Genomic DNA, 72,089 nt, shown 5'->3' with positions numbered 1-72,089 from the left:
TTGCAAAGGCTTTTTGGGGATTGACCCCCACTGGGATTTGTGGACCCATCTCTTCTCCGCGGAGCTTTTTGCCTTGACGATGGGGGAAAAGAAGGTCCGCATGGCAGTGCGGGCCGGTGGCTGCACCCTCCAATTGAGGCAGGCGCGCGCGCAGCAGTACATCCCTGCCATCCTTGTGTCTTCGAACAAGGGGTGGCAGCGCCGGTGGTTTTACCTCCGGAATGACGATGGAAGGCTCCCGTCGTTTTCTCAACGAGTGGTGACTGCCGCCGGCAGCAACTGGCGCTATGGGGCCACACGCGAGAAACAAGAGAAACTCCAGCCCCTTCTGGAGGCCTTGCAGGGGTTATGAGATGGGGGGCTCACCGCCGTGGGGGTGGTTGCCGCCATCCATCGCCGGAGGGTGCTTCCCTTGGCAGAGCGGCGGTTGCCACTTTCGGAGATGATGCCGGGGGTCGACTTGGAGGGTTCGCAGATGTCCTCGGTCTCCCTCTCTGCCGATGACCTCCGCAGGCGGGTAGCGGGCACGGTAGGGAGGCTGGACACCAGCACCCTTACCCAGCCCTTGATGCGTCCCGAGCGTGGGTGCGTGTCCCTGGTGAGTGTCCGCTCCTTCTCCTTTCTTGTGTCAGGTTGCCCTTGATTCTCACAGCCGAGATTTCCGTTCGTCTCCAGGAGTTGGGGTGTTACAAGCCTTCCCTGCCACCGGTCCTGGAGGACGCGGTGGACCAAGCCACGTGGAGGGTCACTGCGGAGAAGAAGGAGAAGAAGGACGCGGAAAAGGCTCGGGCTCGTGAGCGGATGCGGGCTCGGGACGCCTTGGAGAGGCACCGTCGGAGGCAGGAGAGAGACGGGCTCCCGAGGGAGCCGTCGCCGGAGACGCCTGACGACGACGATGACGACGATGATGATGAGGACGACGACATGGCGGCCCGCCTTGGCCTTAGCCCGGATCTGAGGCTGGGCCAGGGGTCGTCGAGCCAGCCCCCGAGTGGGCTGGCGCCGTCGGTACCTGGGGCCGGGACATCAGGGTCCCGATCCGAAGAGCAGGGGCAGGCTGAGGGGGTACTTGACCCCTTGGCCGAGGTAGTTGAGGTGACTCCGGGGAGTCGGGCCGACCTGCCTGTCTCCCAAGAGCGGTCGTTCGTGCCGGCTGTACAGGAGGTTGATCCTCGGGCCGTCGTGACGACGCATGGGCAGGCCGTCCCTTCGACGCCCCGAGCGCCCGAAGTGGGAACGGTGCCGAAGCCGGCAGCGGGGCGAACCTCGGCAGCGCCTGCGGGGACCGAGGCCCGAGGGGCCTCCCCGCAGGCACGATTGGCCTTGGTTCGGAGTGGGTAAGTATCTGAGGATACCTCTATTTTGGCTCCTTCGTGTGTCCTGATCCGGCTTTACCTTTTCCTCTCAGCAAACGGAGGCACGATTCGGCCGGTCTGGCTCCCAGGAAGGCCGTTAAGACGGTGCCGGCTTTTGCAGCCAGTGCCGCACCACGCCACGCCAGTTGGCTGGCCTCCGCACAAGACGCCCTAAAGCGGGGGGCCCAGGCGGCACGAATTGCCATGGGGCAAGCCCCCAGGCCGACCCTTTTGTCGGGGCGGCCATCGTGCCGGGGGAGGCTGCTGGCGTGGTCGTGGCCCTGAGCCCACCTGACACGTTGCCGGCACCGGCCCCAGCTTCTGCCGAGGCCGTTGCTGTTTTGCCCGTGGAGCCACCCGTCGCCGCTGATGCTGGGATGGCTGAGGTGCCGCTGCTCGAGGCCGTCTCCGACCTTCCTAGTCTCGGCCATAAGGAGGGGGCGGCCGCCGTTGCCGAGGTTGGTGATTGGAAGCCTACGTCCTTAGCCGAGGTGGTACCCGATGCGTCGACTGCAGGGGGTCTCAACGCCTTGGAGGAGGGGTGCGCAGAACCACGACCTGTCTTAGGGAGCGGCGACCTCATCCCCGCGCGGCGCGATCCCAATGAGCAGCGTGGGCAGGCGCTCCGGTTTTGGACCCGTGGCGCCTCGAAACCCCTCTTCGTCCTTGACGACGAGCGGGAGGAGCAGTCTCGGGATGAGCTCCGTGAGTATGCCGAGGCAGCGATGGGGTCGCTTCAGTCGACCATGGAGATCCTTTCCAGGGACATTCCCAGGGTCCTCCAGGTGAGGGTTTCAGGCATACCTTTCTCGTGACCAGGGCATTCTTTGTGACACCCTGCTTCTCTTCTTCAGGATCTGACGGATCTGAGCACGGCCAAGTCGCTGTTCATCCGCCACGAGACCGGTGTCTGGGGTTCGCTGCGGTTCCTGAGGGCCGCTCTTACCGAGGCTACCGAACACCTTGCCCAACGGAGCACCGAGGCGGCGGACCTCCGGTTGCTCTGTGATGAGCTGGAGGTGGAGGCAGCAGCGGCGCAGGCAGAGGCGGCGTCGGCACGGGCGGAGGTGCAGCAGCAGCAGCTGGAGCTTGGCCAGGTCATTGGCGAGCGGGACCAATCTCGTAACCAGGCTGCCGAGGCTGTAGGCCGAGCCGAGGCCCTTGGGGGCCAGCTAGCCGAGGTGTCTGCTTGGGTTGGAGCCCTTGCGGAGGACCTGGCCGTGGCGGTCGGGTCTGCCCAGTCTGCCCAAGCCGCAGCCTCGGAGCAGCGTGCCTGGGCTGAAGGTATGTTTCAGCCGCTTTGTGACTTCGATTCATCTTCATTCTTCAACTCATGTCTGAAGAATTCTGTTTGGCTGTTCGCAGAGTTCAAGACAGCTCTCAGCGAGTCCGTCAAGGCTCTCGCCCAGGCGGCTGAGCAGAAGGAGGCCGACCGCGTGGCCATGTCCGAAGCTATCTTGGCCTTTTGCCAGGTCTTTGGCCTCGATGACGTCCCCTCGGGTAGCTCCCCCCAGAGCCGCCTGCGGGCCATGGGCGGCCATGTGCGCGGCAGACTCCGTGAGGCGCTTCATCACGACGTTAGGCGGGCCTTCGCTGTGCTCGCTTCCCACTACGATGTGGATCTGGAGCAGGTCAGGGAGGGGTACTGTCTACCCGACGAAGATGAGGCTGCCTTAGCCGAGGTCCAGAGGCTTGACGCGGCCGTCGTGGGCCCAAGCGCGGTGCTGGCGTCCTCCTTCGAGGTGGAGATCCTTCCGCCCGTGTCGCCGTCTGAGGTCGGGCCACATCTCGCTGAGGGTGGAGGCAGCGCCGAGGGTGGAGATGAAGCCGAGGGTGCCGCTCCTCCCCCGGGTGATGCCTGATTCTGCCAGAGCAGTCTGTTTGGAGTATGCATGTGTCTTTCGTGGCTGCCGAGGCCTAAACACTTTGTTGTCGTGCTATAAAGCTGCGTTTCTTTTCCTCTCGTTTCGAGTATCCGGACTTGTTCGTCAGTAGCAAAATCGTTTATCCGAGTAAGAGTTACTTTTCACGGAAGGTGACGAGTGAGGTATCCGTATCCCGGAGGCGTAGGAGTCCCTCGGCTCGGTTGGCCTTGCCGCTTACGTGCGCTCTTACTCGTTCTGCTATTGATATAGTCGGAAAGCACGAAAGTCGTTTTGGTAGAAAACTTTTCCGAGGAAAATTTTTATGCAGAGGGGGTTCCCCCCTTCTAGCCCCTGAGGGAGGGTCGGGCTTTGTCGAGGCAAGGCTGACCCTTCCTTGACGGTTAGACTTTATTTGTGTATGTATAGAAAACGAGGTATATGAATGACTTGAAAACATCTTAAGGGTAAAAGCGACGTAGCTGTCAGATGTTCCAAGCATTGCTGTAGACCTCGCCTTGATTGTTGGCCAGCTTGTATGTTCCAGGCTTCAAAATCCTGGCGATGATGAATGGCCCCTCCCAGGGAAGAGTAAGCTTGTGGCGCCCTCGGGCGTCTTGTCACAGCCGAAGCACCAAGTCTCCCACTTGGAGGTCTCGGGGCCGAACCCCTTGGGCGTGGTAGCGTCGCAGAGACTGCTGATATCACGCTGAGTGTAGCAAGGCCACGCCCCGAGCTTCTTCCAGCTGGTCCAGCGAGTCTTCTCGGCTGGTCTGGTTGCTTTGGTCGTCGTACGCCCTTGTCCTCGGGGAACCGTATTCTAAGTTTGTGGGCAAGATAGCCTCGGCCCCATAGACTAGAAAGAACGGTGAGAAACCCGTGGCCCGGCTTGGCGTCGTCCTCAGACTCCAGACCACCGAGGGTAGTTCCTTCATCCACCGCCTACCGAACTTGTTGAGGTCTTTGTAGATCCTCGGCTTAGGTCCCTGCAGAATCATGCCGCTGGCACACTCCACCTGCCCATTTGTCATGGGGTGAGCCACGGCGGCCCAGTCCACCCGGATGTGGTGGTCCTCGCAGAAGTCCAGGAACTTCTTGCCAGTGAACTAGGTGCCATTGTCGGTGATGATGGAGTTCGGGACCCCAAAGCGATGGATGATGTTGGTGAAGAACGCCACCACCTGCTCGGACCTGATGCTGGTTAGGGGTCGGACCTCGATCCACTTGGAGAATTTGTCGATGGCGACCAGCAGGTGCGAGAAGCCTCGGGTGCCTTCTGCAAGGGACCGACGAGGTCCAGACCCCACACGGCAAATGGCCAAGTGATGGGTATTGTCTGCAGGGCCTGAGCGGGCAGGTGCGTCTGTCTTGCATAGAATTGACACCCCTGGCAGGAGCGTACAATCCTAGTGGCGTCGGCCACCGTGGTCGGCCAGTAGAAACCTTGTCGGAAGGCGTTCCCAACGAGGGCTCGAGGTGCTGCGTGGTGACCGCAAGCTCCCGAGTGTATCTTTTGCAATAGCTCCTGTCCTTCAGTGATGGATATGCATCGTTGGAGAATGCCTGAGGGGATGCGGTGGTAGAGCTCCCTTTCATCGCCCAGTAAGACAAACGACTTGGCACGCCGCGCTAGTCACTGAGCTTCGGCTTTGTCGAGGGGGAGCTCTCCTCGGTGGAGATATTGCAGGTATGGGGTCTACCAGTTTCGATTAGGCGTGACCCCATCCCGCTCTCCCTCGACACGCAGCGCCTCACCCTCGGCGGCCGAGGGTGCCTCAGGCTGGGCCGAGGCTTCCCCGGGCTCGGGCGTGTCATCGGTCTTGACGGAGGGTTGATGTATGTCTCTGGAGAAGACATCCGGGGGAACCGTTGTCCGCCCCGAGGCTATCTTAGCCAGCTCGTCCGCAGTCTCGTTGTACCGTCGGGCGACGTGGTTGAGCTCGAGTCCGTAGAACTTGTCTTCCAGGCGCCGAACCTCGTCGCAGTAGGCCTCCATCTTCCGGTCGCGACAGTGGGAGTTCTTCATGACTTGGTCGATGACAAGCTGCGAGTCGCCACGAGCGTCGAGGCGCCGAACCCCTAGCTTGATGGCGATGCGCAACCCGTTAACCAGAGCCTCGTACTCGACCACGTTGTTTGACGCCGGAAAATGGAGGCGCATCACGTAGCGGAGGTGCTTCCCGAGGGGTGAGATGAAGAGCAGACCCGCACCTGCTCCTGTTTTCATCAGCGACCCATCAAAGTACATGGTCCAGAGTTCCGGTTGGATCAGAGCTGTTGGTAGCTGGGTGTCGACCCATTTAGCCACGAAGTCTGCCAAGACTTGGGAGTTGATGGCCTTCCTAGGAGCGAACGAGATTGTCTCGCCCATGATCTCCACCACCCACTTTGCTAGCCTACCCGAGGCCTCTCGGCACTGGATGATCTCCCCCAGGGGGAAGGATGACACCACAGTCACCAGATGAGACTCGAAGTAGTGTCGCAACTTTCACCGCGTCAGAATTACTGCGTATAGTAGCTTCTGAATTTGCGGGTAGCGGATCTTGGTCTCGGATAGCACTTCGCTGATGAAGTAGACCGACCTCTGGACGAGCAGTGCATGCCCTTCTTCTCGTCTCTCGACTACGATCGCGGCACTGACCACCTTAGTGGTTGCGGCTACATAGATCAAGAGGGCTTCTCCTGCAGCGGGGGGGGGGGCACCAAGATGGGCGCACTTGTAAGGAGTGCCTTTAAGTTTTTGAGGGCTTCCTCGGCCTCGGGGGTCCAAGAAAAGCGCTCGGTCTTCCTTAAGAGGCGATACAAGGGTAGGCCTCTTTCGCCGAGGCGCGAGATGAAGCGGCTCAGAGCCGCAAGGCATCCCATGACCCTTTGTACTCCTTTCAAGTCTTTGATAGGCCCCATGTTGGTGATGGCCGCGATTTTCTCCGGGTTGGCCTCAATGCCCCGCTCGGAGATGATGAACCCCAGGAGCATGCCTCGGGGGACTCCGAAGACACATATCTCGGGGTTAAGTTTAACGCCCTTCACCCTCAGACACTTGAATGTCGTTTCAAGGTCAGAGAGGAGGTCAGAGGCTTTTATCGTCTTGACCACGATGTCATCGACGTAGGCCTCAACCGTTCGGCCGATGTGCTCTCCGAACACGTGGTTCATGCACCTTTGGTATGTCGTGCCTGCATTCCTCAAACCAAATGGCATAGTAATATAGCAGTACATGCCAAAAGGTGCGATGAAAGAAGTCGCGAGCTGGTCGGACTCTTTCATCTTGATTTGGTGATACCCTGAGTAGGCATCAAGGAATGACAGGGTTTCGCACCCAGCAATGGAATCCACGATTTGATCGATGCGAGGCAGAGGGTAGGGAACCTTCGGACATGCTTTGTTTAGACCAGTGTAGTTTACACACATCCTCCATTTCCCACCTTTCTTTTTCACAAGCACAGGGTTGGCTAACCATTCGAGATGGAATACCTCTTTGATGAACCCCGCAGCCATCAGCTTGTGGATCTCCTCGCCTATGGCTCTGTGCTTTTCTTCGTCGAAATGGCACAGAGGCTGCTTCACGGGTCGGGCTCCAGCTCGGATATCCAGCGAGTGCTCGGCGGCATCCCTCGGTATGCCAGGCATGTCCGAGGGACTCCACGCAAAAACCTCGGCGTTCGCATGGAGAAAGTCGACGAGCACTGCTTCCTATTTGGGGTCGAGCTTGGAGCCGATCCGGACTTGCTTGGAGGCGTCGTTGCTGGGGTCGAGAGGGACGGACTTAACCGCCTTTGCTGGTTCGAAGTTGCCAGCGTGGCGCTTCGCATCTCGCACCTCCCTGGAGAGGCACTCCAGGTCGGCGATGAGGGCCTCGGACTCGGTGAGGGCCTCAGCGTACTCCACACACTCCACGTCACATTCGTACGCGTGTCAGTATGTGGATCCGACGGTGATGACCCCGTTGGGGCTCGACATCTTGAGCTTGAGGTAGGTGTAGTTGGGGACGACCATGAACTTGGTGTAGCACGGTCTCCCCGGCACCGCATGGTAGGTTCCTCAGAACCCGACCACCTCAAACGTGAGGGTTTCCTTTCAGAAGTTGGAGGGGGTCCCGAAGCAGACGGGCAGATCAAGTCGTCCAAGGGGCTGGACGCGCTTCCCGGGGATGATCCTGTGAAAGGGCGCCGCACCGGCCCGGATCGTGGATAGATCGATCTGCAAGATCCCGAGGGTCTCGGCGTAGATGATGTTGAGGCTGCTGCCTCCGTCCATGAGGACCTTGGTGAGCCTGACGTTGCCGATGACAGGGTCGACAACGAGCGGGTACTTTCCTGGGTTCGGCACACGGTCGGGGTGGTCGCCTTGGTCGAAGGTGATGGGCTTGTCGGACCAGTCTAGGTAGACTGGCGCCGCCACCTTCACGGAGCAGACCTCCCGACGCTCCTGCTTGCGGTGCCAAGCCGAGGCGTTCGCCACTTGCCCACCATAGATCATGAAACAGTCATGGACCTCGGGGAACTCCTCTGCCTTGTTGCCCTCCTTCTTGTCGTTGTCATGGCCTCTGCCACGTTTCGTCGGGGGCCCGACCTTATGGAAGTAGCGCCGAAGCATGACGCATTCCTTAAGGGTGTGCTTGACGGGACCCTGATGATAGGGGTATGATTCCTTGAGCATCTTGTCGAACAGGTTGGCCCCTCCGGGAGGCTTCCGAAGGTTCCTGTGCTCGGCGGCAGCGACAAGATCTGTGTCGGCGGCGTCGCGTTTCGCTTGCGACTTCTTCTTGGCCTTCTTCTTCGTGCCGCGCTGGGTGGACGCCTCGGGGACGTCTTCCTGCTGGCGTCCCTGAGGCTGCTCGTCCTTCCGGAAGATGGCCTCGACCGCCTCCTGACCAGAGGCGAACTTGGTGGCGATATCCATCAACTCGCTCGCCCTGGTGGGAGTCTTGCGACCCAGCTTGCTCACCAGGTCGCGACAAGTGGTGCCGGCGAGGAACTCGCCGATGACATCCGAGTCGGTGATGTTGGGCAGCTCGGTGCGCTGCTTCGAAAACCGCCGGATGTTGTCCCGCAAGGATTCCCCTGGCTGCTGGCGGCAGCTTTGGAGATCCCAGGAGTTCCCAGGGCGCACGCATGTGCCCAAAAAGTTTCCAGTGAAGGCTTTGACCAGATCGTCCCAGTTGGAGATCTGCGCAGGAGGCAGATGCTCTAGCCAGGCTCGGGCGGCGTCGGAGAGGAACAGGGGGAGGTTGCGGATGATGAGGTTGTCATCATCCGTTCCACCTAGCTGGCAGGCCAGCCGATAGTCCGCAAGCCACAGTTCCGGCCTTGTTTCCCCCGAGTACTTGGTGATGGTAGTCGAGGCTCGGAACCGGGTCGGGAACGGCGCCCGTCGTATGGCCCGGCTGAAGGCTTGCGGACCAGATGGTTCGGGCGAGGGGCTCCGATCCTCCCCACTGTCGTAGCATCCCCCACGCCTGGGGTGGTAGCCTCAGCGCACCTTTTCGTCGAGGCGGGCTCGACGGTCGTGGCGGCGGTGCTTGTTGTCGAGGCGACCCAGGGCCGCAGGCGTCGCGTCCCGCATGCGCCCGGTGTGGACCGAGGCTTCCTGCATGAATCGGGAAGTCGCGGCGCGATGCTCCGGGGGGTACCCTTGCCTTCAGGAGGCAGAGCTCTCGGCCCGTCGGACCGCGACATCCTCCAGGAGATTCTTGAGCTCTCCCTGGATACGCCGCCCCTCGGTGGTGGATGGCTCCGGCATCGCTCGGAGTAGTATTGCCGCTGCAGCCAGGTTCTGGCTGACCCCACTAGAAGCCGGGGGCAGCCTTGCCCTGGCATCGCCAGTGATACGGTGTTGGACGTCTTGGGACTGATGACGTGCTTCTCCGGCTAGTGCTCGGCCTGCCCACTCCTACTCGATGTTTTGCCGGAGCTGCACAAGCTGTCCTACTTCCTCGTCGAGCTTGGCCTGCATCTCGCGGATTTGCTCGAGCTGTGTGTCCTGACCCCCCACAGGGACTGGGACCACAACTAGCTCCTGCAGGATGTCAACACGAGGCGCAGGCCCAGGGGGATCATCGTCCTCCAGCATACCGAGGTGGTTGCCTTCGTTGTGACCCCCTAGATCGATGTGGAAACATTCGCGACTTGGGCCACAACTTTCATCGTCAAGGCTGTGGCCATCAACGGAGCAATCGGAGAGGCAGTAGTCGCATGCGGTCATGAAGTCTCGCATGGCGCTAGGATTACCGAGCCCGGAAAAATCCCAACCAGAGTCAGACTCGTCGTCTTCCTCGGAGCCCGGGGGCCCGTAGGTCGAGACGGCCGTCAGTCGGTCCCAGGTCGACCACATATGGTACCCCGGAAGGTTAGGATATGCCTTTATGAAAGCGCTCACCGAAGCAGGATCGCTTGGTGGATCGAAGCTGAATCTAAAAGGCACAGGGTGGAAAACGGATGGTACCTCTCGATCGATGGACGATGATGAAGTTGCGTCGGGGACGGACTTGTGACGGAACCTCCCAAGTAATTAGGCCCACCTACAGTTGTCCTTGTCCAACGGACCTCGGACAACCCTGTAGGTGCCCCTGAACTACTTGACAAGTTCGATATCTTCTTTACCTTTCCAGGAACGTCTCACCCGTCTTGCAGACATTACAGAACATTGGAGATAAAGAAATGCGGAAGCTTTTACATAACTTACATTTAATTAGAAAGTAAGATCAAGTTACTTATTACAGACCAGAGCTATAAACGAGTGCTGAGTAGTAGTATTACACATATCAAGGGAGGCAAAAACTCCTCCCGATAGCTATCAATCAAAAAGTCCTATATGGAGGACCACGTCCTCCCGCATCTTCATTCCTCTACTTCTTCATTTGATACCACCTTGGAGCAAAAGCAACAAAATTTTGTCGCTTCCTCACCTAAAAAACAATGAAGGGATAAACCCTGAGTATGGAATTACTCAGCAAGTCTTACCCGACTAAGGAAAAGACTCTCAAGGGTATGCTGGATAAATAGGAATCAAGGAGAGGCTTTAGCAAGAATCAACTTAGATACTTTTGCAGAAATAGCTTACTAAAGTGAGTCCTTACTTTCAATATTTTAACGCCAGATTAAATATCAATAGACTCTGTTTGCATCTAGTCTAATTTCATCATCTCATTAATACAACATGCTTTTTATTCATAATGTTCACATCCTGACTTAGGTTGCAGGGCAGTGACCAAGTCTTCATAACCACGAAGGTACGGCGATCCGAATCGATTATACTCAGCTGAGGATCTCCAATCACACGACATATGTAGCACTTAACCCTTGCATATGTCAACCCGCCACCGGGGTTCTTAAGACCAGATCAGGTTCACGCAAACCGAGAGCACAGATACACCACCGTCCAGCCTCTTGCCACGGAGGGTACACGCTACTCTCGCCACCGCTCCACGCCCATTTCGTGTTATCTTATTCTGGCCTTAGTCTGCCCGAGGCAAGGCTTACCCATGACGAGGCATGTGACTAGTTAAAGGGTCCTCGATCATCAAGCCTACATACGCATCAATCCTTAATCAACCTGGGTAGAACATCACCTGTTCCTAACCCAAGTCTCGATTTACGTACTTCCATCCTTAGGATTGTTTCTGTTCCCAAGGATGAAAAGAGCATCACAGGGAGCTTTGCAGTAAGATCCCACCATTGCTCCAAATGAAAATATTCTTGCAGGTAGAAGCCATCCTTTCTCGAGCTAAGCTAAGGACAACCTCTATCCACAAGATCTAAGCAGGGCTAAGCATTTTTGTAAATCATATTTTGATACTTCACAGAAGTATCTATAAAGGTATGGATATCAAGGAAAGCAATGCATCAAAGGGTTTCAAGAAATTCCTATAAACCTAATGCACATTTCACTAGACTTAAAGTGTGCGAAAATTATTTAAAAATACAAGGAAAGGGGTTGCATGCATCGGGGCTTGCCTTCGTTCGTAGGTGAGTCAGGCTCGGACTCGCAGATGTTGAAGTAGAGCCAAGTCTCTGCCTGAGGTTCCAAAGGTGGTGGTGTCTTCTCTTCAGTCACTTCACCCTCTTCTCCGTTTTCTAAATATAACCATATAGGTATATATATAAGAATGAATGCCATGTAATGCTCCTGAGAATGCAAAGATAATATAAACTTATTATCTATGTCTTGAATACAACTTTCCTTCACGAAACTCCGAGAACTTAGGGTTTCCGGAGTCGGTAAAGGAGTTCAAAGGGCAGGGGGGGTGGTTTTGGGTTTGGTGATCAAACAAGGTCCAAATCAACCCAAATTCTACCTAAGGCTTCTAAATAATATAAGGAACTTATATAAAAATTTTGAGCATTTTTGGGATTACCAAGCATTTTCTAAAAATCCAGAACCAATACTTTTAACTACTTTAAATGCCCTAAAATTTCTTATTTCCACTAAAAATCACAAACTTATTTTTATTAAATTCTAGGGAAAATAAGGAGTCTAGGAAAATTGGTTTCACAATTTTATCATTTTTCTACTGTTTTCTATAATTGTTTTGGCTCTGGAGATAAAAGAAAAAGAAAAACACTTCAACAGTATTGGGCTCAAACTGGCTTAGGTGGCCCAACTTCGCGCAGAAGCGCGCTTGCGCACGCGTCCACGCCTGCGTTGGCCATCTTGCAGAAGGGCCCTCGGGGTTTCTGGCTAACCGGAAACAGGTCTTGCCACTGTTTACAGAGTCACTGACCGTTTGCATAAACACCCTCCTATTTCTAATCCTTTGCAGACCGAAGTCCCTATCGACGAGCGACGCCGGTCCGCGCTCCGGCGAGACTATTCCGGCCAGATGACGCCACGACTGGAGTTCTCAAGCGACAGGAACCAAATTAGCTACCTACCGCACCTTTCCCCTCACTCAATTTCTGAATTGAAGCTCTACACCCTTCTGCCCACGGTGTCAGCGCGGGTGATTAAGTGGATCAAGGTGTTCCGGATCAGCGAGGGCTGGGCTGGCTAAATTGAAGCTAGAGAAAGGTTCCTGGGTTCCCTAGAGATGACGCACACACCATTTTTTGGGCTAGACACGAGCGGAAAGGTGGGGCGACGGAGAGGGTGCCATGGTGGTGTTTGACGGTGCTCGGGTGCGTTCCGGCGATGGGCTTCGGTCAAACTCCAAATTGTTGCATCCAGGAGCAATAAGAGATCACATACTAACTAAAACAAAGAGTAATTTGATCATTACTGACCGGAGGAGCGCTGGCCACGATGAGGTTGGGTTTCGGGTGTGCTTGAACCGAATTGGGGCGAATGCAAAATTAGAGCTCGTAGGGAATCGGCTAGGAGCAATACTTGGTGTGGGGGGTGCACAATGATATTGCGAAGCTAGTCACGAGCTCAATTTATAGGCAGCTTCGTCGGTGGCACTTGAATTGAGGATGGCGCGGTGGCGGCCGGAGAAGAAGTGAGTCACCGGCATGGTGATTCGTGGCAGTTCACGGGATGAGAAGCCACGACAGTCACTGGGTAATGATCATAGTTCACGGCGACGTGGTCACTGACCGGAAGCGTGGCACAATCGCGGCGGAGGATGCAAACTCCGGCGACGGCCGCACGACCACGTTGTCGATGCACGTGGTCGGAATACCGCGAGGCCACGGCAACCCAAAAATATCCACGACGCGATCCTATCCCCTCCCCGCCGTAGTTATCCAACCGCCAGTGAACACGAATCACGGCGGCGGCGTGAATTTTCGCGCAGGGAGGTCGCCGTCGACGAACAAGCCGCACTGGCAACTATATCCGTTCAGTTACTGTACCATGGCGAAGTTCAGTTCAGACGCTCTGACAGATCATTTTGAAGCTTAGTTTTCTCTCAATTTTGAATGGCAACTTAACCCAAGCTCTGCATCAAGGTTGTAATACTACATACCGGCTACAACTTTGTTATAGCAATCCAAGGTAGATGCCCACTGGATCTTAGTCTAAATGGCTCTTAATCTTGGATCAAGGTCACTGTCCAACAGAAGTTCAGTCTATATTGGCCTGACAGTCCAACTTCAGGCTTAAATATCTCTAGATTTTTCTCAACAAGTGGGCTTACAACCTTGAGCAAAGTTGTTCTCCTTAGTTTGCTCTATAATCTTTATGTGGTGACCTAGGGCAAAAACCCTAGAATTTGAAAGATACAAGGGCTTCAAGTTGAGTCAATCACACTTAAATGCAGACTTAACCAAAAAGGGTTAAGTATGGCTCTTTTGCACTTAAGTCCAAATCTCAAGTTTTGGATTGCAAATTCACATATGAGTGACCCAAATGACTTAAAATACTTATTTGACTTGGTTTTTGCACTTTAGCCCAAAAGTGGACTAATTTTGCACATAGGTCCCTAGGGTTTGGTTTTAGGGTTTTCCAGGGTTCCAATTAGGGTTTTTAGTATCCCAGGGGTATAAATGTGATTCAACTTTGTTTTTGGGGACATTTTATGACCCTTTCCCTAAAGCCTTTAGGTTTTCTCATATTGAGTTAAGTTTTACCCCTTTAATCCCTATTTAGGGTTAAGTTCCCTATCCAGGGTCCTATTTGCAAAACACTAGAACAATACAACTTGTTTGAAATTTTTACCTAGTGAATGCACTCTAGGTCTGTCAAACATATGCAATGACAATGCTTATGATGCCATGCTCAAGTTTTAGTTACAGTAACACCAGGGGTGTTACATCCTTCCCCCCATAAAAGAATCTCGTCCCGAGATTAAAAGTCCTAGGGTAAGTAATGGAAAAAGAAACGCGGAATACTTTTATTTCCTTATTTCTGGTACAAGGCAGGGGTGATGTGGGGGTCACTTCTTTATTACACAGTTATACAGGCTTTACAATTTACATGAGGCTAAGAAGCCTGGGAAATTCTTATTCAAGAAGTCTTGAGTTTCCCAAGTAGCTTCATCTTCAGAATGCTGGTTCCACTGTATCTTATAAAACTTGAGAGTTTTTCTCCGGGTAACCCTGTCTTTTTGATCCAAGACTCGTATAGGGTGCTCAGAGTATGTCAAGTCTGGTTCAAGGACAACATCTGCTACTTCAACGGTTCGATCAGGAACCCGAAGACATTTCTTCAATTGTAACACGTGGAATACATTATGCACAGCAGACAATGTTTCGGGTAGTTGGAGTCGGTATGCCACTGGTCCACATTGCTCAAGTACAGGGAAGGGACCAATGTACCGAGGTGCAAGCTTTCCCTTAATCCCGAAACGCGATACACCCTTTATTGGTGAAACTTTCAGGTAGACATAATCTCCTACGAGAAAGCATAAGGGTTGTCGTCGTTGGTCTGCATAACTCTTTTGTCGAGTCTGAGCTTTCTTCATATTATGAATGATTTTCTGAACCTTTTCTTCGACCTCTTTCACCATATCAGGCCTAAAGAAGTACCTTTCTCCTGGTTCAGATCAATTTAGCGGAGTACGACATCGTCGTCCATATAAGGCTTCGAAGGGTGCCATCTTGATGCTTTCTTGATAGCTATTATTATATGAAAACTCCGCTAAGGGCAAACATTCATCCCATTTCTGTGGGAATTCCAGAACACATGCCCGTAGCATATCTTCCAGTATTTGGTTTACCCTCTCAGTCTGCCCACTGGTTTGAAGATGATAGGCCGAACTGTGGAGCAACTTAGTACCGAGGGATTTATGAAGTTATTCCCAAAATTTGGATACGAATTGCGATCCATGATCCGACACTATGGTCTTCGGAACACCGTGCAGACTAAGAATACGAGCAATGTACAATTGGGCATAGACAGTAACCGGGTGATCTGTCTTGACTGGCAGAAAACGAGCAATTTTCGTAAGCCGATCAACAATAACCCAGATAGAGTCATACCCTTTTGTAGTCCTGGGTAATCCCATGATGAAGTCCATACAATATCTTCCCCTTTCCATGTTGGGATAGGTAAGGATTGTAATGGACCAGCAGTCTTCATATATATGGCCTTGACACGTTTACAAGTGTCACATCTAGCCACATAGTGTGCAATTTCAATTTGCATCTTTGCCCACCAGAAGAACACATAAGGTTCCATGTGTGCAACTTGCTTCTTCGGATGACACTGTACTATCTGAGTCTGTTGGGTGGCAATTATGCAACTTTACCCAAATAGAATCAGATGCACCATCTTGGGTAAAACACACAAGAAGAGGTTTACCAACAAGTGGTTACAGTAAGTTCATAGCACACGAGACGGGTGTGAATGTCGAATAACACCACGGTCAACTCGTGTTAGCCAGGGAATCCAAGTCCACGAAAGGTGATATAGATTCAAGAAAAATCACCAGCGGAGGGATCTAAAAATGCGGACTTTGCAACCAGTCCATTTTATCCAGCACTAGTCATGGATCGGCATGATCACACATGCAGGAAAAACACGCGTGAGACGGTCGAGGCACGACTAGAGCGATGATTAGGTGGCTATTGGCTGACTTAATCTCATTTTGGTAAGTACTTTCTTTAGGATGGGTTGAACCAAAGTGAGTTTAGACAACTCGATAAAACGATCTCTAAACTCAGCCTTCGTTCATTGGGCAATTACAAGTTAGTCAAAACCAACTTGTTGAACTACTTTTGACATTAAGCAAATCCTCTCAGTACCATTGGTAAGCCAAGGGGTTGAGAGTTCACATTTGCAAGCAAAAGGTCATGCATTTGGGTAAAAATCCATTTGGTCATGTTGTTCATCCGTTTCGTCATGCAAGATGAATTATCCACTTGGTTAGGGAATACATGGATTAATTAGGAAAGCGAATGAACAAACTCCTGCATCTCAGCAGCAGAGAAACAGATCTCCATTTTAGGAGCTAATCAGTTGTTTTCTTACACTAAAAAGCTCCAGGGCTTCACCTTTACACAAAGGATGTAAAGGGAACTTATATGAGTAGCCACTACCAAGAGCAAAAGAAATAAGACCACACATGAACGTGGTATGCCCTTTTAATCCAACAGAGATGATAGATGTTGCTTGATCTCCTCACAATCAACATAGAAATTGTTTTAAGGAAGGAGTCCACAGAAGATCACACATCAGTGTAGTTTCACAATGGATCATGACCAGAGACCTCGATACCAACATGCGCCAAGCAGCAGAATCCTGTGTGTACATTCACAGGAGGCTCTCAGTTTCGCCGCGGTACCATAAGTACTTAACCATGACACCATTACAAAACTGGCACCAATAATGGATCTCACGTGGTAAGAACAATTTGCGTAGAGATAACATATTGATATAATCTCATAATGGATTATGACTACTAACTGTGATACAAACGTGCATCGAGCAGCACAACCTTGTGTGTATACCCACAAGAGGCCCTCGGTTTTGGCGCGGCATCATCAATTTTAGTCATAACGCCAATACCAGACATAACCAATAAGGAATCTCACACAACACAAATAGACTGGTCAAGGATGACAAGGTACAAAAGAGACTCCACCTGTAAGAACGATTACAAGTAGAGATCCAAATAGATCATGGCCCAAAGAAGTGAACAAGGCATGGCCATAACCTAAACTTGATGAAAGAAGTATGATGGGAGACTGTTAATTCAGCCCAAGCATATTTCTATGCCCATCGTAGAGAGCACAAGGTCAAGGATTAAGTTGGTATGCCTTCGATAGATATGAAGAAACCAAAGGCATCAAATTCAAGGAAAATGGTCGGACATGTCTTTCCTAGGTTGGGTTACTAAAGCAACATGGTGATCCGCATGGAATATCCAAAGGAATAGTCATCTTAACTCTTAAATTTTTGACAAACTACTATAGATATTAAAAGTTGCCTCTTAAAACCGGCAGTCGTTTCTTACACCATAGTCATAGAAAAGCTCACATGTTACACGATCCAGGTGAAACAGGAAAACTCTTTCCAACGAAGTTTAACCTGTTTTTTATTACCAAGCTGGTCTATCTTACACCTACCTTACTACATTGATCTACTTCGCTACACTCTCAGTTGCCTACTACATCTTCTCTAGCTACACCATCTGCCAGATGTTTGTTGCCATTCTTCCAAGGAACCCTTAGTCCACCGATGCAGGAGTAGGATCAAAGGCAGCATTGAGCCTATGCACTGCTTGCTGCAGATGGTTGACAAGCCGTTGTGCTACTTGAAATTCCATGGGATGAGCACGATTTAATTCTTTGATCGCCTGATCCTGATGGCTTATGAAGCTCATGGTTTCCTTAAGGTCTTCTCTAACAGCAACAGCATACCGACAAATTTCTTCTTGTTGCTGACTCAAAATTTTTAATTTAGAATGAGCATTAGTTAGCTGATGCTCAAGCTCCTTAATGCGATTCTGATCAGCTTGGTGTTGCATATGAAGTTCTGTCACCTGATGCTCTAGTCCAATAACCTGTTCCGCTTGAACCTTTGTTTCCTCAAGTCGTTCTTGTGCTTGGGTACAAGCACTATTCTTGGCCATTTCCATCATCTTAAATGCTGCATAACTCCCAGTGTACAACTGCTGCCACTTTTGACGACTGTGCCCCCGAGTAAGTTGCAACTCTAGCACGGCCATCAAAACTCGAGCAGATGCCGATTCAACAGAATCCTGCCCAATAGGAATGCTTTCCATTAATCGGGCCTGGTGATGATACACCAATGGGTCACTTAAGGCAACTGCAGGGAACAACCTCATAGATGTGGCTTGTATTTCTTCCCTTTTCTGGTAACAAATGGTTGTTAACACCTCTAAGGCAGCTACCTGAGCACCCTCCTAAGGAGTCATTCCTTCAGCATGGAACATCCAATATGGCCAAGATGGTTTTCTAGCACGTTCTGGAATACGCACTACTACCTCATACCATGGTTGTCCTCTAAGAACAGTGCGTGACCACTGGTACTTGGGTGCTTCGGTATATCCAACTTCTTGAAGTAGTCGCCACAGGACCACTGGAACACCAAAATCTCGTAGAAACTCTCCAACTCCTGTAGGAGTTTCTTGTTGATTCATCTATAGGGAAGGGCAACGGATACACTCTATTCACTAAGGATGTATGAACAAGGTAGATGAATCATATACTAAACTAGCTACACAGGGGGTTTAACTTAAAGTTTGTATGACATGATGCATGTGTAATTACAGAATCAACCTTAGTTGATTCAACCTTCTATACATTGCACTCTTCCTATCTGGTCCTTAAGATAGACTCTTCAGAATACTTAGGTAAGAAAAGAAGAAAGTTTCTAGGTAAGACTTTTAGAAAATCCTTTTGAAGATGCCTCATAATACCTGCAAAGAAGGGCTACGCTCCGATACCAGCTGTGACGGAACCTCCCAAGTAATTAGGCCCACCTACAGTTGTCCTTGTCCAACGGACCTCGGACAACCCTATAGGTGCCCCTGAACTACTTGACAAGTTCGGTATCTTCTTTACCTTTTCAGGAACGTCTCACCCGTCTTGCAGACATTACAGAACATCGGAGATAAAGAAATGCGGAAGCTTTTACATAACTTACATTTAATTAGAAAGTAAGATCAAGTTACTTATTACAGACCAGAGCTATAAACGAGTGCTGAGTAGTATTATTACACATATCAAGGGAGGCAAAAACTCCTCCCGATAGCTATCAATCAAAAAGTCCTATATGGAGGACCACGTTCTCCCGCATCTTCATTCCTCTACTTCTTCATTTGATACCACCTTGGAGCAAAAGCAACAAAATTTTGTCGCTTCCTCACCTAAAAAACAACGAAGGGATAAACCCTGAGTATGGAATTACTCAGCAAGTCTTACCCGACTAAGGAAAAGACTCTCAAGGGTATGCTGGATAAATAGGAATCAAGGAGAGGCTTTAGCAAGAATCAACTTAGATACTTTTGCAGAAATAGCTTACTAAAGTGAGTCCTTACTTTCAATATTTTAACGCCAGATTAAATATCAATAGACTCTGTTTGCATCTAGTCTAATTTCATCATCTCATTAATACAACATGCTTTTTATTCATAATGTTCACATCCTGACTTAGGTTGCAGGGCAGTGACCAAGTCTTCATAACCGCGAAGGTACGGCGATCCGAATCGATTATACTCAGCTGAGGATCTCCAATCACACGACATATGTAGCACTTAACCCTTGCATATGTCAACCCGCCATCGGGGTTCTTAAGACCAGATCAGGTTCACGCAAACCGAGAGCACAGATACACCACCGTCCAGCCTCTTGCCACGGAGGGTACACGCTACTCTCGCCACCGCTCCACGCCCATTTCGTGTTATCTTATTCTGGCCTTAGTCTGCCCGAGGCAAGGCTTACCCATGATGAGGCATGTGACCAGTTAAAGGGTCCTCGATCATCAAGCCTACACACGCATCAATCCTTAATCAACCTGGGTAGAACATCACCTGTTCCTAACCCAAGTCTCGATTTACGTACTTCCATCCTTAGGATTGTTTCTGTTCCCAAGGATGAAAAGAGCATCACAGGGAGCTTTGCAGTAAGATCCCACCATTGCTCCAAATGAAAATATTCTTGCAGGTAGAAGCCATCCTTTCTCGAGCTAAGCTAAGGACAACCTCTATCCACAAGATCTAAGCAGGGCTAAGCATTTTTGTAAATCATATTTTGATACTTCACAGAAGTATCTATAAAGGTATGGATATCAAGGAAAGCAATGCATCAAAGGGTTTCAAGCAATTCCTATAAACCTAATGCACATTTCACTAGACTTAAAGTGTGCGAAAATTATTTAAAAATACAAGGAAAGGGGTTGCATGCACCGGGGCTTGCCTTCGTTCGTAGGTGAGTCAGGCTCGGACTCGCAGATGTTGAAGTAGAGCCAAGTCTCTGCCTGAGGTTCCAAAGGTGGTGGTGTCTTCTCTTCAGTCAATTCACCCTCTTCTCCGTTTTCTAAATATAACCATATAGGTATATATATAAGAATGAATGCCATGTAATGCTCCTGAGAATGCAAAGATAATATAAACTTATTATCTATGTCTTGAATACAACTTTCCTTCACGAAACTCCGAGAACTTAGGGTTTCCGGAGTCGGTAAAGGAGTTCAAAGGGCAGGGGGGTGGTTTTGGGTTTGGTGATCAAACAAGGTCCAAATCAACCCAAATTCTACCTAAGTCTTCTAACTAATATAAGGAACTTATATAAAAATTTTGAGCATTTTTGGGATTACCAAGCATTTTCTAAAAATCCAGAACCAATACTTTTAACTACTTTAAATGCCCTAAAATTTCTTATTTCCACTAAAAATCACAAACTTATTTTTATTAAATTCTAGGGAAAATAAGGAGTCTAGGAAAATTGGTTTCACAATTTTATCATTTTTCTACTGTTTTCTATAATTGTTTTGGCTCTGGAGATAAAAGAAAAAGAAAAACACTTCTACAGTATTGGGCTCAAACTGGCTTAGGTGGCCCAACTTCGCGCAGAAGCGCGCTTGCGCACGCGTCCACGCCTACGTTGGCCATCTTGCAGAAGGGCCCTCGGGGTTTCTGGCTAACCGGAAACAGGTCTTGCCACTGTTTACAGAGTCACTGACCGTTTGCATAAACACCCTCCTATTTCTAATCCTTTGCAGACCGAAGTCCCTATCGACGAGCGACGCCGGTCCGCGCTCCGGCGAGACTATTCCGGCCAGATGACGCCACGACTGGAGTTCTCAAGCGATAGGAACCAAATTAGCTACCTACCGCACCTTTCCCCTCACTCAATTTCTGAATTGAAGCTCTACACCCTTCTGCCCACGGTGTCAGCGCGGGTGATTAAGTGGATCAAGGTGTTCCGGATCAGCGAGGGCTGGGCTGGCTAAATTGAAGCTAGAGAAAGGTTCCTGGGTTCCCTAGAGATGACGCACACGCCAATTTCTGGGCTAGACACGAGCGGAAAGGTGGGGCGACGGAGAGGGTGCCATGGCGGTGTTTGACGGTGCACGGGTGCGTTCCGGCGATGGGCTTCGGTCAAACTCCAAATTGTTGCATCCAGGAGCAATAAGAGATCACATACTAACTAAAACAAAGAGTAATTTGATCATTACTGACCGGAGGAGCGCTAGCCACGATGAGGTTGGGTTTCGGGTGTGCTTGAACCGAATTGGGGCGAATGCAAAATTAGAGCTCGTAGGGAATCAGCTAGGAGCAATACTTGGTGTGGGGGTGCACAATGATATTGCGAAGCTAGTCACGAGCTCAATTTATAGGCAGCTTCGTCGATGGCACTTGAATTGAGGATGGCACGGTGGCGGCCGGAGAAGAAGTGAGTCACCGGCATGGTGATTCGTGGCAGTTCACGGGATGAGAAGCCACGACAGTCACTGGGTAATGATCATAGTTCACGGCGACGTGGTCACTGAACGGAAGCGTGGCACAATCACGGCGGAGGATGCAAACTCCGGCGACGGCCGCACGGCCACGTTGTCGATGCACGTGGTCGGAATACCGCGAGGCCACGGCAACCCAAAAATATCCACGACGCGATCCTATCCCCTCCCCGTCGTAGTTATCCAACCGCCAGTGAACACAAATCACGGCGGCGGCGTGAATTTTCGCGCAGGGAGGTCGCCGTCGACGAACAAGCCGCACTGGCAACTATATTCGTTCAGTTACTGTACCATGGCGAAGTTCAGTTCAGACGCTCTGACAGATCATTTTGAAGCTTAGTTTTCTCTCAATTTTGAATGGCAACTTAACCCAAGCTCTACATCAAGGTTGTAATACTACATACCGGCTATAACTTTGTTATAGCAATCCAAGGTAGATGCCCACTGGATCTTAGTCTAAATGGCTCTTAATCTTGGATCAAGGTCACTGTCCAACAGAAGTTCAGTCTATATTGGCCTGACAGTCCAACTTCAGGCTTAAATATCTCTAGATTTTTCTCAACAAGTGGGCTTACAACCTTGAGCAAAGTTGTTCTCCTTAGTTTGCTCTATAATCTTTATGTGGTGACCTAGGGCAAAAACCCTAGAATTTGAAAGATACAAGGGCTTCAAGTTGAGTCAATCACACTGAAATGCAGACTTAACCAAAAAGGGTTAAGTATGGCTCTTTTGCACTTAAGTCCAAATCTCAAGTTTTGGATTGCAAATTCACATATGAGTGACCCAAATGACTTAAAATACTTATTTGACTTGGTTTTTGCACTTTAGCCCAAAAGTGGACTAATTTTGCACATAGGTCCCTAGGGTTTGGTTTTAGGGTTTTCCAGGGTTCCAATTAGGGTTTTTAGTATCCTAGGGGTATAAATGTGATTCAACTTTGTTTTTGGGGACATTTTATGACCCTTTCCCTAAAGCCTTTAGGTTTTCTCATATTGAGTTAATTTTTACCCCTTTAATCCCTATTTAGGGTTAAGTTCCCTATCCAGGGTCCTATTTGCAAAACACTAGAACAATACAACTTGTTTGAAATTTTTACCTAGTGAATGCACTCTAGGTCTGTCAAACATATGCAATGCCAATGCTTATGATGCCATGCTCAAGTTTTAGTTACAGTAACACCAGGGGTGTTACAGGACTGCACCGTTATGTTAGGTACAAGGCTAATGCCTAGCAGGGCCTTCGCGAGCGTGCTGGCGTCATCTGTCCGCTTGGGGTTGGCGTGTTGCGGGGAAACGACGCTCGTCGTCGTCTCAGGCGCGAGGTCAACGCCTGACGTGTCCCCCGCTGGGGCGCCGGTGTCGTCGTCTCGCTCGACAGCCAACGAGGTGCCGCCTCCTGCTTGGCCACGGTTGCCCCGCCTCCTCCTCCTGCGGCGAGGAAGGCGACGGGACAAACCCGGATGTTGCTCTTCCGCCATGGGGGAAGACGTCGCCGAGTCCGCCGCCGCCGGGCGGGCTGACGGCCGTCGTTGTCGCTGTCGCGCTGCGAGGGAAGGAGTACCATGTCGTAGCTGTCATCGAGGGACATGAACTCGAGACTCCCGAAACGGAGCAGCGTCCCGGGCTAAAGAGGTTGCTGGAGACTACCCATCTGGAACTTGACGGGAAGTTGTTCGTCAACATGCAGTAGGCCCCTACCTGGCGTGCCAACTGTCGGTGTTTCGACCCCGGGGGGTCCCTGGACCGACGAGTAAATTGTCGTTGCGTGCCCCAGCCCAGATGGGTTGGCGCGAGACGGAACACAAAGGGGGAAAACCGCGGCTTCGTGTTATCCTGCGCCAGAGTGGGTGCGCTTGCAGTAGGGGTTACAAGCGTTCACGAGGGAGAGAGAGAGAGAGTCTCGCGCGACCACCCCCGTATGAGGGCCCTGGCCCTTCCTTTTATAGATGCAAGGAGAGGGTCCAGGTGTACAATGGGGGTGTAGCAATATGCTAACATGTCCGGCAGAGAGGAGCCAGAGCCCTATGTACATGGTGTCGTGGCCGTCGGAGGAGCGTTTGAGCCCTGTAGAAGCACAACTATCAGGGCTGTCGGGACCTTGCTGACGTCTCCTTGCTTCCGTAAGGGGCTGAGAGCCACCGTCGTCATGGACGCACGCGGGGAGCCATCATTACTTGTTACCGGGGCGAGCCTGGATGGGACGCCGGTCTTGTTCCCCCGTAGCCTGAGCTAGCTAGGGGTAGGGTAATGATGTACCCCCTGCGGCGTGGTCGGTCCGAGGCCGAGGTCGGGCGAGGCGGAGACTCCTCCTGAGGCCGAGGCCGGGGTCGGGCGAGGACGCGATCCCTCTCGAGGTCGAGGTTGAGGCTGGGCCCTAGGGTCGGGCGAGGCGGAGACCACCTTCCGAGGTCGAGGTCGAGGCCGAACCCTGGGGTCGGGCGAGGCGGAGACCACCTTCCGAGGCCGAGGCGGGGACTGACCCCTGGGGTCGGGCGAGGCGGAGACTTCTCCTGAGGCCGAGGCCTAAGGTCGGGCGAGGCGGAGCTTCCTGTGGCGCCTGAGGCTGGACTCAGCTGCTGTCAGCCTCACCCTAGCGGGTGGCACAACAGTCGGAGAGGGGCGAGCGACGCTGTTTTCCTGTCAGGTCAGTCAGTGGGAGGGCGAAGTGACTGCGGCCACTTCGACCTTGCCGACTGAGGCACGCGTGTCAGGATAAGGCGCCAGGCGATCCTTGCATTGAATGCGCCTGCGATTCGGTCGGTTGGTGAGGTGATTTGGCCAAGGTTGCTTCACAACGAATCCTCGGGCAAGGCCCTCGGGCGAGGCGTGAATTCTCCTGGGACTACAGTCCCCGCCCAAGGCTGGGCTCGGGCGAGGCGAGACCGCGTCCCTTGAGCAGACGAAGCCTTGACCTGAATTGCGCCCATCAGTCTCTGTAGTTTGCGCTGATGGTGATTACCAGCCAAGTTTAGGAGTGTTGGGGGTACCCCTAATTATGGTACCCGACAATGACTATAAAGGTTTGCTAGAAAAATTTGAAGCTTTTGCAAATTTGAATTGTGAGCTATCAACTAAAATTGAGCAATTAGAGTCTAGTGCTACATCCACAGCTACCGATGATGGCCTTATTAAAAAGAATGAAAAACTTAAGGCTAAGTTAGCTAGCTCTCAAGAAGCTATTGAACTAGAGAAAATGGAAATTCTTAGTATACACAATAATGAGCTAACTACCAAGCTAGAAAACGTTGGTAGCACCCCAGGGGCATCTTTAGTTGAAATTCCTAAAACTATTAAGAAATATGCTTCTACTTCTTGCTTTGATTTAATTGATAATTCTAACCCCTGCAACCAAGTTCTTGTTAAGAATATTGTTGTAGAAACATGTTTGAATGAGGTTGCAAAGGAAAATGAGCAAGTAACGCAAGAAGTGGCTCGCCTTGGCAAGGCTTTATAAAACAAGAAAGGCAAAGCCAAACAAATCCAACCTCCACAGGATAACACCACTGCGGGAGTGAACAAGCCTGTGGAGGGTGAACAAGTCTTTCCAATGCAAGGCGATGACCGGGGATAAGCAAAAGTAAAATCTCAAGCAAAAGCCATCAAGCAAAATCTCCAACACCTACATCAACAAGGTGGACAAAAAGGCTGCTACACCATATTTGATCAAGAAGAAAAAGAATGGAAAGGTGATAGCAATCAAGGCAAACAAGCAAGCCAACAAAAGAAAGGGGCCAAACGCATCTGGGTGCCAAAGGAAATAATTTCAACCATGAAAAGCACCAAGAACGTTTGGATCCCGAAAGGGAAGTGAGTAGTCCGAAGGACAACAGGAAATTTGGAGACTTGGCAAATTAGGGATGTATATAATGGGATACATCATATTGGATCAAGTTTACTGCCAAGTGTGTTAGTAAATATTTTGGACCGAAATTTCCCCACCAATGACTAAGGTAACTAGATTTATTGTATTCCTTATTTTTAGATATGCGTATCTATTTTCTTGTATCTAGTTTTACCTTCCATGCGTAGTATTTCATTTTGTACTTACTTTAGATTAAAAAAACATGCATACTAGGTAAATCACATGGTAGGATTGCTCGTTTTTATTTCATATTCTTGAGCAAATCTACATGGTTTAAAATGTTTAAGCACGGGACATAGCTTATTTAACAATCCTAAGTAAATGACACTAATGCTTCAAAATCTTATATCCTACAATTGGTATCATTTAACATATATGTGCCAAAGCTCAGATTATAGATAATTTGCCTCTCTTGATATCAAATCAAAGTGCATGTCTCCTGCAAGTATTCAAAACTTGTATGCACACTTTTAGGGGGAGGTTACTCTATAACCTAAGACTTTTAGACTAATACCTTTTCCAGTCTATTTCATGTAGTAGTCTCATTGTAAGGAAAATGAAGTCCCCGGAGAAAGACAACAAGCTTCCACTGCAAAATCTACAAGAATTCTCATGTCTCACAAGCCTGCCATTGGTCTTCAATTGGTCCTCCATTGACTTTCAATTGGTATCTTTGAGACTACATTTAATATCATTTACATGTCTTCTCCAATATTTGATTAGACTATATTTCATAACTTATACTTCTCATGTTGCTATAAATGCATATATTGTTGACTCATATTTTGTTACCTATGCATAAGGGAAGTTAGTCTATTCAAATCATGTCTTGCACCTCTATTTCTCACATGCTTTTTCCTAAGTAGAAGATCTCTGTCAGGGGGAGTATTTGTTCGTCTCTAAAGGGGGAGAAAATTCTTTCTAAAGGAGAACACTCATTTAGGGGGAGTAACAATTTAGTGCTTCAACTGGTATTAATTGACAAATCCTTTATGAGGTCAAGTCTTATTTGCTTCTTACATGTTTTTTTAATGTCTTTCTTTTCGGTGGTTTCTAAAGGGGGAGAAGTTTAGGGACCAAAGCATGAAATTTGTATCAAACACCAAACACCACCAATTTAAAATTTTAATTCTTCAAGTGGTTTTGGTTCTTTGATCTAAAAGAGGAAGTAAGTGAATTATGGAGTTATGGGGAGGCTTAAGTCCATAATATCACATTGTGGGGACAATCATGCATCCTAGCGAGTAGATTGCTTATTTTTCAATCAAATTTTTATAATATTTGCTTGCTTTGGTTGTGTTGTCATCAATCACCAAAAAGGGGGAGATTGTAAGGAAAATGGACCCTGGGCCATTTGGCTTAATAGATTTTGGTGTTTGATGATCAACATAACCTATGGACTAATGTGTCTGCTAGTGTTTGTGTTTCACATGATGCTAAAGTTACTTGGACCAAGGCATTGAGGAAAGCAACACCTCAAAAGAAGACATTATGAAGATCAAGTAAAGTCCAAGAAAAGAAGAAGTGTTGCCTGCGGACTGTTAGTGCGAGGAGCACCAGACTGTCTGGTGGCACACCGGACTGTCCGGTGCCACACGCCAGACTGTCCGGTGCACCAGGAACAATAGCCCTAATGGCAAGTTCTAGGTGGCACCGTAGAGGGAAGACCACCGGACTGTCCGGTGCATAAAGCCTGCGCGCCAACGGTCACCTGCTCTACAGACCTAATGGGTAGGCGCACAAGATAAGGGCATCGGACTGTCCGATGACCCCACCGGACTGTCCGGTGCACCACAGAAAGCAGCAGCTTTCCTCCAACGACTAGTTTTGTGTTGGGGGCTATAAATACACCCCAACCGGCCATTTCCATGTGTGGGAGCCCAAAAGACATACCAAGGCATATAGTAGACATTCCCATGTGCTCTTACACCCAAGTGCTTAATAGAATCACTCAGTGATTAGCGTAGGTGCTTTGCGAAGTGCTTAGGTTAGTTAGACCGCTCTAGCGCTTGCTCTAGGTGAATCCTAGTTAGTTGAGTGAGTTTAGATAAACCACCAACCCCTCGGCTCTTGTGCGAGCCATTGTAATTGTATCGAGTGGGGCGAGAGTCTTGCGAGACCGTGACAACCGCGTTTGTGTCACGTCCGCCACCGTGTACCGGAGGGAATGAGGCCCGCGGCGTTTTCAGCCGGAAGCTCGATAGTGGAGACGATGGGGAGCATTCGAGAGGAGCCAGAAGGGGAGCACCACTTGCGCGTCGAGAAGGCCCGCGACTCTCTACGGAGTTATTCGACCGAGGTGCTTGGCCCTCGCGTGGGCTTCCCTTTGCGTAGGGGCACCAATGAGGATTAGTCGGGACCTTGCGTGGTTCCGGATACCTTGGTAAAAATACCGGCGTCATCCACGAGAGTTTGCATCTCTACCTTGCTCTTTAAGTTTCCGCATTTATACTAAGCATTTAAGTTTCAATCTTGTATTCATACTTATATATTGTAGATTGAAACTTAGCCATCGCGGTAGAGATAGAAACACTTAGACAAAACCTAGTTTTCACATTCTAGTTTGATTATTTGCATAGGTTTTGCTCTAGGAAATTATTTGTGGCCTAGTTTAGTGAAAGTTTTAGAAGTCCTAATTCAACCCCCTCTTAGGCGTCACTCATTTCCTACAGTGTGTATCCCAAATATCCCAATTAATCAAAGGCATAAGATTATATCAAAAACACTTAAGTGAAATCACTTAAGCAAACCACTGGTGGATCATCGGATCACGATTTATTTTCCATCTTAAGGTTCAATTATCATGTGAGGGTCCAGGTTGTTCTTAACCGTGAGCACGACTGACATTAGTTTTACACTCTGCAGAGGTGGTACAACTTTACCCACAAGCCGTGTATCCCATCTAGCCTAGGTTGATCGGACCCATAAACACTGCCGAGGTGAATGGCTAGGGATCCACTATGAGGCTTTCACAGAATATCCATAGTACAAAGCCACCCGCTAAGGTTTCCACGTCAGTACTGATGGCCCTCTGGGTGAGGTAACTTAGCCAAGACTACCACCCCATGTTAACATGAGCTGCCACCAAACCATTGCTGCCCCTCTTGCCCATCTTTCAGGTAGGGTTGCTAAGCACTAAGTCTACAGAGATAGTTACCAAAGCCAGAGCCATTATAGCACTCGTGGTTGCACTGTTATCCTGGGTGGTCACTCCATGTTTAATTAAATACAAAATGTTCTTGTTTAACCATCAGGTTAACAACATATATATAACTTCATTTCTGGAAAATAGTATCATTAAAAGGGTGACATCATGTTTATCAAGTTGAGCAATAGCAAAAATTGCTAAGCAAAGCATTTATCCCAGGGTAATTCAAGGAATAGGGTTGGTAATTCTAGGAAATTATTATATGCATTATTTGGGTACAAATAGAAATGCACAGGGAGAATCCACTTGCCTTGCTCGAACGTGTCCTATGGGTCGTCCTCGAACGTGTTTGGTTCGTCTACCCCACAGTCAACTTCTAATCATCGATTCACGTGTCGTACATACAAAAGAATACATACACCAAATAAATAAACATACACCATTACATGGGTAACATTTCACCATTACATAAACATTCACATATCACACAACCATACTCATAAATATGTCCAAATCATAAATATTTTATTAATCCACTATATCTTCCATTTTGAGTTATCATTGGTGAAAATATGAGCAGGTGACTACAACGCTAGTTTATCTAGTATAATGTAGATAAAATGTCTTAACAAACTTTACGGAAAATAATTATTATTTTCTTTATTACTAATAATAGTCCTTTGGGTTTTGTCCTTTCCTTTCTAAATAGAAATTATACGTATAGCTAAAAATGTTTATTTCTAAATCACCTAACATTAATATTCTAAGAATTAATGTAGATTACTAATCTTGGACTTTAGTAACATAATCATGGTGATTTTTACATAAATAAATATTTTACTAATTCTAAGTAATTAAGCGCTATACGTATGAACACATTTATCATGACTAGTAATAATCTAGATTTTAACATGACCAAGAAAATGAGACCTAGTACTTATTTTAATTCTTATATCATTAAAAACTATACTTAAACAATCACTAACATAATATTGTTTTATATGCTAAAAATGAGCATTTAATCAAAAAGGATTCTAGTACCTAATTACAAAATTAATTAATCATGACAATCTATGTATTTTTTTTCAAATTATAAAATGATGTCCATATTTAAAATACTATTGCCGGGGTTGATTCCAAATTACATGTATACATCAGGGAGTAGCACATAAGGTTTTAGGACTTTTTTTTGATACATTTGTACTGCATCCAATACAGGAATAATTTCTAGAAAACTGGAGGGCCTGAGAGCACCTAGAGGGGGGGGTGAATAGGTGATCCTGTAGAACTTGAAACTTAATGCCACAAAATTTGATTAGGAGTTAGCACAATAAAGCCAAGTGGCTAGAGAGGAGTTCTAGCAATACACGATAACCACAAGAAGATCAACACAGATAGGCACAGTGGTTTATCCCGTGGTTCGGCCAAGTCCAACACTTGCCTACTCTACGTTGTGGTGTCCCAACGGATGAGGGTTGCAATCAACCCCTCTCAAGCGGTCCAAAGACCCACTTGAATACCACAGTGTTTTGCTTTGTTTACTATATCCCGCTTGTGAGGAATCTCCACAACTTGGAGCCTCTCGCCCTTACAATTTGATGTTCACAAAGAAGCACAGAAGTAAGGCTGGGATGAGCAACGTACACAAGATACAAAATCAGAGCACAAACACGCACACTAGTCACAACTCGAGCTCACAACACAACCCAAAGAGTTCTCTACTCAAATGGAGCTCTAGTTGCTATCACAAAGAATCGAATGCGCGGAATTGGAGTCTTGGTGCTTAGGAATGCTTAGAGAATGCTTGGTGTGCTCCTCCATGCGCCTAGGGGTCCCTTTTATAGCCCCAAGGTAGCTAAGAGCCGTAGAGAGCATTCCAGGAAGGCAAATCTTGCCTTCTGTCGCCTGGCGCACCGGACAGTCCGGCGCACCACCGGACACTGTCCGGTGCGGATTTCTTTCCTTCTTTGGCGAAGCCGACCGTTGGAGATTTAGAGCCGTTGGCGCACCGGACACTATCCGGTGCACACCGGACAGTCCGGTGCTCCCTTCTGACCATTGGCTCTGCGACGCGTCGTGCGCAGATTACGTGGCCGACCGTTGGCCCGGCCGACTGTTGGCTCACCGGACAGTCTGGTGCACACCGGACAGTCCAGTGAATTTTAGCCGTACGCCGCCGACGAAGTCCCGAGAGCGGCCAGTTCGCCAGAGCCAGCCTGGCGCACCGGACACTGTCTGGTGCACCACCGGACAGTCCGGTGTACCCAGACTGAGCAGACTCTTGGCTGCTTCGAGCCAAGCTTTTCCAATTGTATTTTCTCTGATTCTAGGTCTTAGACAAACATGTTAGTACACAAAAACCAATGTACTAAGTCTAGAATCATACCTTTGTATTGATTTGCACCTTATCCACCATTTGGCATAGTTTATCACTTAAGCACTTGTGTTGGACACTAAATCACCAAAATACTTAAAAATGGCTCAAGGGCACATTTCCCTTTCAATCTCCCCCTTTTTGGTGATTAATGCCAACACAACATAAAGCAACTAAAAGAAGTGCAACATCAATTCAAATGAGAACACAAATTTGTTTTGATTCAAATTTGGCTTTTGGATCATTCTTTGCCACCACTTGGTTTGTTTTTGCAAATCAAACTCAATTTCCTATCTCTAAGTCAAACACACTTGTTGAGACATAAAGAAAGGTATTCCAAGAGAAATTGATCACTGATTCAAAAACTCCCCCTTTTTCCCATAATCAATCATTCTCCCCACAAGAGGCCAACTTTTGACAAAAGAGACAATAAGAGATTTTTGACAAACCAAAAGCTCTATTCTACTATTTTCAAAATTCTCAAGTGGTAGCTGATCCATTTGTTGCTTTGGCCTTATTTTCTCCCCCTTTGGCATCAAGCACCAAAACGGGATCAATCTTGGCCCTTAAACCCCATTGCCTCACCAAAAATCTTCAATTAAGAGTAAAAAGGAAATAGGAGCATGAAGATGAACTTGGAGTTAGTTACTCTTTCATCGGAGTGCAGTGGAAGTCTTTCATGGTCCAAGTCCAACATTCCCTTTCAATCCACCTTTGAGACTAAATTAAGAACACTCAAGCACATGGTTAGTCTCAAAGGATCAAGTTGTAGCATAACTCCCCCTAAATATGTGCATCACTTGCAAATGGACTTATGAGGTCCGGGGAGTGCTTGTACAACTTGAGCACCATACATAAACAACAAAATTCATAAGGAATATGATCAAGGGCATAAAACACATGTATGCTATAAATCAATCCAGGTTCCACGAATCTAAGACATTTAGCTCACTACGCAGCCTGCAAAAGGTCTTCTCATCTAGAGGCTTGGTAAAGATATCGGCTAGCTGGTTCTCGGTGCTAACATAAAACACTTCGATATCTCCCTTTTGCTGGTGGTCTCTCAAAAAGTGATGCCGGATGTCTATGTGCTTTGTGCGGCTGTGTTCAACAGGATTATCCGCCATGCGGATAGCACTCTCATTATCACATAGGAGTGGGACTTTGCTCAGATTGTAGCCAAAGTCCCTGAGGGTTTGCCTCATCCAAAGTAGTTGCGCGCAACACTGTCCTGCGGCAACATACTCGGCCTCGGCGGTGGATAGGGCAACGGAAGTTTGTTTCTTAGAACTCCATGACACTAGGGACCTTCCTAAGAATTGGCACGTCCCCGATGTACTTTTCCTATCGACCTTACATCCAGCATAATCGGAGTCTGAATATCCAATTAAGTCAAAGGTAGACCCCTTTGGATACCAGATCCCGAAGCAAGGCGTAGCGACTAAATATCTAAGAATTCGCTTCACAGCCACTAAGTGACACTCCCTTGGATCGGATTGAAATCTAGCACACATGCATACACTAAGCATAATATCCAGTCTGCTAGCACATAAATAAAGTAAAGACCCTATCATAGATCGGTATGCCTTTTGATCAACGGACTTACCTCCTTTGTTGAGGTCGACGTGTCCGTCGGTTCCCATTGGAGTCTTTGCGGGCTTGGCATCCTTCATCCCAAACCTCTTGAGCAAGTCTTGTGTATACTTCTTTTGTGAGATGAAGGTGCCATCCTTGAGTTGCTTCACTTGAAACCCAAGGAAGTAGTTCAACTCTCCCATCATCGACATTTCGAATTTCTGAGTCATCACCCTGCTAAATTCTTCACAAGACTTTTGGTTAGTAGAACCAAATATTATGTCATCGACATAAATTTGGCACACAAAGAGATCACCATCACAAGTCTTAATGAATAAAGTTGGACCGGCTTTCCCAACCTTGAAAGCATTAGCAATTAAAAAGTCTCTAAGGCATTCATACCATGCTCTTGGGGCTTGCTTAAGTCCATAGAGCGCCTTAGAGAGCTTACACACGTGGTCGGGGTACCGTTCATCCTCGAAGCCAGGGGGTTGCTCCACGTACACCTCCTCCTTGATTGGTCCATTGAGGAAAGCGCTCTTCACATCCATTTGGAACAACCTGAAAGAATGGTGAGCAGCATAGGCTAACAATATGCGAATTGACTCTAGCCTAGCCACAGGAGCAAAAGTCTCCTCAAAATCCAAACCTGCGACTTGGGCATAACCTTTTGCCACAAGTCTAGCCTTGTTCCTTGTCACCACCCCATGCTCGTCTTGTTTGTTGCGGAACACCCACTTGGTTCCCACAACGTTTTGCTTGGGACGAGGCACCATTGTCCAAACTTCATTTCTCTTGAAGTTGTTGAGCTCTTCCTGCATGGCCAACACCCAGTCCAGATCTAGCAAGGCCTCTTCTACCCTGAAAGGCTCAATAGAAGAGACAAAAGAGTAATGCTCACAAAAATTAACTAATCTAGAACGAGTAGTTACTCCCTTGCTAATATCACCCAGAATTTGGTCGACGGGGTGATTCCTTTGAATCGTCGCTCGAACTTGAGTTGGAGGTGCCGGTTGTGCTTCTTCCTCCATTACATGATCATCTTGTGCTCCCCCTTGATCACACGCCTCCTCTTGACGAACCTGTTCATCGTCTTGAGTTGGAGGATGCACCATTGTTGAGGAAGAGGGTTGATCTTGCTCCTTTTGTTCCTGTGGCCGCACATCTCCAATCGCCATGGTGCGTATTGCGGCCGTTGGAACGTCTTCTTCATCTACATCATCAAGATCAACAACTTGCTCTCTTGGAGAGCCATTAGTTTCATCAAATACAACGTCGCTAGAGACTTCAACCAAACCCGATGATTTGTTGAAGACCCTATACACCTTTGTATTTGAGTCATAACCTAACAAAAACCCTTCTACAACTTTGGGAGCAAACTTAGAATTTCTACCTTTCTTTACTAGAATATAACATTTGCTCCCAAATACACGAAAGTACGAAACATTGGGTTTGTTACCGGTTAGAAGCTCATACGAAGTCTTCTTGAGGAGGCGATGAAGGTACACCCGGTTTATGGCGTGTCAAGCCGTGTTCACGGCTTCCGACCAAAACCGTTCGGGTGTCTTGAATTCTACAAGCATTGTCCTTGCCATGTCAATGAACGTCCTGTTCTTCCTCTCTACCACACCGTTTTGCTGTGGTGTGTAGGGAGCGGAGAACTCGTGCTTGATCCCTTCCTCCTCAAGGTACTCCTCCACTTGAAGGTTCTTGAACTCGGACCCGTTGTCGCTCCTTATCTTCTTCACCTTGAGCTCAAACTCATTTTGAGCTCTCCTTAGGAAGCCTTGAGGGTCCCTTGGGTTTCAGATTTATCCTGCAAAAAGAATACCCAAGTGAAGCGGGAAAAATCATCAACTATAACAAGACCATACTTACTTCCTCCTATGCTTAGATAGGCGACGGGTCCGAAGAGGTCCATATGAAGCAGCTCCAGGGGTCTTGATGTGGTCATCACGTTCTTGGTATGATGAGAGCTTCCCACCTGTTTACCTGCTTGATAAGCTGCACAAGGTCTATCTTTTTCGAAAGTAACATTTGTTAGACCTATCACGTGTTCTCCCTTTAGAAGTTTGTGAAGATTCTTCATCCCCACATGTGCTAAGCGGTGATGCCACAGCCAGCCCATGCTAGTCTTAGCAATTAAGCATGCATCTAGACCAGCCTCCTCTTTTGCAAAATCAACTAAGTAGAGTTTGTCGTCTAATACACCCTTAAAAGCTAATGAACCATCACTCCTTCTAAAGACAGACACATCTACATTTGTGAATAAGCAATTATATCCCATATTACAAAGCTGACTCACAGACAATAAGTTATATCCAAGCGACTCAACTAAAAACACATTAGAAATATAGTGCTCGGATGAAATGGCAATCTTCTCTAGTCCTTTGACCTTGCCTTGATTCCCGTCATCGAATATGATTGAGTCTTGGGAATCCTTGTTCTTGACGTAGGAGGTAAACATCTTCTTCTCCCCCGTCATGTGGTTTGTGCATCCGCTGTCGATAATCCAGCATGATCCCCCGGATGCATAAACCTGTAAGGCAATTTAGGCTTGGGTTTTCGGTACCCAACTCTTGTTGGGTCCTACAAGGTTAGTGACAATATCCTTAGGGACCCAAATGCAAGTTTTATCTCCCTTGCATTTTGCCCCTAATTTCCTAGCAATCACCTTTTTATCCTTTCTACAAATAGCAAAGGAAGCATTGCAAGCATGATAAATAGTAGAAGGTTCATTAATTTTCCTAGGAACATGAACATTTCTCCTAGGCACATGATTAATGACATTTTTCCTAGTCACACTTCTATCATGCATAATAGAAGAACTTGAAACAAACATGGCATTTGAATCATAAGCATTACAACTCCTATTATAATGAACATTTCTAGAGTATCTCTTATCACCATAAATGAAAGCATGATTCTTTTGACTACTATTAGTCATAGGAGCCTTCCCTTTCTCCTTGGCGGAGATGGGAGCCTTATGACTTGTCAAGTTCTTGGCTTCCCTCTTGAAGCCAAGCCCATCCTTAATTGAGGGGTGTCTACCAACCGTGTAGGCATCCCTTGCAAATTTTAGTTTATCAAAATCATTTTTGCTAGTCTTAAGTTGAGCATTAAGACTAGCCACTTCATCATTTAGTTTAGAAATGCAAACTAGGTGTTCACTACAAGCATCAACATTAAAATCTTTACACCTATTGCAAATCGTAACATGTTCTTCACGAGAGGTTGATTTACTAGCTATTTCTAACTTAGCATTCAAATCATCATTAACACTTTTTAGGCTAGAGATAGATTCATGGCATGTAGACAATTCACATGAAAGCATTTCATTTCTTTTAACTTCTAAAGCAAGAGAATTTTGTGTTTCTACAAACTTATCATGTTTTTCATACAAAAGATCCTCTTGCTTTTCTAATAATCTATTCTTATCATTTAAGGCATCAATCAACTCATTGATCTTATCAATCTTAGTTCTATCTAAGCCCTTGAACAAACTAGCATAATCTATTTCATCATCGCTAGATTCATCATCACTAGAAGAAGCATAAGTAGTCTTTCGAGTGTTTACCTTCTTCTCCTTTGCCATTAGGCATGTGTGATGCTCGTTGGGGAAGAGGGACGACTTGTTGAAGGCCGAGGCGACGAGTCCTTCACTGTCGGAGTCAGACGACGAACAATCCGAGTCCCACTCCTTGCCAAGGTGTGCCTCGCCCTTAGCCTTCTTGTAAGACTTCTTCTTTTCCCTCTTCTTCTCTTGTTCCTGGTCACTATCATTATCGGGACAATTAGCGATAAAATGACCAATCTTACCACATTTGAAGCATGAGCGCTTCCCCTTCATCTTGTTCTTGTTGGGATGCTCCTTGCGACCCTTTAGTGCTGTCTTGAATCGCTTGATGATGAGGGCCATTTCTTCTTCGTTAAGCCTGGCCGCCTCAACTTGCGCCACCTTGCTAGGTAGCGCCTCCTTGCTCCTCGTTGCTTTGAGAGCCACGGTTTGAGGCTCGTGGATTGGGCCATTCAATGCATCATCGACGTATCTTGCCTCCTTGATCATCATCTGCCCGCTAATGAACTTTCCAAGTATTTCTTCGGGCGACATCTTGGTGTACCTAGGATTTTCATGAATATTGTTTACAAGATGTGGATCAAGGACAGTGAAGGACCTTAGCATTAGGCGGACGACGTCGTGATCCGTCCATCGCGTGCTTCCATAGCTTCTTATTTTGTTGACGAGGGTCTTGAGCCGGTTGTACATTTGGGTTGGCTCCTCTCCCCTGATCATTGCGAATCTCCCAAGTTCGCCCTCCACCAACTCCATCTTGGTGAGCATGGTGACGTCGTTCCCCTCATGCGAGATCTTGAGGGTGTCCCAGATCTGCTTGGCGTTATCCAAGCCGCTCACCTTATGGTATTCATCCCTGCACAATGATGCTAGAAGAACAGTAGTAGGTTGTGCATTTTTGTGAATTTGCTCATTGATAAATATGGGACTGTTAGTACTATCAAATTGCATTCCACTCTCTACTATCTCCCATATGCTTGGATGGAGAGAGAACAAGTGACTACGCATTTTGTGACTCCAAAATCCGTAGTCCTCTCCATAAAAGTGAGGAGGTTTACCAAGTGGAATGGAGAGTAAATGAGCATTTCTATTTTGCGGAATACGAGAATAATCAAAAGAAAAGTTTGAATTGACCGTTTTCTTTTTCTCGTAGTTGTTGTCGTCCTTTTGGGAAGAAGAGGACTCGTCGATGTCGTCGTAGTAGACGATCTCCTTGATGCGCCTTGTTTTCTTCTTCTTCCCGTCTTTTCTTTTGTGGCTTGAGCCCGAGTCAGTAGGCTTGTCATCTTTTGGATCATTGACGAAGGACTCCTTTTCCTTATCATTGACCACCATCCCCTTGCCCTTAGGATCCATCTCTTCGGGCGATTAGTCCCTTACGTGAAGAGAACGGCTCTGATACCAATTGAGAACACCTAGAGGGGGGGGGGGGGTGAATAGGTGATCCTGTAGAACTTGAAACTTAATGCCACAAAACTTGATTAGGAGTTAGCACAATAAAGCCAAGTGGCTAGAGAGGAGTTCTAGCAATACACGATAACCACAAGAAGATCAACACAGATAGGCACAGTGGTTTATCCCGTGGTTCGGCCAAGTCCAACACTTGCCTACTCCACGTTGTGGCGTCCCAACGGACGAGGGTTGCAATCAACCCCTCTCAAGCGGTCCAAAGACCCACTTGAATACCATAGTGTTTTGCTTTGTTTACTATATCCCGCTTGCGAGGAATCTCCACAACTTGGAGCCTCTCGCCCTTACAATTTGATGTTCACAAAGAAGCACGGAAGTAAGGCTGGGATGAGCAACATACACAAGATACAAAATCAGAGCACAAACACGCACACAAGTCACAACTCGAGCTCACAACACAACCCAATGAGTTCTCTACTCAAATGGAGCTCTAGTTGCTATCACAAAGAATCGAATGCGCGGAATTGGAGTCTTGGTGCTTAGGAATGCTTAGAGAATGCTTGGTGTGCTCCTCCATGCGCCTAGGGGTCCCTTTTATAGCCCCAAGGCAGCTAAGAGGCGTAGAGAGCATTCCAGGAAGGCAAATCTTGCCTTCTGTCGCCTGGCGCACCGGACAGTCCTGTGCACCACCGGACACTGTCCGGTGCGGATTTCTTTCCTTCTTTGGCGAAGCCGACCGTTGGAGATTTAGAGCCGTTGGCGCACCGGACACTGTCCAGTGCACAACGGACAGTCCGGTGCTCCCTTCTGACCGTTGGCTCTACCATGCGTCGCACGCAAATTACGCGGCCGACCGTTGGCCCGACCGACTGTTGGCTCACCGGACAGTCCGGTGCACACCGGACAGTCCGGTGAATTTTAGCCGTACGCCACCGACGAAGTCCCGAGAGCGGCCAGTTCGCCAGAGCCAGCCTGGCGCACCGGACACCGGACAGTCCGGTGTACCCAGACTGAGCAGACTCTTGGCTGCTTCGAGCCAAGCTTTTCCAATTGTATTTTCTCTGATTCTAGGTCTTAGACAAACATGTTAGTACACAAAAACCAATGTACTAAGTCTAGAATCATACCTTTGTATTGATTTGCACCTTATACACCATTTGGCATAGTTTATCACTTAAGCACTTGTGTTGGACACTAAATCACCAAAATACTTAAAAATGGCCCAAGGGCACATTTCCCTTTCAGGGCCAAAACGTAAAACGGTCGTCTTCTACCTTGAGTTCGTGCTTGTGTGCAGGGAGGAGCTCGGCAGGGGGGAATCGGCCGGGCAGGGAGCAGGGAAGGGGAAGGGGACTCGGTCGAGGTGGTCGGGGACGGGCGCGGACGGCGAGGCGTACGGACGGCGAGGCTCGAGCTCCGACGGCGACGAACGACGGCCGACGACACAGACACATGTGGGCGAGAGGGCGCGAGGAGGGAGTGAGGGAGCTCGGGCAGGGGAAGGAGAGAGGAGAGCTCGACCGGCTTTTATAGGGAGGGAGAGGGAGAGGCGTCGAGGGGAGGGGGAGAGAACTGCCGGTGGCTTCAAGGCCATTAATGGCGCCGGTTACTCCATTGATTGTGAGAGGGGAGTGGGGGAGGGAGAGGAGGAGATGGCAGCGGCCATTTCTGGCTCGGAGGAGGCGAGGGGACGCGGGTCAGGGTCAGGGCGGCGGTGGCGCGACCAGGGAAGGGAGAAGGGCCTGACGGGTGGGCCCCACGTGTCGGTGAGAGAGAGGGGAGGAAGGTGGCGCGCGCGGCTGATGGGCCGGTAGTTGGGCCGGTCGGCCGGCGGTTAGGGTTAGGGTTTACAAAAAATTTTCTTTATTTTCTGTTAAAAATATAAATAAATATATTTTTAAATATATCTAAAAATCATAATAATTATACCAAAATTATTTATAACTAAAATACTTATTTTTGGACCAATGTTTTTATATTAATAAATTGGACTTTCAATATAAAATAAATTCTACGAAACAACCATAAATCAAATATGAGCAATCAAAATTATTCTAAATGCAATTAAAAGTCAAACACTTGGAAGAAAAATTCATTACTATATTTACCACTAATAATCTAAATGCATTATTTGTAGTTGATGGTTTTGTGGTGTTACACTATAGTACTTATTATTTATTTATTATTATTTTTTAGGGACTTATCCTTAGCAAAGCTTTAAAGGCACACAAAGATACTGAGGATGAAAGTACTCGGATAGCCTTCGAAAATCTGCGATCCGATGTTATAGACCTTCGACATCAACCTGTTGAAAAAGACAAAATCCTTCTTTCTTTAGTTGAAAAGCTGAAGAAGAGTCAAAATGATTTATCTAAACTTTCTGAAGGAGATCTGAAAATCTTGAAGCTAGAAAAATAAAAAGAAACTGATGCAAAGCACATTCCTGACTTAGAATATGCTCTATCTTCGCAAGTGGAGCTTCATAAGTCCGAGGTGCTAAGATTAGAAAATAAGCTTGATAAAGTGAGTGAGAATTTTTAAGTTGAAAAGGAAAAACGTGAAATAGCCGAGATTGAGCAGAATAGAGTTCAAAGGAACATTCAAGAGCTTCGTCAATCAAAAGAAGAAGGTTTTTCTGTCGCTACGCAGTGCTGTAATAAGCTGAAGAGCATGTTTGCTAAAGTTGGTGCATTCTCGAATGAGCAAAATTTTATTCCGATGATCCTGAGGGGGTAATTTGATGGATAGAGGGTGAAGTCGAGTTTATTGACGAAGTCCTCGCTGGCCGAGGTGATTACTGCGCCTGCGTAGGGGCCCGTGGAACATCGTCTCTGCTTGAAAAAGCTGGCTGCGAACACGCGAAGGTTGTAATTCAACCGGATTTCGTATTATCAGTTGAAGATGTAAAAGATCCTTATGCCGAAGCTTTTAGTCTAGGAGGAAAATTCTATTATGAAGTTTGGCTTAATGGTGGGAGGGAGATTGCAGATGAAGTTATCAGACAAAATGAAGAAGAGGTCATTTCAAATTCTGAACCTTTACTTTTTGCATCTGCGAGTTATGTCCGCGTTTATCTTACTCTTACTTTTTTTCTCAGGCTCATCAGGCTAAAGAAGAAGCTAAGAAAGTTGAAGAAGCTGCGGAGCTTGAACGACACATATGTATGTGTTTTTACTTTTAATTTGTCTCCTCGTTATTTCTTACATTCATCATCTAGCCACTAAATAGTTTCTTTGAGCAGCGAATATTCTCCACCACTAGAACCATATGACCCCGAAGCTGATCTGTCGCTAAAGGAAATCCTTGGCAAAATTAGAGTGGTAAATGCAGCAATAGACGAAGCCGTCGACCAACTACTGAACGAAGCTGCAGAGAAAGTACTGAAGGAAGATTGCATTGTTTGTAGAGACCGTCAAATTCATATGTAGAAAATATGTAAATAATTTAACATTTGCGTGTTGCTCTATATAAAAGCCATTGTATTCTATATATCATTGCACTGTGTACTATTTTTCTTTATGTAGAGTGAAATTAACATACGTACCATTTTTGAGCCAAAGGCGAAAAAACACCTTCCCTTCTTTTCACGCTTCATAAAGAAAAGCCCTTTCCAGCCAAAGGTCTCGTAATGTTATAAAATGTCTGTTGCCGGAGTCAGAGCATTGTCCCCTTCTTTGTCCTGTTGATGTCGATGACTGTTGAAGATGTAGCATTTTTCCCTTCCTTTGTCCTCCTATTTTTAGTCCATAATTTCTCAGGAAACACGTATTTAGCTTCGTAGCTAAGCCACATTTGTAGATGAAGGAGCAATTCACCTTCTTTTATCTTCATGGTTGATGCAAGATGATGCATGATGGTATGATGCAAAATGATGCGATGATATGATGCAAAGATGCTTGGGTTAATATGATGATAGAAAAAATATTATAATAAGACTCTGCATCCCCTTAGGAACAACTTTGGAGTCTCTTCACCTTTACTAGGTGGTATTCTAGCTCTGCATCCCCTTAGGAACGACTTTGGAGCTTTTTCACCTTTACTAGGTGGTATTTTAGCTCTGCACCCCCTTAGGAACGACTTTGGAGCTTGTTCGGCACTTTTCTTACAATCGATGGTGTAACCTCAAATTTATTACAAAGTATCAAAGGATGTGCCTTCTTAAAATGTTTTTGAGGAAAAATGTAAAGCAAAAGAAACGAAAATTGTAATAGATATGCTTCTATTGGGGGCCTTCGGCTTCCGAAGGTCCTCAAAAACATGATTTGACAATGTTTTCCAAGTATGCAAGCAGGTATCTTCGGAATCAGGTTGCGGGTACACAAGAGCATGGTCAAGACGAAGCTTGACTCGAATGGAAGACGATCATGACGAAGGATAAGGCGATCACGAAGCTATACGTAGAAAAGCTTCGGTATGACAGCAGAAAAGGGGAACCGACTTAAAGATGAAAAGCCAAATTAGACCTCGAAGAATTACTATAGCGTTATTGATAAATGTAAAGGGCATTAATGTAATTTTACACGGGCTGCGTCCCGTGCCTATAAATAGATGAACAGTACTCCCGTACTGTTCACGTTGACTTGGCATTAGCATCACATTTGTATCCTTACTTTCCTTCAAGACGAAGGTACATTTGTAATTTGTTGTTGTTTATATAAATAGAACAAATAGAAATAAATTAATAATAATGTTTAAAATAATCATGTTATTTTCCATGCTTTTGTGTATAAATTTCTTTTATCTGATTATGAAGGTGCGACCTTCATAACCTTCGTCCGAAATCCATTATATCCAAAGGGAAATAATGCTTCGAAGGACGAAGTACTTTGATATTTAACATTTTATGTTGCCTTGTTCTTAATTCATAGTGAAAGGGAATTAGGCTTACACCTAGTCCCTAATTAATTTTGGTGGTTGAATTGCCCAACACAAATAATTGGACTAATTAGTTTGCCCAAGTGTATAGATTATACAGGTGTAAAAGGTTCACACTCAGCCAATAAAAAGATCAAGTTATGGATTCAACAAAGGAGCAAAGAGGCAACCGAAGGCACCTCTGATCTGGGGGCACCGGACTGTCCGGTGTACACCGGACAGTGTCCGGTGCACCAGAGGACTCCAACTCGAACTCGCCACCTTCGGGAAAATCCAGAGCCGGCGCGCTATAATTCACCGGACTGTCCGGTGTACACCGGACAGTGTTCGGTGCTCCAATGGGACGCGGCTCTGGAACTCGCCAGCCTCGGGATTTCACGAAGGCTGCTCCGCTATAATTCACCGGACATGTCCGGTGTGCACCGGACTGTCCGGTGCATCCTCGGAGCAACGGCTATTTCGGCGCCAACAGCTACCTGCGACGCATTAAATGCGCGCTCTGCGCGCGCAGAAGTCAGGCGCGCCCATACTGGCGCACCGGACAATGAACAGGACATGTCCGGTGCGCCACCGGACATCCAGGCGGGCCCAGAAGTCAGAACTCCAACGGTCGGAATCCAACGGCATTGGTGACGTGGCTGGGGCACCGGACATGTCCGGTGTGCACCGGACTGTCCGGTGCGCCATCGAACAGACAGCCTCCACCAACGGTCAAGTTTGGTGGTTGGGGCTATAAATACCCCAACCACCCCCACATTCATTGCATCCAAGTTTTCCACTTCCCAACTACTTACAAGAGCTCTAGCATTCAATTCTAGACACATCAAAGAAATCAAATCCTCTCCAAATTCCACACAACGCCCTAGTGACTAGAGAGAGAGAGAGATTTGCTTGTGTTCTTTCGAGCTCTTGCGCTTGGATTGCTTTCTTCTTTCTTGATTCTTTCATTGCGATCAAACTCACTTGTAATTGAGGCAAGAGACACCAAACTTGTGGTGGTCCTTGTGGGAACTTTGTGTTCCAAGTGATTGAGAAGAGAAAGCTCACTCGATCCGAGGGATCGTTTGAGAGAGGGAAGGGTTGAAAGAGACCTGGCCTTTGTGGCCTCCTCAACGGGGAGTAGGTTTGCAAGAACCGAACCTCGGTAAAACAAATCCGCGTGTCACACTCTTCTTTTGCTTGCAATTTGTTTTTTCACCCTCTCTCGCGGACTCATTTATATTTCTAACGCTAACCCGGCTTGTAGTTGTGTTTATATTTGTAAATTTCAGTTTCGCCCTATTCACCCCCCTTCTAGGCGACTATCACATAGCATTTGAGAACAAGTCCCCAACAGCTTCAAATTCTTGACCCAGCCCCCCTGGTGCTTCAGTAGATATGTTTGGATTCTAGAACAGTGTTGTTAATTGTTCGAGCTTTGGACTCTTCCCTTGCATCACACTGTTGTTGATCTTGATATTGCCCCTGAGGCTGCTGATTGTAAGATGAAGTTGGAACTGGTGCGGGTGGTTGAGGTAAGGCCCACCTAGCTAGAGAGTGACTTGCTGAGGCAACTGAAGTTGTAGACTGTGGATGTGGCTGTTGGTTGCGTACATACTCTGGGATGTATGGAGAGTACTACGAAGCAGTATGGAGAACTTACTTCGTCTGATTCTTCCGTACTTCGGCCTCAGCTATTTTGTTCTGCTTTTGTATTGTGACTTGGTAAGTCCTTGTTGTGTGTCCCTTATCCTCTCCACAGAACATACATAATAGTCTTCTTGGCTGAGAGTTGTATCTTCCTCTAAAGCTTTGCCCTCCTCTGCCTCTTGGGACTGGTGGTCTGAAGGAACTCTGGTGTGTCCCTGTTGATTGGAAGTTACTCTACTACCCTTGATTATGGTTGTTCTTGTCTTCAATTTGGCCTGGGTTATGTATTGTTCTAACATGTCTTGGATGAAACCTTCCCCCAAAGCCCCCGGTCATCTCAGAGTACCTGTAAGCTTCCTCCTTTCTTTGTCGAAAATCATTATCTGCCCTGGTATACACATCCATTTTTTCGAGAAGCTTCTCTAGAGTTTGAGGGGGTTTCCTAGCAAAAACTGTGCCGTTGGACCTGGACGAAGCCACTTGATCATTGCTTCAATGACAATTTCATTTATCATCATTGGTGCCTGGGCTCTGAGCCACAAGAACCTTCAGACGTAAGCCAGTAAATATTCCTCATGGTCTTGTGTGCACTGAAACAAGGCCTAAGTAGTTACCGACTTCGTCTAAAACCATGAATACTCATAATCAGCATGTTCTTCAGTTTCTGCCAAGATGTAATTGTTCCTTTCCTGAGAGAGGAGTACTAAGTTTGGGAAAAACTCTTGACCGACATGACGAAGGACTTGGCCATGACAGCCATATTGCCACCATAGGATGATATGGTTGCTTCATAGCCCATGAGAAATTGCTTAGGGTCAGAATGGCCATCGTACATGGGTAACTAGGGTGGCTTGTACGAAGGTGGCCATGGCACTGCCTGCAGCTCTGTAGCTAGAGGAGAAGCATCATCGAAGGTGATATTATCATGGTTAAAATCTTCATACCACATATCATTGTGGCTGGACCTTCCTGTCGATACCCTTGTTCAGTATCTTGTGCAATGAGTCACATTTCCTCAGCTGCTTCGTCGATCTTCTTTTGTAGCTCAGACAACCAAAGCATCTTCTCCCTTCTCTTCTCCACTTGTTGGTGTATGGCCTCAAGGTTGTTGATCTCTTGATCCAGCTCCTCATCTTGTGGGGTTGGGCTAGCAGCCTTCCTTTTCTGGCTTTGGGCCTCTCTTAGGAGGATTTCGTCCTGATTGTTATCCAGAGGAGCAAGAACAACCCCTGGCACCGTTGTCTTCTTCGGCAACATGACGAAGGTGGTCGTTGATGTGTTCACCGGAGGTGGGTGCCAATTTTGGTCACTTGTTCCCGATTGCTATGTACAGTCAAAAACAAGGCAACACAATGCTAAAAAGATAATCAACCTTCATCCTTAAGAAGTCATCCCTTCGGAACAACTCCTTCGAAGACGAAGGTTGAGACTTAAACGTATAAGTCATGACTTAATTGCATAAATAGGTGAAGAATGTAAAAGAATTTCAAATGTATCAATATCGTATTTCCCCTTTCGTATAATGAATTTACAATCATACCTTCGGATCTAGAGAATGAATTAGAGTGAAGGTGCATTAGAGAAAAGATTACACATAGCAATTGTCCGGCCCTTCAAAAGGTACTTTATACATGGCACTGTTCATCTATTTATAGAGAATCATACAGCTTCGTATGAAATAACATTTACACCCACAAGGATTACACACATGATTTACAAATAATACAAGGGCAACATTGTCCTTTGCTTTCAACATTCAGGATGACTTCTCCTTGCATCGTCTCCCTGTGTCGCTATGATGAAGCTAGCTTCATCGCCCCTCTAATGTCCTGTATAGAAGGTGTTCTGGTGCTGAGGCTCCTGCAATACTTGGCAACCACTGGTTAAACATGTTTTTGAGGAACTTTAAAAGACGAAGGCCCCCAACACTACTCTCATTTGTCCCTAAATAAACTAACTTCTAATGTTGTCATAAGGAGGACTTTTATGAGTTTGATCAGATTTATAAAAAGATAACAAATAAGTATAATATAAAGATATTTTTATCTATATGTCGGGTATTTGGGAACATGATACCCAAAGAAGGCTCGAAGGCCTCCCAAAGACGGCTCACGAACCGGGCGACTAACTTGTCAAGTGGCCCCGGTGAAGGTCCAAAAGGCCTCCCGGGGACGGCCCGCCAAGCCGGCCAGCCTGCCCACCGAACAAATACCTGCCGAGCAACCTAGTGATGCGGGACTGCCGAGCAACCCAGCGAGGCGAAAATGCCGACCAACCTGCCCGCCGAGCAACCCAGCAAGGCGGAACTGCCGAGCAACCAGCCCGCTGAGCAACCCAACAAGACGACAACCAGCTCTCAAGTGAACACTCCTACTTAAAGGAAGAGCCAACACAGTACTATTAAGCCACGTCGACACGATGGGACATTACCGAGCCATGCCTAGACCGTGGAAGCAGTACTGAAGAATTTCTATTAGGCACGATTGTCACACCCAGTTTTGGAAGGCAACCGAATGCAAACCATGTACGTGTCAGGATCAGAAATTCATGTACACAACGATTACATAGTTAGACATTATCACATATTGCTCAAAATAATAGCGGAATTAAGTACTTTATTACATCATGATGCCCAAGACAAACACAGAGTCATTAACTTAAGTCATAATCATAATCAAAGTGCGAATATGAAACATAGTACGATAAGGCCTTCATAGGTAGCTGACTGGGGGTTTGCCACTAAACTAATCTAGAACTCATCAAAGTCATGAAACTCCTAAAAATCCTCCATGTTGCCTTCATCTTCTCCTGAGCATTGGTTGCAATGGGGACAACCTGGGGTTTGGTGTTTTAAGCAAGGGTGAGTACACATCAACGTACTCAGCAAATGTCTCGTTTGGCTAAAGTGGACTAGATGTATGTGGAGTTAAGCTTAAATCAGTTGCTTTTAGTTGGTCAGGTATTTATTACTAGTAAAGAGCCAACTTTTAGCAATAATCCCAAGTTATTACCTGAATGGCACTCCCTCCAAGAGGAAATACCATAATACCATAGTTATAATCATCATCATTAAGCATCATAATAAAAGTATCTAGAGTAACTCTAATCAAAGGATCTCCCAAGGATGCTCATAACCGCGAGCACGGCTAATATACCAGTTTCTAACACTCTGTAGAGGTTGCATACTTTACCCACGAGTCGTGATCCCCTTTTGCCTCGGGTCGATCAAACCCTCAAACACTACCAAGGTGAGTCAGCAAGGTTTCACTATGTAGCCTTTACAAAGATTCCCCTGGTGTGTAGTTGCTCGTTAGGTTTCACCAGTCGTACAAACACAATACTCCTCCCTAAGGTGGGTGATTAACAAAACCAAAACAAATGAATCTCGGCACCCACCCTTATCTGAGCAAGCACTATGCCCCGGCACCCATTGATGACACAATGGCGAAGCCAACTACACCCTCAAGTTCCTCTAATTAATCAGCTAAGGGCGTCCCATTCCACCCTCATGGTTGTATTGTTTTCCCGGGTGGTCATCCAACGAACAGGTCCTTACGGTGAGGTACTCGAGAAACAACTCGAGTCCCCTAAAGTATCACATGTTCATTAGCAATGATCAAGATATCATCAACGTATCATTAATGTTCTCATCATGTTCATTGATTAAAGTAAAGAAGTAGCATAATATTAAGCATAGTAACCAATTCCCAAAGGCTAAACAAGGACAGGAAAACAAAATACTAGTCAATCCTTAGGTTGTTCATGGTATGCGAGACAATGAATTATAAAGTAAATATGACATAATGGGTCAAAAGACACTTGTCTTCACCAGGTTGCTGCTCACGGAAGTCTCCTGCAACACACTCGGAAACCTTGGACTGCTCATTGTCTACGCAAAACAATCATTCATTCAACACACTTGGGAAATGACAAAGGAGCAATACACCAATCATATGCGACATAGTAAACACAGGTTCAGTGGAAAATTACAAACACACAAGTGAACTCTAGGTTCTAGGGTAGATTAATATACCTAGTGGTCTGTGATTTCCCAACTACTGCCTATCTCAGTAAATTAACTACCTAACTATGTCTATCTCAGTAAACTACTTATTTAGATAAAGTTAATCTAGGGATGGGAGTATACATTAAATGAAATTAAATCTACAATGTTAAGCACTTGCACATTCATTAGGGTTTCACTTTTATTTTACCTTTAATAAATATTCTATCACTTTAAATTAACCTAGGGTCTAGCCACAAAATTAATACATGTAAACAGTAGACAAATATAATTTAAACAGATAGAGAATAACATTATGAACATTTTGCAATTTGAACCATCCAATTTGGATTTCATATGCAAAAGTTATGAAGTTTACAAGTTTTGGAATTCAAAAACCCTAAATTAAACATATTTTTCTAATTTAAAACAAACCTGGGGTCCCCTCTACAAGAAACCATGAGCACGACTATAAGAACTAAGGACGACAAGTTCTATTTCCAGGGAACCGAGGGTTCCTTTTACAAAACGGTGATCCGAAGGGGTATCGGGTTCCCTCGGCCGTTAGATCTCGGATCAACGACAGAGATTAGAAACAACGGGTGAGAGCGTGGGCGTGTGGGACGCGGGCGCCTGATGTTTGGGGCCCACGGGCCAATGGCTCGGGTGGGGCGGGGGGACGAGCGACGGGATGCTAGGGCACACGTAGCTCACGGATGGGGCCACGGTTGGGCCAGGCCCGCTGGTCATAGGCATGGGGCAAGTGTAGGCGCGGGCACGCACTGACAGATGGGGCCCGCCAGCCAGCGACACCGAGAGAGGGGAAAAGATGTTGGCACGGTTGATACTGCCAGTGGGTCCCTGGTGTTGGGGTCCTCGTCTTCCCCGACCATGAACAGAGCCCTACCCATTGGCCGTGGCGAACGACGACATGGGGAGGGAAGGGAATCAGGCATTGGCGGTTGGCCTGTGGGACACGGCACGACGGTGAAGCACCACCGTCAACCTTCACTAGTGAACTCGCAAAGCCAGAGAAGAAACAGGGTGAGAGAAAAAAGGACATGGCTGGCGATCCTTACCTCGGGCGGAGCTCGGTCGAGGTGAGGCTCGAGCGGTGCTGGCGGGCTTCGGGCGCGGACGCAACGGAGGCTCCAGGCGAGGCGGTAATAGGACTCCGGCATGGTGCGGTCATGGGGCCCAGCGCGGTGCGAGGTCATGGCGGAGCTCCGGCTCGGCGTGGGCGGTTCTCTAGGCAGTGCTCGGGCACAGGCGAGCGAGAGTGGGCGTGCTGGTTGTGGTCTGCGAGTGGAGGTGGCCGAACTAGGGAGAGAGAGGGGGGTAGGATAGAGGCCGAGCGCGTGGGGGTTGCCGGGGGATGCACGTCGTGGGCGTGTCCATGAAGGCGCGAGTGGGGGGGGGGGTTACGGGGTAGTGGGCGAAGCTGACGAGCGGGAGCCACTGATTGTGACCGTGGGCGCAAAGGGCGGGTGCGAGCGTGCGGCTGAGGCTGGCAAGCTAGGCCCACAGATAGAGGAGCGCGGGTGCGCGGCGGCACCGACAGGGCAGGCCCGGTGGTCAGCGGGAGAGCGAGGGCGCGCACGCGGTGTTGGCTTGGGCCAAATGGGCCGAGAGGCTGAAGGGGAGAGGGTTCTCGGGTTTCTTTGGCTTTTTTTCTTTTTTTTCTGAATATATATTCCCTTTTCTTTTGTTTTCTTCTTTTGAATTCAAACCCAACCAAACTACAAATTCAAATTTGAATGTTTCAAGCATATGCATCAAAAAAACAAAGTCTAGGCTCAACATGATGCAACATTTCATGTCTCCCCTAGGGTTTAGTGTACTTAAAGAAATAATACATCTCCCAAATAAATAAACAACTCTTATTAAAAGGAAGAGAGAATAAGTCTATAGAGAGAAGAAAAGAGGTAACACCTAAATTTGGTGGATATTAGAGAAGATATTTTATACCCCCAAATTCAGGGTGTTACAACGATGCTGGATAAGTCTCCCCGCTGATGAGTGGTATCAGACAACCCCAGCCACAGAGACCTCAGCATCGAGGTCTCTATAGTGACCCATATGCCGAAGGGGGTGGGGAAATACGCTGTACAAGGCATACGCCTACGCATGATAAAAGGTGACACTAAGGGGATGATGGAAGATGGGGTTGTACTAAAGACATCCCTAAACCACGCCTTGAGCTGACTCAATAGAACCCACCAAGCACCGCCTTGTATAAATCGGAGTAGCTACAGGAAGGCGGATGGGACGCGATGCCATACCAGAGGTACGACGATGCACAACCCGACAGACTTCCCCATGTTACTGGGTTACCTTCGTTAGTTATTTCCTCCGCATTAAAAACTGTGTTTTACACATTTCAAACTCCGATGATAACTCTTAAGTACTCCTTAAATTGTGGTATTATTCTTTATTGTATTTCTCTGTGTCTCACCTTCGAGTGATCAAGTGGTATCTCGATCTGGTGTAAGTGGTTTTATCAGACTAGATCCGACAGACTAATATTTTACTCCGATTTAAGTGTGTCATCTCCTGTAAGGCAGGACTTAGGCGCTTAAGCCGGAATAATCTGGGCGGTTTTGCAACAGATACCAACACAACCAAAGGAAATAAAAACTTCTAACTTTGTAAAATGTTGAGTATACATGTTCATAAGTAAGATTTAGAAGATAAAAATTGAATGCATATCTATCATTTAACATTTTGGACCACATTTATGCAACCACTTTGCATTTTGCCTTTGTAAAGGGTTTCCTCAAATCTTTTGAAATGTTTTCCTCCCCTTTCTAAAAGAAACTTTTCTCCTCTTTTTGCAATACAATTTTGACATTTGTAAACTCTCTCCTACTTGCTACAAAACAAAGAATCCGGTTTTCCAAAGTTTTCTCAAAATTTGGCTTTTGGCCTATTTCTCCCCTTGAAAAAAGATTTTCTCCCCTAAAACAATTTTTCCAAAAAAAAAATAACTCCTCTTATGAAGAGGGTTTTCATAACAGTTTTAAAACTTAGTAGTCTGTGGTCCTTTTTGCTTTAGGCTGATTATTTATCCCCCTTTGATATCAAACACCAAAAGGGAAAACAATATGTGACCCTTAGAAATTCTAAGAAATAAATTTTCATGTAAAGTTTGTATCAGAGAATAAGATTTGATACAAATCATTTGGAGTGGAAGCGCTTAATTTTCTCCAAGGATTTTATTTAACTTTTAATCTAGGACTACACACATGATAGACTTGAAAATGATGTTAGTCTTAACATTTCAAACTGTAAAGTATCCTCTCCCTAAAGGTTGCATACATGCTGTGCATACTTCTAAAACATATGCACTTAAACTTTTAACGTCTGAGGATTGAATATCTACAATTTTGAAACTTGGTACGAGTGTAATATACAATTTGAAATTTGCACTAATTGAAATTCATATTCATGATCAAAATCATATAACTACTCATGATATACAAACTTTCAATCCACGTTACAAGAATAAATAATTCACATATTATTAACCTATGATACTTACCATGATTTAAGTTCTATCAAATGGATGTCAAAAGCACATTTCACAACTGGCCAATCAAGGAAGAGGTCTATGCTAAACAACCTCCAAACTTTGATGACGATAAAAATCCTAACTATGTTTATAAACTCAATAAGACGCTCTATGGGCTTAAACAAGCACCTAAATCTTGATATGAATGCCTTAGAGATTTCCTTATTGAAAATAAATTTAAAGTTGGGAAAAGTCGATCCGACACTTTTCACTAAGAGGGTGGATAATGATTTATTTATATGTCAAATCTATGTTGATGATATTTTTTGGATCACTGGCTCCTCTTGTGAAGACATTAGCAAAATCATGGTCAAAAAATTTGAGATGTCCATGATGGGGGAGTTTAATTTTTTCTTAGGATTTCATATTAAGCAACTAAAGGAAGGAACCTTCATCAGCCAAACAAAGTACATTCAAGGCATACTCAAGAAGTTTGGGATGAAGGATGCAAAACTCATCAATACACCCATTGGGATCAATGGACACCTCGACCTTGACACTGAAGGTAAATCTATAGATCAAAAAGTATGTCGATCTATGATAGGATCCTTACTCTACTTATGTGCATCTAGACTAGACATTATGCATAGTGTATGCATGTGTGCAAGATTTCAAGCAAGCCCTAAGGAATGTCATCTTAGGGGCGTTAAGAGAATCATGAGGTATTTACTTCATACATCTAACCTAGGGCTTTGTTATCCAAAAGGTTAAAAGATTGATCTCATTGGATATTTTGATGTAGATAATGTTGGATGTAAGGTAGATAGGAAGAACATATTAGGAACTTGCTAATTTTTGGAAGATCCCTAGTTTCATGGTCTTCAAAGAAACAAAATTAGGTTGTTCTATCTACCGCTGAGGCTAAGTATATTGTTGTAGGACATTGTTGTGCACAATTACTTTGGGTGAGGCAAACCTTAAAAGACTATGGCTACAACTTGAGTAAAGATCCTCTCCTATGTGACAACGAGAGTGAAAATAGAATGGTCGATAACCCTATTGATCATGACCGCACAAAGCACATAGACATCCAGTATCACTTTTGAGAGATCACTCAAAATGGGATGTTGTCATAGATCCTCTGAGCTCAAACAAGTAGTTAGCCAATATCTTCAACAAGCACTTATATGACTTTCATCAAGCTATGTCAGCATTGAGCGTACTTCTTTCATGTGGTTGCTGGCGCCGGTGTCGAGCACCCACATGTCATCAGGGACCTCCACAAGTATAATATTCTCCATCAGATGAACGCGCTGCAATGGCCTGTACACAACATTCCACATTGCCAGCATCAGCGCGCCATGGTGCTCGGCGCCCCCACAGCCAGATTGGCATCCGGATGATGGCACCTCGTTTTTCTTCTCTTTCTTTGACCTTTTGCAATCTTCATCCCAATGGACATAGATGCTGCAATTGTGTCACCGGCCTTTATGCCGTGGTGTGCCTTCTGAGGTCAGTTATTGTGACCTTGAGGCACCGCCATCAGTGCGCATCGCCACCTTGTTCTTCGTGGAACTGCCACTGGAACCGCCACTTCCCTCGTGATTGGAGCGGAGGCGGTGCTTGTTCATCTTGAGCTAGTCCTCCTCGGTGAGGAAGACGTTCGACCTTGCCGACGATGTGATCAACCTTTTCATCAAGGCGAATAGACGATCCTCCGCCGTGTGTAGTCGCCCCACTAACTCATCGATGGTGAGATCTTTCATATCGCAGAACATTTCAATCGAAACAACTACCTGAATGAAACGAGTAGGGACCAAGAATGTCCATCTTCCACTTCACCGAGAACACAGAGATTACCGACGAGATTGGTAATCTGCATGCCCAAGTCCTCCACAGATTCTCCATCCTTGAATTTGATGTTTTCAAATTCCTGCAGTAGCTTCTGGGTATTCACTTCCTTCACACGATCGACACCAATCCGCATCACCTTCACCGCATCCCATGCCTCCTTCACAGTCTTGCGTTCGCTAAGAGACTGCCACATCTCCTTAGGCACAGAGCGCAGGAGCACACTCATTGCTTGACAGTCTTGCGTCCGCTTGGCACCGGTCCCTGGGTTGATCACCCCCGCTACCCAATTCCTCGAAGTTGCATTGCATCACCATCGCCCACAAGAAGTAGTTGTCGTGCATGAGCATGGGCCACAGTAGCGAACTCTGCCTAACACCGTCGCAGGAGCTCGACGAGTCGCTCATGGCGTTCACCGGTTGTTGGCGTGGTATGACTCACTTCTTCCTTGATGGTCTCCTTAGCAGACTAAATGATCCACCATAGTGCATCCAACCAGCTCCTATACCAGATTGTTGGCGCAGCCGCTCAACAGCGACCATCGTTGGAACATGATCAAGCAGCACGGTCACCGCGAGGACGATGAATAGTAAGAAACCAAAATTGGGATTTGTTTGCTAAGTGGTGCAACACCTTTTCTGGTTTTCATTGCATAATAAAAGACTCGACATGAGTTCCCTCGCCACGATCACAGCTACCCGAAGTGCCTTCTTTCTCGGCCTCCGATGCGACATGCACAATGTGCGCTCATGTATAGATGGCCAAAAAGCACGAGGCCCGTGAGCCCGGCATGAAGCCCGCTTTTTGGGCCCGGTCCGAGCCCGGCACGGTAGAATAAGCGGGCGGGCTTGGACAGAAAACTAGGCACGGCGGGCTAGCCCGGCACGGCCCGTTTACCTCTAAGCCCGTTAAGCCCGTTTTTTTACACTAAAACGTGCTTACCGGCCCGTTTAGCCCGCTTTTCGGCCCGTTTTTTCGTGCTAAACGGGCCGACCCGGCCCGTTTAGGCCCGCTGCGGGCCGGGCTTGGACAGAAAATTAAGTCCGCTGGCTCAGCAGGCCCGGCCCGGTTTTGGCCGGGCTTCACCGGGCCCGGGCCGGGCCGGCCCGTTTGGCCATCTCTACGCTCATGGCGGGGTCGACCTGAAGATGCGGCCACGACGTGCGTCAAGCAGTCTTCGACCGTACCCGCGATTCTACGCTTGAATACATGAACTTTGTAGCAAACTAAACCAAAACTAGTGCACCTAAAGCAGGCTAAATACTTGACACGATTATGGGAGGTTCATGAACAATAATTAATCATCAAAAGTTATTTTAAAAATCATTTTTCCCTTCTTACGTGAATACAGGCGTGGTGGGTGGGCTGCTAGCTGCTCGCGCGCCGTCGGAGCGAGGACACGCGATGACAGGCATATGGAAGTGGAAGCTAACCTAGCAAGAAAGGACAAAGTGACAGAACTGAGCAGCAGATCAACCGTGAGATCATTGGATCAATCCGGGATTAACTATGCTTACCAATCACGGTGGAGGCTTAACATTCTTCCGGACCCCCCTGGCCTCGAGTACGTAGGGCGACGGCCGACAGATGGAACCAACCAGGCGGCTCGGTGTTGCGTCTCCGACATGAACGTGAAGGCTATGCAGGCACATGCATGCAACCTACCGTCGACGCCATTCGTCGGCGTGCACACGGGCCTCTCTTCTTTGGCTCCGCATAACCTCGAGCAGGCACCAGGCGGCTCTCTGGACGGACGCGCGTGTGCACCAGCACCGGAAACATGAACTATTCACAAATGTTCTTAATTAATTCACAAATCCTGTACTCCCCTGAAAACTGAAGCAACTTGGGAGTAGTGATTGAAGCTGACACTTCCATTTGAGCCTTGGAGAGGCACAACAGTAAATTATAAAATTTCAGACTGTTTAAACCGTCAGACATAAATGGTACACCGTCGGATATAAATTATTTCTGGCAGTCTAAGAACCTGTTTGTTTAGCTTTTTTCATATTCTGCCCACTAAAAGCTGTTAAAGACTGTCAAACGTCTTACTTTTCAGCCTGCTTTTATGTCGCTTTAGTTAAAATCGTTCAAAATAAATATGAACACAGAATCAGTCGAGTCATTGTGACAGTAGGAAACCGTCAGTTTTCTACATCCTAAACCCTATAATTTCTTTTACCTTTCACGCACGTAATCTCCACGATACTTAGATTTTCTCCACAGCCAGATTCTTCCCGCTGCAGATCCTTAGAAAAGCTTCTCAGAAAGAGCACAGCAAGAAGGTGCCGCACTGTCTCTATTGTTTTTTTAAAAATTTTGGACCCTATATATTTTTCTAGTAGCTGCATAATCTATATCAAAAGCTGCAGCTCTCCTGAACCCACGTACAGGCCTAAACCATAGAACAAACCGATGGCAGCTTCAAAGCCCATCCGTGATCCCGTCCGAAAACCACACGGCCCGCACAGTGCTTTCGGCAAAGCGTAGACGTGGGCTGGGCTGTTTGCTGCGTGTGCGTGTGCCCAAGCTTCTGGTCTCGGGCACGTACGTGGCTCCTAGATCGCCAGCTCAACCGCACACCGCGCAGGTGCACTGGATCCAGCCGGCCACTGTACCCGCCACCGCCAGAATTCTCTATATCTACTTTTAAAGCACGAATTTTATTCATCATACGTTGTTCATCACAGTCGAAACGCGTAGTTCGGCTTCTCGTGTAACAATAGACCCAAAAAATTATACACAGATAGGCCATAAGATAGCACCCGAGCCTAACACGATAGGAAACCACACACAGCTCACAGCTCAGTACATCGTTCTCACATATTACCACCTCACTAGCTAAGACGATTGACCAAGCGAGCTATAAAAAAGGGGTCGAGTTTCTTCTCAACTCATATTTTTCTTGGCCTTAGACTAAGATAAATTATAATATTTAAGCTTATCAGTTTAATATCTGATATGCAGATCATATATTCACTTTGATAATTGATATTAAATTTATTTTTTATGAATACCAAATACGATTGTGTCGCCCACAAATATGTTCATCTCTTACTTCAAATACTAGTTCTTCAGAAGGAGAGAAAGGAAGAGTAATTGTAAGATAACACCTAGAATAGTTACGAAACCATGTGTCGGATATTGATATTAGGGGTACGTGGGTTATACCCTTGAATACTGTCGGGGACCATAATTAGGGGTACCGTCAAGGCTCCTAAATCTCAGCTGCTAACCCCCATCAGCACAAAGCTGCAAAGGCCTGATGGGTGCGACTAAGTCAAGGATCGGTCCATTCGAAGGACGCGATCACGCCTCGCCCGAGCCCAGCCTCGGGCAAGGTCAGCCGACCCCGGAGGATCTACGTCTCGCCCGAGGCCCCCCTCCAGCAACGAACACACCTTCGGCTCGCCCAAGGCCCAGTCTTCACCAAGAAGCAACCTTGGCCAAATCGCCACGCCAACCGACCAAATCGCAGGGGCATTTAATGCAAAGGTGGCCTGACACCTTTATCCTGACGCACACCCTCCAGTCGACAGAGCCGAAGTGACCGCAGTCACTTCGCCGCTCCACTGACCGGTTTGACAAGAGGACAGCGCCGCCTGCGCCGCCCCGACTGCTGAGCCACTCGACAGAGTGAGGCTGACAGCAGCCAAGTCCGGCCCTAGGCGCCATGGGAAACCCCGCTTCGCCCCGACCCCAGGGCTCGGACTCGGGCTCAGCCCCGGAAGACGACGAACTCCGCTTCGCCCGACCCCAGGGCTCGGACTCGGGCTCAGCCCCGGAAGACGACGAACTCCGCTCTGCCCGACCCCAGGGCTCGGACTCGGGCTCAGCCCCGGAAGACGACGAACTCCGCTTCGCCCGACCCCAGGGCTCGGACTCGGGCTCAGCCCCGGAAGACGACGAACTCCGCTTCGCCTGACCCCAGGGCTCGGACTCAGCCCTGGCCTCAGCCGACGGTCTCCGCCTCGCCCGACCCGGGGGCTCGAACTCGACCTCGACCTCGGAAGACAAACTCGACCTCGACCTCGGAGGAGCCTCCACATCGCCCAACCCAGGGCACGGACCGACCACGTCAACAGGAGGTGCCATCATTACCCTACCCCAAGCTGACTCAGGCTACGGGGAACAAGACCGGCGTCCCATCTGGCTTGCTCCGCCAGACAAGTAATGATGGCGCCCCGCACGCTCTATGACGACGGTGGCTCTCAGCCCCCTTACGGAAGCAAGAGGACGTCAGCAAGGACTCAACAGCCTCGACAGCTGTCCTTCCGCCAGGCTCCAGTGCTCATCCGACGGCCACGACACCACATGAACCGGGTGCCAAAACCTCTCCGGCTGCCACGATGGCATGTACTTAGGGCGCTAGCTCTCCTCCGCTAGACACGTTAGCACACTGCTACACCCCCCATTGTACACCTGGATCCTCTCCTTGCGCCTATAAAAGGAAGGACCAGGGCCCTCTTACAGAGGGTTGGCCGCGCGGGGAAGGACGGGACGGCGCTCGCGTGAGGCCGCTCGCTCCCTCCCGCGTGGACACTTGTAACCCCCTACTGCAAGCGCACCCGACCTGGGCGCGGGACAAACACGAAGGCCGCGGGATTCCACCTCTCACGCCCGTCTCCCTCCGGCTGCCTCCCCCCTTCGCGCTCCGTCTCGCGCTGACCCATCTGGGCTGGGGCACGCGGCGACAATTTACTCGTCGGTCCAGGGACCCCCGGGTTTCGAAACACCGACAGTTGGCGCGCCAGGTAGGGGCCTGTTGTGTGTTGACGAACAGCTTCCGGTCAAGCTCCAGATGGGCAGTCTCCAGCAACCTTTCCAGCCCGGGACGGTGCTCTGTTTCGGGAGTCTTGAGTTCATGTCCCTCGACGGCAGCTACGACATGATACTCCTTCCCCCGCCGTGCGACAGCGACAATGGCGGCCGACAGCCCGCCCGCCGGCGGCGGAATCGACGACGTCTTCCCCGCGTGGTGGAAGAACAACATTCGAGCTCACCCCGTCCCCTCCCCTGCCGATGGAGGAGGAGGCGGGGCAACCAAGGCCAAGCAGGAGGCGGCACCTCGTCGGCTGTCGAGCGAGTCGACGGCGCCGGCGCCCCAACGGGGGGCACGTCGGGCATCGACCTCGCGTCTGAGACGAAGACGAGCGCCGTCTCCCCGCAACACGCCAATCCCAAGCAAACGGACGATGCCAGCACGCTCGCGAAGGACTTGCTGGGCGTCACCCTCGTACCTGAGACGATGGTGCAGTCAGTCCCTGACGTGACTTCGTCACCACCCGTCAACCAAGAGGTACCAACCGATTCCCATCTCACGCCTTTTGGATTCAGCCTCGACCCGCCAAGCGACTTCGCTTTGGTGGGCGCTCTCGTAGAGGCGAGTCCAAACCCTCTGGGGTATCGTATGCGGTCACCCTGGGACCGGCTGACGGATGTCTCGACCTACGGGTCCTCGGGGTCCGAGGAAGATGACGAGCCCGACTTCTGTTGGGATTTCTCCAGACTTGGTAACCCCAGTGCCATGCGGGACTTTATGACCGCCTGTGACTACTGCCTTTCCGACTGTTCCGACGGTAGCCGCAGCCTCGGCGACGAGGACTGCGGCCCAAGTCGTGAATGTTTCCACGTCGATCTAGGGGGTCCCTCCGAAGGCAACCATCTTGGTATGCCGGAGAACGGTGATCTCCCTAGGCCTGTGCCTCGCGTTGACATCCTACGGGAGCTAGCTGTGGTCCCCGTTCCGGCGGGGGGGGGGGGGGGGGTCATGACCCACAGCTCGAGCAAATCCGCGGGGTGCAGGCCAGGCTCGACGAGGCAGCAGGAACACTTGAGCCGATCCGCCGGGACGTCGGGCAGGAATGGGCGGGCCAACCTCCGGCCGGAGAAGTGCGTCATCTACCCCAGGGTATCCAGCACCGCATCGTCGACAATGTCAGGGTAAGGCCGCCACCTACTTCCAGTGGAGTCGGCCAGAACCTGGCTACAGCGGCAATGCTTCTCCACGCGATGCCGGAGCCATCAACCACCGAGGGGCGGCGAATTCAGGGAGAGCTCAAGAATCTCCTGGAGGACGCCGCGGTCCGACGGGCCGAAAGCTCCGCCTCCCGAAGGCAGGGGTACCCCTCGGAACATCGCGCCGCGACTTCCCGATTCATGCGGGAAGCCTCGGTCCACACTGGGCGCACGCGCAACATGGCACCTGCGGCCCCGGGTCGCCTCGGCAATGAGCACCATCACCGCAACCGTCGGGCCCACCTCGACGAGAGGGTGCGCCGAGGCTACCACCCCAGGCGTGGGGGACGCTACGACAGCGGGGAGGATCGGAGTCCCTCGCCCGAACCACCCGGTCCGCAGGCTTTCAGCCGCGCCATACGACGGGCGCCGTTCCCGACCCGGTTCTGAACCCCGACTACTATCACAAAGTACTCGGGGGAGATGAGACCGGAACTGTGGCTCGCAGACTACTGGCTGGCTTGCCAGCTGGGTGGAACGTACGATGACAACCTCATCATCCGCAACCTCCCCCTGTTCCTCTCCGACACCGCTCACGCCTGGTTGGAGCACCTGCCTCCGGGGCAGATCTCCAACTGGGACGACCTGGTCCAAGCCTTCGCCGGCAATTTCTAGGGCACGTACGTGCGCCCTGGAAACTCCTGGGACCACCGAAGCTGCCGACAGTAGCCGGGAGAGTCTCTCCGGGACTACATCCAGCGATTCTCGAAGCAGCGCACCGAGCTGCCCAACGTCACCGATTCAGATGTCATCGACACGTTCCTCGCCGGCACCACCTGCCGCGACCTGGTGAGCAAGCTGGGTCGCAAGACCCCCACCAGGGTGAGCGAGCTGATGGACATCGCCACCAAGTTCGCCTCTGGCCAGGAGGCGGTTGAGGCTATCTTCCGGAAGGACAAGCAGCCCCAGGGCCGCCCGCCGGAAGATGCCCCCGAGGCGTCAACTCAGCGCAACACCAAGAAGAAAGGCAAGAAGAAGTCGCAAGCGAAACGCGACGCCGCCGATGCGGACCTTATCGCCGCCGCCGAGTACAAGAACCCTCCAAAACCCCCCGGAGGTGCCAACCTCTTCGACAAGATGCTCAAGGAGTCGTGCCCCTATCATCAGGGGCCCGTCAAGCACACCCTTGAGGAGTGCGCCATGCTTCAGCGCCACTTTCACAAGGCCGGGCCACCCGCGGAGGGTGGTAGGGCTCGCGACGACGATAAGAAGGAAGATCACCAGGCAGGAGAGTTCCCCGAGGTCCACGACTGCTTCATGATCTACGGTGAGCAAGCGGCGAACGCCTCGGCTCGGCACCGCAAGCAAGAGCGTCGGGAGGTCTGTTCGGTAAAGGTGGCGGCGCCAGTCTACCTAGACTGGTCCGACAAGCCCATCACCTTCGACCAAGCCGACCACCCCGACCGCATGCCGAGCCCGGGGAAATACCCGCTCGTTGTCGACCCTGTCATCGGCGACGTTAGGCTCACCAAGGTCCTCATGGACGGAGGCAGCAACCTCAACATCATCTACGTCGAGACCCTCGGGCTCCTGTGTGTTGATCTGTCCTCGATCCGGGCAGGCGCTGCGCCTTTCCACGGGATCATCCCCGGGAAGCGCGTCCAGCCCCTCGGACAACTCGATCTTCCCGTCTGCTTTGGGACGCCCTCCAACTTCCGAAGGGAGACCCTCACGTTCGAGGTGGTTGGGTTCCGAGGAACCTACCACGCAAACTGGGGAGGCCATGCTACGCGAAGTTCATGGCCGTCCCCAACTACACCTACCTCAAGCTCAAGATGCCGGGCCCCAACGGGGTCATCACCGTCGGCCCTACGTACCGACACGCGTTCGAATGCGACGTGGAGTGCGTGGAGTACGCCGAGGCCCTCACCGAATCCGAGGCCCTCATCGCCGACCTAGAGAGCCTCTCTAAGGAGGTGCCAGACGTGAAGCACCACGCCGGCAACTTCGAGCCAGCGGAGACGGTTAAATCCGTCCCCCTCGACCCCAGCAGCGACGCCTCCAAGCAGATCCAGATCGGCTCCGAGCTCGATCCCAAATAGGAAGCAGTGCTCGTCAACTTTCTCCGCGCAAACGCCAACGTTTTCGCGTGGAGTCCCTCGGACATGCCCGGCATACCGAGGGATGTCGCCGAGCACTCGCTGGATATCCGATCTGGAGCCCGACCCGTGAAGCAGCCTCTGCGCTGATTCGACGAAGAAAAGCGCAGAGCCATAGGCAAGGAGATCCACAAGCTAATGGCGGCAGGGTTCATCAAAGAGGTATTCCATCCCGAATGGCTTGCCAACCCCGTGCTTGTGAGAAAGAAAGGAGGGAAATGGCGGATGTGTGTAGACTACACTGGTCTAAACAAAGCATGTCCGAAAGTTCCCTACCCTCTACCTCGCATCGATCAAATCGTGGATTCCGCTGCTGGGTGTGAAACCCTGTCTTTCCTCGATGCCTACTTGGGGTATCACCAAATCAGGATGAAAGAGTACGACCAGCTCGCGACTTCTTCCATCACACCCTTCGGCATGTACTGCTATGTCACCATGCCGTTCGGCTTGAGGAATGTGGGTGCGACGTACCAACGGTGCATGAACCATGTGTTCGGCGAACACATTGGCTGAACGGTCGAGGCCTACGTCGATGACATCGTAGTCAAGACGAGGAAAGCCTCCGACCTCCTTTCTGACCTTGAAGTGACATTCCGATGTCTCAAGGAGAAAGGCGTGAAGCTCAATCCTGAGAAGTGTGTCTTCGAGGTTCCCCGAGGTATGCTCTTGGGGTTCATCGTCTCCAAGCGGGGCATCGAGGCCAACCCGGAGAAGATCGCAGCCATCACCAGCATGGGGCCCATCAAGGACTTGAAAGGCGTACAGAGAGTCATGGGATTCCTTGCGGCTCTGAGCCGCTTCATCTCGCGCCTCGGCGAAAGAGGCCTGCCTCTGTACCGTCTCTTAAGGAAGGCCGAGTGCTTCACTTGGACCCCTGAGGCCGAGGAAGCCCTCGGGAACCTGAAGGCGCTCCTTACAAACGCGCCCATCTTGGTGCCCCCCGCTGCCGGAGAAGCCCTCTTGATCTATGTCACCGCGACCACTCAGGTGGTTAGCGCCGCGATTGTGGTTGAGAGACGAGAAGAGGGGCATGCATTGCCTGTCCAGAGGCCAGTCTACTTCATCAGCGAGGTACTGTCCGAGACCAAGATCTGCTACCCACAAATTCAGAAGCTGCTATACGCGGTGATCCTGACGCGGCGGAAGTTGCGACACTACTTCGAGTCTCATCCGGTAATTGTGGTGTCATCCTTCCCCCTGGGGGAGATCATCCAGTGCCGAGAGGCCTCGGGTAGAATTGCAAAGTGGGCGGTGGAAATCATGGGCGAAACGATCTCGTTCGCCCCTCGGAAGGCCATCAAGTCCCAGGTGTTGGCGGACTTCATGGCTGAATGGGTCGACACCCAGCTCCCAACAGCTCCGATCCAACCGGAACTCTGGACCATGTTCTTCGACGGGTCGCTGATGAAGACAGGTGCAGGCGCAGGCCTGCTCTTCATCTCGCCCCTCGGGAAGCACCTACGCTACGTGCTACGCCTCCACTTCCCGGCGTCCAACAATGTGGCTGAGTACGAGGCTCTGGTCAACGGGTTGCACATCGCCATCGAGCTAGGGGTCCGACGCCTCGACGCTCGCGGTGACTCGCAACTCGTCATCGGCCAAGTCATGAAGAACTCCCACTGCCGCGACCCGAAGATGGAAGCCTACTGCGATGAGGTTCGGCGCCTGGAAGACAAGTTCTATGGGCTCGAGCTCAACCACATCGGCCGACGCTACAACGAGATTGCGGACGAGCTGGCTAAAATAGCCTCGGGGTGAACAACGGTTCCCCCGGACGTCTTCTCCCGAGACCTGCATCAATCCTCCGTCAAGACCGACGACACGCCCGAGCCCGAGAAGGCCTCGGCCGAGCCTGAGGCACCCTCGGCTCAGTTCGAGGAACCCCCGGCTCAGTCCGAGGTACCCTCGGCTCGGCCCGAGGCACCCTCGGCCCAACCCGAGGCACCCTCGGCCCAACCCGAGGCACCCTCGGTTCGGCCCGAGGTACCCTTGGCCCCCGAGGGTGAGGCACTGCGCATCGAGGAGGAGCGAAGCGGGGTCATGCCTAATCGAAACTGGCAGACCCCGTACCTGCAATATCTCCACCGAGGAGAGCTACCCCTCGACCGAGCCGATGCTCGGCGGTTGGCGCGGCGCGCCAAGTTGTTTGTCTTGCTGGGGGACGGGAAGGAACTCTACCACCGCAGCCCCTCAGGCATCCTCCAGCGATGCATTTCCATCGCCGAAGGCCAGGAGCTCCTACAAGAGATACACTCGGGGGCTTGCGGCCATCACGCAGCACCTCGAGCCCTTGTTGGAAACGCCTTCCGACAAGGTTTCTACTGGCCGACGGCGGTGGCCGATGCCACTAGAATTGTCCGCACCTGCGAAGGGTGTCAGTTCTACGCAAGGCAGACCCACCTGCCCGCTCAGGCCCTGCAGACGATACCCATCACCTGGCCTTTTGCTGTGTGGGGTCTGGACCTCGTCGGCCCCTTGCAGAAGGCACCCGGGGGCTATACGCACCTGTTGGTCGCCATCGACAAATTCTCCAAGTGGATCGAGGTCCGACCCCTAAACAGCATCAGGTCCGAACAGGCGGTGGCGTTCTTCACCAACATCATCCATCGCTTTGGGGTCCCGAACTCCATCATCACCGACAACGACACCCATTTCACCGGCAGAAAGTTCCTGGACTTCTGTGAGGATCACCACATCCGGGTGGACTGGGCCGCCGTGGCTCACCCCATGACGAATGGGCAAGTAGAGCGTGCCAACGGCATGATTCTACAAGGACTCAAGCCTCGGATCTACAACGACCTCAACAAGTTCGGCAAGCGATGGATGAAGGAACTCCCCTCGGTGGTCTGGAGTCTGAGGACAACGCCGAGCCGAGCCACGGGCTTCACGCCGTTCTTTCTAGTCTATCGGGCCGAGGCCATCTTGCCCACAGACTTAGAATACGGCTCCCCGAGGACGAGGGCCTACGCCGACCAAAGCAACCAAGCTAATCGAGGAGACTCGCTGGACCAGCTGGAAGAGGCTCGGGACATGACCTTACTACACTCGGCGCGGTACCAGCAGTCCCTGCGACGCTACCACGCCCGAGGGGTTCGGTCCCGAGACCTCCAGGTGGGCGACCTGGTGCTTCGGCTGCGACAAGACGCCCGAGGGCGGCACAAGCTCGTGCCTCCCTGGGAAGGGCCGTTCGTCATCGCCAAAGTTCTGAAGCCCAAAACGTACAAGCTGGTCAACAGTCAAGGCGAGGTCTACAACAACCTTGGAACATCCAACGGCTACGTCGCTTCTACCCTTAAGATGCTTTCAAATTGTTCGTATGCCTCGTTCCCACGCAAAATTTGGTCATCAAGGAAGGGTCAGCCTTGCCTCGGCAAAGCCCGACCCTCCCTCGGGGGCTGAAAGGGGGGAACCCCCTCTGCGTCAAAATTTTCAATCAAAAAGGCTTCCGCGTTCCCCCGGCTATGTCGATAGCAGGACCCCAAGAAGCAAACGCGGGTGCATGTAAGTGGCAAGGCTGACTGAGCCGAGGGACTCCTACGCCTCTGGGTTACGGATACCTCACTCGTCACCTACCACGAAAAATGACTCCTACTTGGGCAAGCCACCCTGCTACTGACGAACGGGTCCGGGCACACAAAATGAAAGGAAAAGGGGCACGACTTTATACTTTGATAATAAAGTGTTCGGGCCTCAGCGGCCGCAAAAGACACACGTGCATTCAAAGGAAACTGCTCTGGCAGAGTTAGGCGTCGCCCGGGGAAGGAGCCGCACCTTCGGCTTCGTCCCCGCCTTCGGCAAAGTCCACCCCGGCTTCGGACGACGGCGCAGGTGGGAGGATCTCTGCCTCGAAGGTGGTCGCCAGCACTACGCTCGGGCCCGCGGCGGCCGCGTCGAGCCTCTGGACTTCAGCCAGGGCGGCTTCATCTTCGTCAGGAATGCAATACCCCTCGCTGACCCGCTCCAGATCCACGACGTAGTGGGAAGCAACCACGGCGAAGGCCCGCCTGACGCCGTGGTGTAGCGCCTCACGGAGTCTGCCGCGCATGTGGTCACCGAAGGCCTAAGGAGACTTTGAGGGGAGCTTCCTGAGGGGACGTCGCCGAAGCCAAAGACCCGGCAGAAGTCCGAGATGGCCACGGACATGGCCGCGTGGTCGGCCTCCTTCTGCTCAGCCGCCTCGGCAAGCGCCCTGGTGGACTCATCAAGGGCAGACTCGAGCTCTGCGAACGGCCAGAGCGCAAGGCCTCAAACACAAGTGGAGGAAACAAGCTGGAACGAAAACCGAGAACAGCCAGGACATACCTCCGGCTCGGGCACGCTACTCCGAGGCTACGGCTTGGGCTACGGCTAGGTCTGCTACAAGGGCTCCGGCCCGGCTTTCAGCCTCGGCAGCCCGGCCCCGAGATTGATCTCGCTCATCGACGACCTGGTCAAACTCCGACTGCCGTCGCTGCACCTCTGCGCGTGCCGCTGCTGCCTCTGCTCTCAGATCGTCGCAGAGCAACCGAAGGTCCATCACCTCGGCGCCCTACTGGGAGAGGCGCGCGGTAGCCCCGGCGAGCGAGGTCCTCAGGGATCACAGCGAGCCCTAGACATCGACCTCGTGGCGGATGAACGACGACTTGGCAGCGCTCAGATCCGTTAGATCCTGAGGGAAGGAAGCGGGGCGTCACAAAGGACGCCTTGATCACAAAAAAGGTATGCATGAAATCATTACCTGGAGGATCTTGGGGACGTCTCTGCAAAAGACCTCCAAGGATGACCGGAGCGACCCCACCGTTGCTTCGGTGCACTCGCGGAGCTCGTCCCAAGACTGCCCCTCCCGCTCATCGTCAAGAACGAAGAAGAGATCCGAAGCCTCACGGGTCCGGAACCGGAGCAACTGGCGCCGCCCCTCGGAGCTCCGCCGCAGGGACAAGGCTGCCACTCGGCGGGACGGGCCGCGTTTCCACGCCCCCCTCCTCCGAGGCACCAAGCGCCGACGCCTCGGCCATCTCAGTGTCGGCGGCGACAGGTCGCTCCCCGACCGGGACGGCAGCGACTTCGGCAGCAGCTGGCGCCAACGCCGGCGGCATGTCTGGTGTTCCCGAGGCCACGTCCGCGCCAGCCGCCTCCCCCAGCGCGATGGCCACCTCGACAGAAGAGCCGGCCTCAGGAACTCGCTCCATGGCGACTGGTGCCGCCTAAGCCCCCCGCTGTGGGATGCCTTGCGAGAAGGTCAGCTGAACGGCGAGGCCCGGCGCGGCACCGGCTGCGGAAGCCAACACCGTCTTAAGGACTTTCCAGGGAGCCAGATCGGTCAGGCCATGGCTTCGCTTCATGAGGAGGAAAGGAAAGTCGCGGTCGGGACATACAAATGAGGAGCCAGGACGAAGACGTTCTAAGGTACTTACCCGCTCCGGGCCATGATCAACCGTGCCTGAGTAGAGGTTTCTCGGATCTCGACCCCCGAAGGTGCCGCCGAGGTCCGCCTCGCCGCCAGCTTCGGTACCATCCTCGCCTTGGGCACCTTGGACGCCCGGGAGACGGACTGCCTAGGCGCTGCCACGGCGACCTGAGGGTCGCTCTCTTGCGCTGCCGGCGTGGGCGACGGCTCTCGGGGAACAGGCGCCTCGGCCTGACCCCCTAGGGTCACCTCAACTTCCCCAACCGAGGGGTCGAGTACCCCCTCGGTCTGCCCCCGCTCTTCATGCCGGGACCTCGGCGTCCCGACCCCGGGAACTGACGGCGCCAGCCCGCTCGGGGGCTGGCTTGACAACTCCTGGCCTAGCCTCAAACCCGGGCTGAGGCCAAGGCGGGCAGCCATGTCGTCATCCTCGTCATCGTCTTCATCATCGTCGTCGTCGTCAGGCGTTTCCAGCGACGGCTCCCTCGGGAGTCCATCCCTCTCCTGCCGACGACGGAGCTTTTCTAAGGCGTCTCGGGCCCGCCCCCGCTCACGGGCCTGAGCCTTCTTCGCGTCCTTTTTCTTCTTCTTCTCCTCCGCGGCGACCCGCTGCGCTGCTCGGTCCACCGCGTCCTCCGGTACCCGTGGCAGGGAAGGCTTGTGACACCCTACCTCCTGGAGACAGATGAAAAGTCTCGACCGTAAGGACCAAGGGCGATCCGACGCAAGGAGAAAGAAGGAGCGGACACTCACCAGGGACACACACCCGTGGTCGGGGCGCATCAAGGGCTGAGAGAAGGCGTTGGCGTCTGGTTTTCCCAACGCAACGACCACCCGCCCGTGGAGAACGTCGATGGGAAGGGGATCCGAGGACATCCGCGAGCCCTCCAAGTCAGCCTCCGGCGTCATCTCCCAAAGCGGCAACCGCCGCTCCGCCAAGGGAAGCACCCTCCGGCGGTGAATGGCGGCAATCACTCCCGCGGCGGTGAGCCCTCCTTTCCGCAACGCCTCCAGGGCCTTGAGAAGGGGCTCGAGATTCTTCTGTCTGTCGTGCGGGGTCCCGTAGCGCCAAGCATCGGCGGCGACGGTGATCACTCGCTGAGAAAACGGCGGGAGCATCTCGTCGTCATTCCGGAGGTAGAACCACCGGCGCTGCCACCCTTTATTCGAGGACGCAAGGATGACGGGAATATATACTGCGACGCCCGCGACTGCCTCAGCTGGAGGATGCAGCCGCCGGCCCGCACTGCCGCGTGGACCCTTCTCTCCCCCGTCGGCGAAGCAAAAAGCTCCGCGGAGAAGAAATGAGTCCACAAGTCCCAGTGGGGGTCGATCCCCAAGTATCCTTCGCACACCGCTACCAAGATGGTGGCTTGCGAGATGGAGTTGGGGCTGAGGTTGTGCAACTCCACCCCATAGTTATGCAGGATCGCTCGCATGAAGCGGCTTGCCGGCACACCGAATCCCCGCTCGTGGAAGGAGACGAAGCTCACGACGTACCCCGGCGGCGGGGACGGGGCGACTCCGCTCGGGGGGGGGGGGGGAATCCACTCTGGCTGCCTCTCATCAGAGAGAGCGCGAAGTAAATCCTCAACAACGAGGTCCTCCAGGTCATCCGTCGTGACTATGGAGAAAGGCCATGGGTCACGCGGCGAGACAATGGTCACCCGGTCGGCCATCACCGAGCAGAAGGGGTGGCGGCGGAAAGGACTGGGTGGGCAGTTTCATTTTCTCTGGCTAAAACTCTCAGGTTGCGAAAACCTAAGAAGGAAGCAAGGAGCGGAGCAAAGAACCGTCACCAGACCCTCCCCCGAGTATATAAAGACCAAGGCGAGACCCGTTCAACGCGTCGCCCGAACCCGCCGCGGGATTCAAAGACTCAAAGCAAAACGACCGTTCCTCGAACGGCTTGCGCACGCGCAACGGCCGCCTCGCAAACCACTCGCCCCGTCGCATTAACTCCGCGGCGGGATAGGCGGCGCCTCAGGCAGGAGAAGCGAGCGATGCTTCGCCTTCGCCATAATGACCGCGTCAAAAAAGGTACGCCACGTCATTCGATTTCGTATCCTTTTCCTCTTTCTCTCTCTTACAACGGGACCGGGAAAGGGGGATACCCCGAAAAGGATCCTTCTCCGTGAAGGAAACAGGCCCCGAGCCTCACTACTGATCAGAGGTTCGAAGGCTGGCCCCTCGGAGGGGTTCAACAGCCGCCTCAGAGCGCTTGGGTTCTGCGCCCACTACTGGTCAGAGGTTCGAAGGCCGGCCCCTTGGAAGGGTTCAATGGCCGCCTCAGGCCACTCGGGCTCCGCGCCCACTACTGATCAGGGGTTCGTAGGCTGGCCCTCGAAGGGTTCACAGCCGCCTCAGACACAGAGCGAGGGATGACCTTGGGTACGTTCGATACATAACCAAGGCTCGGGCTACGCTCCCGAGGTACCCTAGGACATTTCCGAGACCAGCGGGAACGATCTTGTAACGGAATCCCATCAGAGGGAGGCATCGAGCCCTCGGACCCCGTCGAAAGGGGACCGGGTCCGGCAGATCACCCGCAGGTACTTTTGAGCGCGCCTCCGGGCCTCTAGCCGACCCCTAACAAATGGGGCACGGGCGTCCACTCGGATTACCCGCCAGCAGCTCACCGGAGACACCATGTTCGGCGCCCTCCGAGGGCAACATGGCGCTTTCCCCCCCTCCTTGCGGAAAGGCGACGCAGGGGCGTATGTAAAAAAGTCGAGTCTGTCCTTGACCGTCCTCTCGCCCTGTGCAGAGGCTCGGGGGCTGCTCTCGCAAACCCGGCCCCGGCCAAACTGTTGACAGCGTCTACATACCAGCCTGAGAACTTGGGACCCGACTGTGCACCCGGGCTACGGCCAGCTCGCATGAGGGAACGACCAGACCAGCCGAAGCATTGCGCGAGGCATTAAGACCTCGGAGGAGTCAAACCACTCCTCTGAGGCCTCGGGGGCTACATCCGGCGGGTGCGCTCGCGCGCACCCACCGGAACAAAACGTAACCGAGAAAGGCTGGTCCCCATGCAAAAAAGTGCGACAAAAGCCTCCAAGCGAGTATTAACACTCCCTTCGAGGCTCGGGGGCTACTGTCAGGGACCATAATTAGGGGTACCCTCAAGGCTCCTAAATCTCAGCTGGTAACCCCCATCAGCACAAAGCTGCAAAGGCCTGATGGGTGCGACTAAGTCAAGGATCGGTCCATTCGAGGGACGCGATCATGCCTCGCCCGAGCCCAGGCTCGGGCAAGGGCAGCCAATCCCGGAGGATCTACGTCTCGCCCGAGGCCCCCCTCCAGCAACGGACACACCTTCGGCTCGCCCAAGGCCCAGTCTTCACCAAGAAGCAACCTTGGCCCAATCGCCATGCCAACCGACCAAATCGCAGGGGCATTTAATGCAAAGGTGGCCTGACACCTTTATCCTGACGCACGCCCTCTAGTCGATAGAGCCGAAGTGACCGCAGTCACTTCGCTGCTCCACTGACCGGTCTGACAAGAGGACAGCGCCGCCTGCGCCGCCCCGACTGCTGAGCCACTCGACAGAGTGAGGCTGACAGCAGCCAAGTCCGGCCCTAGGCGCCATGGGAAACCCCACTTCGCCCGACCCCAGGGCTCGGACTCGGGCTCAGCCCCGGAAGACGACGAACTCCGCTTCGCCCGACCCCAGGGCTCGGACTCGGGCTCAGCCCCGGAAGACGACGAACTCCGCTTCGCCCGACCCCAGGGCTCGAACTCGGGCTCAGCCCCGGAAGACGACGAACTCCGCTTCGCCCGACCCCAGGGCTCGGACTCGGGCTCAGCCCCGGAAGACGACGAACTCCGCTCCGCCCGACCTTAGGGCTCGGACTCGGGCTCAGCCCCGGAAGACGACGAACTCTGCTTCGCCCGACCCCAGGGCTCGGACTCGGGCTCAGCCCCGGAAGACGATGAACTCCGCTTCGCCCGACCCTAGGGCTCGGACTCAGCCCTGGCCTCAGCCGACGGTCTCCGCCTCGCCCGACCCCGGGGCTCGGACTCGACCTCGGCCTCGGAAGACAGACTCGACCTCGACCTCGGAGGAGCCTCCACATCGCCCAACCCAGGGCACGGACCGACCATGTCAACAGGACGCGCCATCATTACCCTACCCCAAGCTGACTCAGGCTACGTGGAACAAGACCGGCGTCCCATCTGGCTCGCTCCGCCAGACAAGTAATGATGGCGCCCCGCACGCTCTATGACGAAGGCGGCTCTCAGCCCCCTTACGGAAGCAAGAGGACGTCAGCAAGGACTCAACAGCCCCGATAGCTGTCCTTCCGCTAGGCTCCAGTGCTCCTCCGACGGCCATGACACCACACGAACCGGGTGCCAAAACCTCTCTGGCTGCCACGATGGCATGTACTTAGGGCGCTAGCTCTCCTCCGCTAGACACGTTAGCACAATGCTACACCCCCATTGTACACCTGGATCCTCTCCTTGCGCCTATAAAAGGAAGGACCAGGGCCCTCTTACAGAAGGTTGGCCGCGCGGGGAAGGACGGGACGGCGCTCGCGTGAGGCCGCTCGCTCCCTCCCGTGTGGACGCTTGTAACCCCCTACTGCAAGCGCACCCGACCTAGGCGCGGGACAAACACGAAGGCCACGGGATTCCACCTCTCACGCCCGTCTCCCTCTGGCTGCCTCCCCCCTTCGCGCTCCGTCTCGCGCCGACCCATCTGGGCTGGGGCACGCGACAACAATTTACTCGTCGGTCCAGGGACCCCCGGGTTTCGAAACGCCGACAAACACGCTTAACCCCTAGACTACCATAAGACACATCCCCCGAGGTCAAGAAAGTATGCGCCACGATTCGCCCAGACCCTACTCGGCGGTCGCTCAAACTCCGCCTCACCCGAGCTTGCCCTCGGGCGAGGGCAGCAGTCGGGGAAATCCTCGTCTCGCCCGAGGTCCCTTCTTCACGGAACATCTGTTTTCGCCTCGACCGACCGAGCCTGTCCTTAGTCAAAGGTCCCAAAAACCGCAGATAAATGAGCATTCAATGCAAATACCTACCCCACGTGACACCACGGTCAAACAGGAGTGACAGAACCGCGGTCCCGTACACTTTCACCGACTACGATGACGCATGCCCGGGAATAGCGACTACTGATCCCCCACGCCGTCTACAGAGTTCAAACAACTCCGGATGGGATGAGCGTACGACAGAGCACGGTCTGACCCTCGGGAGGAAACTCCGCCTCGCCCGAAGTCGGCCTCAGCCTTGGAGGA

Source organism: Zea mays, chromosome 4 (genome assembly GCF_902167145.1).
Source record: "Zea mays cultivar B73 chromosome 4, Zm-B73-REFERENCE-NAM-5.0, whole genome shotgun sequence".
Classification (NCBI taxonomy): Eukaryota; Viridiplantae; Streptophyta; class Magnoliopsida; order Poales; family Poaceae; genus Zea; species Zea mays.
The sequence above is the reverse complement of the archived record's forward strand: the minus strand, read 5'-3'. Positions refer to the sequence as shown.